Here is a 72,089-nt window from a genome sequence, read left to right as displayed (position 1 = left end):
TATTATATTATATTATATTATATTATATTATATTATATTGGTCTATTTTCCCCGTTGACTTATATTTAACACATTCTGATGCCAAATACAAATCAATTTGACATAACGGTACCAAGGGCATCAATAAAAAACTTAAAATAAAGTTGTAGGGCAACACGCGGGGAGCAAGCTCGTGGGTGCGGGTTGCCGGCAAACAGTACAAACGAAAATACAAATACAAACAGGACATATAAATATCAATAACTTGCAACTATAGTTACAACTTTTGGAGTATAAACAAACTCATCATTACGATTAAGTAATAAAGACCAATTTAATAAAAGAGAGTAGTCATAAATTTACCATATTTAGGGGCAAGAAAACAAAATAAAACATTTAAACTTCTACTCAAAAACTCCTTAATATAAGTTACATAACAAGTTATAATGGTCATCACATAATTTGATATTATCAGCTATTTTGAATCATCATAACCAGACACTCTTCCTGAATTAATATTTTACCACATTAATATCAAAATGTAGTCTATTCTATAAACAAACAAATAAAACAGATTGTTAATTTTTTCCTTTCTTTGCCACGATACTACGGTGTTAAAAACTTTCTGTATAATTATAAAAATTCGCATATCCAATTGGCTTCGAGTCCATGTGATTATGACAACATAATGAAGTCACGCTTCAGTTTGTTTAAGAGGGTACTACACCCCTGTGGTAAATTTGTGACTATTTTTTCATTTTCCACAAAAAATAATAGTACATTGGTAACAAAAGTTATGTATATTATTGGGGCAAGGAATCCAATTACTACACTGAAATTACAGTAACTCAAGTCAAGCGGTTCAGTATATATGATAGGAAAGGAGGTACATCCTAAACGGTATCTTATTTCTTATCATAAATAACAAATCGCTTGTCTTGGGTCACTAAAATTCCAGTGTAGTAATTGGAATCCTTGTCCCTATAATATACATAACTTTTGTTACCACTGTGTCATTCGTTTTTGAGAAAAATGTAAAAATAGACACAAATTTATCGAGGGGTGTAGTGCCCCCTTAAGGCCTTTCACAATTATTTTGATGTTTAGTTTACTGTTTCTCTCACACGTCCAAAATTGAGAATTGCAAAATATTCAATTATTTGATTTTTATTTGACATTTTCTCTGTTAAATAACATTTTAATTACATTAATTTGCTACTTTCTTAACTATCATGTTGAACAAACAAAAAACACCCCTGCATTATTATCAATGTGTAAAATCAACCATAATTGCAATATAATTAGATCCGCAGTGCTAAAATGTAATGTCGATATTGGGCTCGTTTCAGTAATTAATAATTAAAAGTTACCTCATGCCTTTTTTAAAATCTTAAACAATAAACTAAGAATTAATTGTGAAGGGCCTAATAAATGATACAGAATATATCTAACAATGAGCTTTGGTCGTACCATGTCACTGCTTGTACGTAAACTTTGTTATCATACAATTAGAATAGGTCATTATACTTCCAAAATGTTTGTATTGTGATTTCCGGGTTGGTACAATTTGTGACCCTACTTTTCATACCCGACTTTTCATACCCCACCTGACCCGACTTATTTGTTAGATATTCGCAGTTTATTCCGTTGGTAATCAAATATTAAGCAAATACCATACACATTTCCTTAATATTATTGATAAAGAACAGCGTTTTCAAGCATTTTCTCATCTCAAATTTCAAAGCCTCGTTCAGCCACATTTAGATACGAAATTGTGAGTATTGATGAGTTTTGAGCCCTGTGCAATTCTTATGGCCTGGACTAAGGGATTGTTCGGAAATACTTGGGGGGGGGGGCGCAAAATGGAGGGGTCAAAAAAGTTTTCGTCTCTAAAAAAAGGGGAGTCAAAAAGTTTTTCCTCCTGATAGGGGGCGGGGGTCAAAAAAGTTTTAACAAGAAAATACCAAAAGAACAAGAACATACAACATTTTTGCGCGCTATACTCACGCACATTTTCCAATAGGCCTATAAAGTCTTTTTGGAAGCTCGAAGACTTTACATTTATCCAGTCTCTATAAGAAAAGAGTATATGTATATATTCCACTGATAATACCGGGTCAAAATGATGCAACCGACATTTTTTTTCTCTTTCCTCAAAATTTATATTTTTCCACTGACCAAGAAAAATTACGGCCCTAATAAACAAATCTTTAGACTAAAAATCTTGAGTATGTACCCAGATGTTTCTCTCAATTTCCCTTTCTTGTGTTACTTTTATTTAATTATTGGTTCTAAGAATGAAACATGAAAAAATTTGAATGCATACAATGAAATTAAACTTCATACAAGTCACCCTATAAAACTTGCATGTTTCAGTGTAGAAAAAAATAGGCCTAAAGGCCTATAAATTAAAAAAAAAAATGTATAACCATTAAAACTTAGTGTATACTTGTTATAATGTAAATTGGGATTGAGTTCGTTACTGCACAAATCATAAGTTGTTTTTAAATTCTTGGAAAGGGTTGATCAAAAAGGTTTTGTATGTCCAAAGATGGGGGATCAAAAAAGTTTCAGGTTCTCTGGAAAACTGTGCACATACGTAAAGCCTGTGCGTTGATACTTAAACTGTTGAGGTAAGCACGTATATATGAAGGAAGGAAGGAAGGAAGGAAGGAAGGAAGGAAGAGAGGGGGTCAAAACTTTTTGACTCCAATTTCCAAGTGCTCAGGCCCCCCATGTTCTGAACACTCCCTAAACCTGTGGTTATAAAGTTTGCTCAAGCCAATCAATAAGTGTTTGCTTATATCAAAATGCATTGACCAATTACCAGGAGAACAAAGTCAATAACTATGCCTTGATATGCTAACTTGATTGAACTTGCTTGGAGCAACTGAGCGGTACATTGAAGTCAATACTCAATTAATCTCAATTGTTGGTAGCAGTGAAAGGGCTGAATAACATGCAATGACAATATTGACGTTTATAATGTCACCATGCATAGATCTGAATGTATACTTCCTCATGAAAAGGTAACTTATGAACGACTGGTTTGGAGATTATGGCTGCGCACGAGGAAGGGCGATGTTTATAAATAATAATTTCTAAATCATAATTTTTCACCAATTACACTGATTTAGCCTTTTCAATTCGGTAGACTTCATTTACACTTTATTTAGTATTCATTGAAATATCTAAAATGATTAATCATAACAATAAAAAGTTGGGTCAAGTGGGGTATGGAAAGTCGGGTATGAGAAGTAGGGTCACAAATTGTACCAACCCGTGACTTCCACGATTTTTAACTCTCTCCTCACAGGTGTCGCTGCAAACCACAAGTTTCAAATTTATTTTCTTTAAAAATGCAAATATTTCAGAATTGTACGTTTCATGACCATTTTTGGAATCAGCATGGAAAATGCATTAAAATGAATATTGATTTTTGAGAAAATATCTTCATTCGTGGACCTTTTATGTTTAAAACCTATATGGCTAGCAGACAGAGCATTAAAGCTCGTAGGTGGTTGTATAACCGAGACAATTTTAGAGTAGGATCAACACTGTGATCAGCAGAGTGAAATTAATTAAATTAAAAACCGCGGTTGCGGTTTGCAAGATTTTTTTTATTATATAAGCAGTTCTCGATTTTGAACCAAATTTTCAGTAAAATTTGTAACCCACCCACAATAAACATGCAAGTTATTTTCTTTATACCTCTTTTTCCTTCATTCGTTCCCCTTTCCCTATTCTTCCCCCCCCCCTCATCCCTCTTCTTATGCTTCCCTTTTGTTTTTCATTATTCCCTCTTCCATTTCTCTTCTTTCCTTTCCCCTTCTTTCTTTTTTTCCATATTTTCTTTCCTTTTCCCTTCTTTTCTTGTTTCTTTCCCCCTTCTCCTTTCTCTTTTTTCTTCTTCTCCCTCCGAACTCCCCCCCCCCCCCCAAGATTTTTTTCCAGGGTGGGCGAGTGGCCCATTTATCCATGTACATGTAATGTGCTGCTGTATATTTCTAAACTACACTCATAGAAATTGTTCGTTGGCATTACTCAGTAAGTTGATGTAAGTCGTTGCGTCAACTTTCCGAGTAATGCCAACGCGTACAATTTTGAGTAACGCTGACTCGATATCATTATGTTGGTCGCACTCATTTGCACTTACTTTATTGAGTTGTTACAACTCAGAAAATGAAACTAGCCAAGCATAATTTTCTAGAGGTGTGCTATAGTATACAAAATTTTGCACTGATTACAAAAATAAATATTTGAATACTGCTAATTGTGCTGAAAATGATCCAATTACGTGAATTAAAAGGGCATTTCGTGATCCACAGCCTCATCCCCACTTTTCTCAAAAAAAGTTGAGATTTTTATATCACTGGAAACCTCTGTCTACATAATGTTTATGTACAAAATATTTCTTGCAGATTAATTCGTTTAGCAAAGATATCGTGAAATTTGAATTTCGTTCTGGTGCACCAGAACGAAATTACAACGCATTGTCTATGGAGCAGTGTAATACACATAATCGCGAACGCAAAATCGGAATCAACTGAAATTTTGGGAATAGGTTTTTTTCGTGGATATCTAATGAAAAATGACATAAATAGAGGATGCTAGGATCACGAAATACTCCTTTAAGTAACAAAGTACCAAATTGGAACAACTCAAAACAATAAGTACCAGTAACTTAATATGAACGAGTTACATCAACTTACATGTTGAGTTACAATAACTCAACTAATTGGTTCTTTGAACCTTCTTTATTTTTCTAAGTTCCCTGAACTTGAATTTAGAAGTTGGCATTATTACTTAAAAAGTTGACGCAACGACTTACATAAACTTTTTAAGTAATGCCAACAAAGTTGATTAGTTGACAGAACTTTTTGAGCTTTTTCAGCATTTTTAAGTTCGGATAACTAAAATGAATTTTGTTTTGGCAACTTTTACACTATTTTTGAGTTGTCCAAACTTACTCCTTTTGAATTGCGCCAACAAGGCGAACAAGTCATTTCAATGAGTGTACTGTAGCCTGTAAGCCTATATAAGCTAACTGTGACTGTTCGGTTTCTGCTCTAATGGATTTCTTAAAGACCAAGTGATTACCCCAGCAGCTCCCCATTTTTCACCTGGGTGGAGTGAAGCAATTGGGAATTAAGCTATCTTGCTCAAGGACGCAACACACTGGCCGTGGTGGGGCTCGAATCCGCAACCTTCCGATTATGAAGTTCGCGCCCAACCACCGAACCACCGTGCTTCCCATAACATAACATAACATAACATAACATAACATAACATAACATAACATAACATAACATAGCATAACATAACATAGCATAACATAACATAACATAACATAACATAACATAACATAACATAACATAACATAACTTAACTTAACTTAACTCAAGTTTATAGTACGAGGGTCATTCAAAGTTCTACATCCATCATCATATCTCTGTTATCTTACGTGCCAGGATATTTAAGTTACCTATGATTATCCCAGCAAACACAAAACGTTTTCGACATCATTCGCAAAAGGTTATAAAAGGTTGTCAGAAAAAGTTTAAATGTCGGGTTATATAAAGGGTATATTAAGAGTATAAAACGTTTTCATAACCTTAAAAAACATTTTTTTTATAATCTACTGCTCAGCAAACAAAAATGTTTTAAAGAAAACGTTTAAATGTCGGGTTATAAAAAGGGTATAAAAACGTTTTAATAACATTCCAAAAACATTCTTGAAAACTTGATACAAAATATTCTAAACAGAATGTTATTTTGGGGTTGAAAAAATATTTTGCGAAAAATGTTTGCCCAAAATATTTTCAATAACGTTTTAAAAACGTTTTCATGACCTTTATATAACCCGACATTTAAATGTTATTAAAAGGTTTTGAAAAAAGCATTTTAAGAACATTTCTGTGTTTGATGGGTTCAAATATTTTAACATAATGTTATTCTTAAAGTATTGACACAATATTTGGCAAAAATGTTTGCAAAAATAGTTTTCAATAACATTATTTGAAAACATTTAAAAATATTGTTGTAGTGTGTTTTCATACAAAACGTTTTAAAACGTTATCATGACCTTTATATAACCCGACATTTTAATGTTATTAAAACGTTTTTACCTAAACCAAAAGACAAAATATAACTTATTTAAAACGTTTTTTAAAACGTTTTTGTGTTTGCTGGGATACTCTTAAATCTTGGCTACAAAATAAAAGTTATTTGACTAAAATGTGATTTTTGGGTTGTTTAGATATGCTGGTTAAAGGAATACAGATTTAGTATGTTGGAAACGGTTAAAACTGAAGCTGAAAGTTTAGTAAGAATCATATTGTAGCTTTGGATAATTTCCATAATTTTTTAAGGAGGATCACCAGCTAGCATCCAACTTCTTCGCAATCGTGTTACTGCTGCATTCGCAAGTATACCATGTATACGGCGCACAAGGAGGGTACGCAATGCAATTGACATGATTGATGCAATGAGGACCAGCGCTGAGACCTGTATTCGTCAAGGAGGCGCGCAGCCAGCCCACCAAGTTAAGGGCAAAGCAGCACAGTAATCTCACTTCAGAAGAACCAAGGACACATCAAACAGCCCTTTTCGCCAGCCCATCGGGCTGGTACCTATTTCTGGGATGGTGTTTGTATGCTCAAGAGATTATTTTTTATTGGTATTGGAATGACTTTTGTTTAAAACTTTTTGTGGTTGAATTTTTTTTTAAATATTTTAATTCGATTTGTAAGGAAAAGTAAGTAGGTTTTGCCGTTTCAACGGACGAAAACGAGTGAGTATTACCAAAGTTATGTTTGAACTAATTATGACTTTAAAAGTTCTAGGTATAGGCCTAAATGTAACAATAATAGTTAATATATAGCATCATATGGTCAGCAGAAGAAAATCTGACATCACCTATGATGTCATATCAGTGTCCTTGACCGGGGGTCCTTACTCCTTGACCCGCACTGAACAGCGTGATATCATGTTGATAACAGATCTATAGAATCAAAATCTTCATCATATCCCCGGATCATATCACAGATTCTCAACAATCTGTGATCATATGGACCATATTGATGAGAAAGTAGTTATCTATCATATCCTGTGTCGTTTTATGGATAAAAATGACTCAAAATGTTATTGATGAAATGGTTGCTATCATAAACATCAGTTCTGTCTTTTCAACGGGAAAAATCCGATGCAAAATAAAGTTTTTAGGGCCTAGCTATAATATGGGCATAATTTATGCATGTAGGCCTATAGTATTGATCAATGTACCCCATTTGACATAATAATAATAATAATAATAATACCAGCACTTATATAGCGCTATTACAAATTCAAGGAATATGAACATAACACTTTACACCAAAAAGAAAAGAAGAAAACAACAACAAAAATCTTATGAGGTGAACAAATGAGTCTTTAGATGGCTCTTGAAACTGCTGACAGTGGGACATGACCGTATGGATGATGGCAAGTTGTTCCAAAGTTTGGGACCAGCAATGCTGAAAGCCCCACCACCAACCACCCGGTGATTCCATGGGATCGGATGGCAAGACGCGTAGTGTCTGCAGCAGATCGTAGGCCTTGTCTAGCTGATTGATATATGGTAATGCAGTCGGTGAGGTATGAAGGAGCCTGATCATTAAGTGACTTGAAAATGTACAAAAGTGTCTTGAAGGCGATTCTATCTTTAACTGGGAGCCAATGAAGACTAGCTAGAAGAGGAGTTGTAGAATGGCGGCGAGCAACTTGAAAGATTATGCGAGCAGCCCTGTTCTGCAATCTTTGAAGGCGGGTGATGTTGCTAGAGTTGCATCCAATTAAGAGCGAGTTGGCATAGTCTAATCTGGACAGAACAAGGGCTCGCATGGCATGGCTGGTTGTGTCCCTGTTGATGAATCTTCTTATACGGGATATGTTCCAAAGAGAGAAATTTATAGAGCGACATAATGATGTGATATGAGATGACATGTTCATGGTAGAGTCAAAAATAACACCCAGGTTTTTTACTGTGTTAGAGGAACGAATGATGTCAGATCCTATGTGGATTTCAGTGTCCTGTAATCTGTTCATATTATGTTGAGAGGCGGCAATAAAGAACTCAGTTTTGGATTGATTTAATTTCAACTTATTGCTGTTCATCCAGCGATGTATTTCGTCAACACAAGCAGTTAGTTTAAATAAAGCGCAAGCACTATCACCGGGTATTGTGGGATTGAAACAAACATACAATTGGATGTCGTCGGCATAAATATGAAACTGGATGCCAAATTGACGAATGATGTTAGCAACAGGTTGAGAATACATTGTGAATATCTTGCACTTACAGATAAATAAATTGTCTTACTTTATTAATTTAATAACTTCTTTATTATAAATTAAATGACACATAACTATTTGATTCATAAAATTACATTCAACAAAATGATTGAAGAGAAAACACACAAGGCACTATAGGCAGACTGTTTAAATAGAATGGAGTATGTAAGATGCCATGTCCATAGCTTCGCAGGAGTTTCCGACTAGCAATCAACATGATCAGCACATTCAGAAAAACACAGTTTAAGAGTGAAGATTGTAGTGAGTAACCAGTCCTTTATAAATGTGCTGGCCACTATCTATTATAATATAGTAGGCTTAAACTATACATTGCGAATTAATTAAGTTATTTTAAAATAAAATGTACATGTAAGTTAACTCAAACCGGCAGTGTATTTGTGAAGTGGTATATCGAAAGCAGTGAAATCGGACATTCCTAAGCGAAGATATTGAGTTCGTAAGTTCTGGTATTACAAAATTGGAAATTGAGATATCGTGGGTAAAAAGCTGAAAAGACAAAAAACAACAACAACAACAACAACAACAACAACAACAACAACAAAAAAAGAAAACAGACCAGAACAATTTGGAGTAATGAATTAAAAGAGTTGACATGAGATTAGGAATTAATGCTTTCTGCTGTTTCAGTGTGCATGTTCTCATCGTTGATGGTTTGGTGGACTGTCATGTAGATGTAAGCGTGATCCTAAAAATACCTTTCATATTGACCAAAACTAATTACAAGACCTCTTCTACATTGAGGCTGGCTTTCCCTTTTAAAGGGAATTTTTATTTATGATGATATGCTGTAAATAAAAAGAAAGCAAGAAACAACAAAGTAAGAAAGTAAGAAACATAATAAAACAAAAGGCATAGATAACAAAGAAAAATTAACTTTAACTTAAGTACACTCATAGAAATTGTTCGTTGGCATTACTCAGTAAGTTGATGTAAGTCGTTGTAAGTCTTCAACTTTCCGAGTAATGCCAAAGCGTACAATTTTGAGTAACGCTGACTCGATATCATTATGTTGGTCGCACTCATTTGCACTTACTTTATTGAGTTGTTACAACTCATAAAATGAAACTAGGTTAGCATAATTTTCTAGAGGTGTGCTATAGTATACAAAATTTTGCACTGATTACAAAAATAAATATTTGAATACTGCTAATTGTGCAGAAAATGATCTAATTACGTGAATTAAGTAACAAATTACCAAATTGGAATAACTCAAAACAATAAGTACCAGTAACTTAATATGAACAAGTTACATCAACTTACATGTTGAGTTACAATAACTCAACTAATTGATTTTTTGAACCTTGTTTATTTTTCTAAGTTTCCTGAACTTGAATTCAGAAGTTGGCATTACTTAAAAGTTGACGCAACGACTTACATCAACTTTTAAGTAATGCCAACAAAGTTGATTAGTTGACGGAAATTTTTGAGCTTTTTCAGCATTTTTTAAGTTCGGATAACTAAAATGAATTTTGATTTGGCAACTTTTACACTATTTTTGAGTTGTCCAAACTTACTCCTTTTGGTGCATTAAAGCTAACGAATAATGGGTTCTTTACATACCAAAATATATTTGATTTACTTTTCAGAAATAGGAGAAAAAAAGGGCGCCGCAATGAGGGTTCTGTTTTTATTGGGACACCCTGTAGACATGAAATATGACTTGCTAAACTAAGTTTATGATTTCATATGTATAATGCTTGTAAAATTCATTCATTTTAACTCTGTTCACCTTCTCCAACTTTTGGTAATAATTAGAATTTGTCAAATTCATGAACGAAATGTTAAACTCACAGCAAAGCCTAATGATGGAAATTTATTTAAGCATTTTGTTTTCATAAATCATTTCCAAAATTAATTAACATTAGTAATTAACATTAGTATTAAAATATTAAATGTTTTGAATCCTCTGCATTGCATTGAAAAGTTTTGATGAGATGAAAATCATAAAACAGTTACTAAACATGCTAAAGAAAGATAGGAAAATACAATTTCTTACTGCGTGAATCCACATAAATATTCATTAGAATGGTAACCAAAGAACTTGGTTTTAACTGGACATTTAGGGCGAATTTCTCGATAGGAGTCTTAGTAAGCCTTTGGCTTAAGGTGGCCTTGAGGCTACTAAGCCTAGCCCGCTCTCGAAGCCCGAGTCTTAACAGTAGCCGGATTTCTTGAACGCAAATTCAACCTGGTCTTAGTGGCCTTGCCGGCTTAACGCTTGACAACCTCGTCCCTTTCTACCAGCGACTTAATTGTATAGGCAGTTGGAGGTAGATGTGTATAAGCTGTTGTCCTTCACGGTTTACCGTACTAACATGGTTACCAGCGCAAAGACTAGCCTAGACCGGCGGTCTTGTGCTTGGGCTTACACCACTGTACACAACTTGATGCAAGACTAGTATTTTTTCTGTTTTTGTGTCTTTTATGTATTATTTTATTTCCACTTTTCTTTATTATGAGTCCTGCTTGCATGAATGATACTTCTATACTTTTTACTCGACTCATTATTATTTTTTTTTTGCATTTAAAAAAGGGTCAAACTGCAAGCCTACAGAAAAGGAAACTTCGATTCCCCTAAAAGTAGGGCTAAAGCAAAAATTGTTTCACACTTCAAACAAATCATACGCATGTTTGTCAAAAGTAAAACATTATTTAAGGATAGTTTTGGTGCAAAAACAAAAACATAACCAAGCATTTGACAACCATCGCGTGTGCTATCTACTGCTGATATTTTCATGCTCAAGGACAATATTGTTCAAGGTTGTGCCGCAGGCCTATAAAGAAACAATGTTGCTCCCAATACAATAGCAAACAAGCTTAAACTGTAAATTAGCCACCGATAGAGGGCAGGGCCTGAAGAATGAGGGAAATTACGGGGTAAAAATGAAAAATAAGTAGAAAGTGTGAAATGGGTGACGGGCTGTCTCTAAGTATGGATATGGGTGACGGGCTGTCGATAACAGAATCTCATTTTCGCTATCGACAGCCCGTCACCTAGTAGAGACAGCCCGTCACCCTTAAGGTTACCCTAACCCTAACCCTAATCCTAATCCCCTTACCCTATCCCTAATCCTAACCCCAACCCTAACCCTAACCCTAATCCTAACTCCTAACCCTAATCCTAACCCTAACCCTAACCCTGTACCCACTAATCCTAACCCTAACCTTAACGTATAAAATCGGCCACCACCAACCCTAACCCTAACCCTAACCCTAACCCCTAACCCTAACCCTAACCCCCTAACCCTAACCTAACCCTAACCCTAACCCTAACCCTAACCCCTAACCCCTAACCCTAACCCTAACCCTAACCCTAACCCTAACCCTAACCCTAACCCTAACCCTAACCCTAACCCTAACCCTAACCCTAACACTAACCCCTAACCCTAACCCTAACCCTAACCCTAACCCTAACCCCTAACCCTAACCCTAATCCACTATCCCTAACCCTAACCTTAATGTAACATTGACCAACAGTAACCTTAATGTATAAAATTGGCCAACAGCACCATTAATGTAACACAGAGGGCGCTAATTACTGCCGTGCTAAATATACAAAATAAGCATCATCATCACTTCAGTGAAATGCGCAGAAGTCGGATTTTTCTTAAAATGTAATATATTTACATTTTAATCTTTCTATTGCGCATGCCTTAAAATGTATCATATAAACAAAATTAGGTGTTCACGATTTGTAACATATATACAATTTAGCTAGAGAATGTCTTGGATGATGATGATGATGATGATGATGATGATAAAAAAAGTTTTGTTTCTTGATCATTCAAACGTTTCAAGAACTGTTCCTTCGGGTATGTTAACGAAACGACTCCGTTCACAAATATAATCATTATTACTATCAGCATGCCTCCGAAAAGTCGAACTCAGGCAACAAATGTACATGTTTACAGAATAATAAATCTCAGGCAAAAAAGAGGAAAGCATGGGAGCAAGTTCATGTGGAAGGTCAAGGTTTTTGGACAGGTCAAATATTGGGGGGGGGGGGCACTTCTATTTGTTGACCGTTATTCTATTCAGTTAACTGACTCGAATGAACACTAAAATAAAATGGTGAAATGTTCAACTAACAGGAGGTTTAACTGACTCGAATGAACACTAAAATAAAATGTTTTAATAAATAAAAAGTGTTTTAATAAATAAAATAAATAAAAGGTGATATATACTTAGGGCGAGTTTCCCGACAGGAGTCTTATTAAGCCGTAGTCTTAAGGTGGCCTTGAGGCTACTAACCCTAGCCCGCTCTCGAAGCCCGAGTCTTAACTCTAGCTGGATTTCTTCAACGCAAATTCAACCTAGTCTTAGTGGCCTTGTAGGCTTAACGCTTGACAACCTCGTCCCTTTTAACCAGCGACTTAATTGTATAGGCTGTTGGAGGTAGATGTACATAAGCTGTGGTCCTCACGGTTTACCGTACTAACAAGGTTGCCGTCTCATTATCGCAATGTTCCCGGCGCAAAGACTAGCCTGGACCCGCGGTCTTGTGCTTGGGCTTATACCGTACACAACTTGATGCAAGAATATTGTGTCTGTTTTTGTGTCTTTTATGTATTATTTTATTTCCACTTGACTTTTTATGAGTCCAACTTGTATGAATGATACGTCTATGATTTATACTCGTGATTCTTTCTTTGCATCCCAAAAAGGGTAAAACTGTAGGTCTAAGCCTAATGGAAAGGAATCTGTGATTCCCCTAAAAAGGAAAGCAACCAACGTGCTATCTACTGCTGATATCAGTAGTCTTCTCAGATCTCACATGAAGTTATCTGTTGGTACAATATTTATAATTATAAAGTAGAAGATATAGCAATATTATATGCATCTTATCCGTAAATTCAGTTTTAATACTGCATGCATTATTGTTTCGTGTCAAATATGTACTATATCTTTACCAATTTTGTCCTTCTTCTATTGTATTAAATTGATGTCCAACCTGGTATAATATAGTCACTCCAAAATAATATTGTAATAGGCCTACTTATGAAAAGTACGAGTATCAAACTATTAAGGCTTGGATAGGGACAGGTGGTATCATATAGGTCTTCATGATGATGATGATGATGATGATGATGATGATGATCATGATGATCATGATCATGATCATGATGATCATGATGATGATGAAAGAATTTTTTAAAAAAATTATACTCGTTGTTAAAAAACCATTCAAAATGAGTAGGTCTTATGATAGCAACAGCTACTTAAAAAAATTCAACTAACTCAAATGAACACTAAAATAAAATGCTGAAATGTTCAACTAAATCGAACAATTACTTACCCACAGTGGCGTAACTATAGACATTTTCATTTGGGGGGTGGGGTGGGGAAAGCAGGGGCAAACATAATAAATGAGGGGCAGGCATCGTTCATGCTGTTTGGGTTTGTAAGGGTGGAGTGGGTCTGAGGAGTTATGGGATCTGCTTGGAATGTGTCCCCGGAACATTGGCGTAGATTTCTTTTTGACGTGGGGGTGGGGAGGTGGGATTGAAAAAAAAATTGTGGTACAAATGCCATATTTAAGGTATTAAAGCTGGTGACATATAGGCCAATGGTACAAAGGTGGGATAAATGCAATTTATTTAACCTTAAAAATTGAGTTTTTAAGGTTAAAATGACCAAATAATGAGGTTAATTAATAACTCTCAGAAGTAGGCCTAATTTACCTTTTTTTTCATGGGGGGGCAAGAGCTCCCCGCTTCCCCCTAGTTACGCGACTGCTTACTCATGTTAATTGAAAGACCGTCAAAAATATGAAAGATAAACTTTGCGTTACAATTTAAATAATTTGTAAATTGAAATAGACCAAGGCTTACGACCTAAGACCTGCTCTGAGGCAGGGCCAAGAAAAACCGCTGTAAGCCTGGTCTAACAGGCTTGCGTAGACTACGGCTACAGAAGACTGATTTCGAGAAATGCAAATTTTACTGAAGCCTGGGGCTAATCCTACAAGCCTGGCCCACGGGCTAACGAAGCCTCGAGGCTATGGTAGCCGTGCTTCGGGAAATACGTTTTCAGTTAAGCCTGGTCTTACGACCTCTTAAGCCTTGAGGCTAGACAAGCCAATTGCTAAGCCACCCGTCGAGAAATTCGCCCTTAATGTAATGTATTTTAATCTCACGCATCATCAAAATAATATGTTGATCCCTACCCCCTCCACCCCCCCCCCACCCCCACCCCCCAGCAAAATACGTTTTACCTAAACCAAAAGCCAAAATATAACTTATTAAAAACGTTTTTAAAACGTTTTTTGTTTGCTGGGAAGTCACACTGACTCAAGGTTTTACTGATTCATTTAACTGGGTCATTTTAGACATAGCTTTCAAGACTGGACTCATCTTTGTTAGTCACACTGACTCTATGTCTAAAATGACCCAGTTAAGTGAGTCAATAAACTGTTTTTCTGACTCACTTAACTGGGTCATTTTAGACATAGGGCTGGACTCTTGTTTATGAGTCATTTTGATTTTGATTTGGTTTTCAGGACATTCGGAAACAAAAGAACTTTTGTACAAGAAAATATTATTGAAAACAATGACTTAGGTTACAGAAAACAAATTCTTGTAAAGTCACTGTATCTCAATGTCAAGCGAATGCTGATATTCTTGGGAAGGAATGATGGTGTTAAACAAAACTCAATTTACATTGTATCGATGAAACCAGTTGAAATAAGAACGAAATCCATAATTTTAATGTCATTGTATAGGAAAAAAAATGCTCGGAATAATGTTATGCATAAAACGTAATCGCGCATACCTCACAAAGCTTCACCTAATTTTGTGCAACAAAAACCGGTGGACCATCATCACCTATAGACCCTATCCAATAACCGGAACGGTATAACAATTGAAATGGCAGGACAGATTGATGGATAGAGTTTTTGCTAAACTCGATAATTCAAGGTCTCTGCCCCGGGGTCTCTGCCGCAAGTTGAGAATGGATCGTCCCACTCTATTTGTGAAAAGTGAGCCTTCAGTTAAAGGCCCATTCAGTGATTTGCTCAATCGGATGATCGTAAAAATCATCAAAATTCAGATTTTGGTACCTTTGTCATTGTCATAGATGTGCTAGCATAGCCTGCGAGTTGTTTAGCCGAAAGCCGTGTATTTAAGACAAAATAAAACATTTTACTAAAATAGTATCTAAATTAGCTACATGTATTTGAATGGGGCTTCAACTTCGTCAGTACTGCTGTTTTCTTTGTTTTTTGCCAAATTTCTCATTTCAAAAATACCAAATGACAATTTGAATGACTTATCCTTCACTTTTAAGGTTGGTCTGAACCCTGGAATTATGAAAACTTTCGGGCCGCATAACGGCTAAATTATTAGTCTAAAGAATTTAAAAGTATACATTTTTAGAATGGAAATGACTTGATGAATTCATCTGTGAGGTCCAATTTGGGCCAAAATGCTCATTTTTGGAGAAAATCCAAAAAACGGGTTTTTTAGCCCAAATTTTTTCGTGCAACGTAACCAAAAAATTGTTTGGCCACAAAATTTTTATTATTAATTTTAAAAACTAGATAAAAATATCTAGGGACTGTTTTTTTCTTTTTTTGAATTTTGACCAACTTGACCAAAAAATATTTGAAATTTGGGCGAAAATCAGGCTTTTTTATGATTTTTTTTTTGAAAATTTTGCATTTTTTGATCATTTTTTGTGCAAATTTCTGAAAGTTGGTAAAAATAAAAAAAAAAAAAAAAACGGTCCCTAGATATTTTTATCTAGTTTTTAAAATTAATAAAAAAAATTTTTGGCCAAACAATTTTTTTGTTACGTTAGACGAAAAATTTGGGCAAAAACCTGTTTTTTGGATTTTCTCCAAAATGAGCATTTTGGCCCAAATTGACCTCACAGATGAATTCAGCAAGTCATTTCCAGTCTAAAAAATGTATACTTTTATGTTCTTTAGACTAATAATTTAGCAGTTATGAAGCCCGAAAGTTTCCATAATTCCAGGGTTAAGACCACCCTTAAGCAATTTACAAACAATTTAAATTTGTTTACACTTGCGCTGGGATCACTGAATAGGTCTTTAACAAAAAATAAAAGAGTTCTTAATTTTTGATCTTCAGTTATTTTTTTTAGATTTTTATCAACATAACCCCGCTTCTGATTATCGTTTGAAGTCAAATGATATACCATTTTAAAGCTTATGATATAGGCTATATTTTTTAAACACGAAATAAAACAAAATTGACAGGGGCCGACGGCTCATTCGTGGTGTACGGTCACATTCTTTAATATACTTTTCTGAAATGAATGGTGATAAAATGGTTTCTGTTGCAATTGGTGGTGGGTGATTTTTTTAATTTGATTTGAATAGTACAGCCCTCTTCCTAGTAAAAGTGGCACAGTTGTGATTTTACGCTTTCGTTGTACACTAAAACATATCTCGAGATTAAAACGGCATTTGAAAGCTAAGACTGTGCCTTTGACGATGATCTAAGCATCATGTCACAACAGTATTTTTTCTAATTGCCAAAGAAGGCGTTTTTCTCTTGCACAATTTTTTGAGACAGGTTGTAGGATTGTCACTGGTTCCAAATTATATTCAAAAACTTCTTATAATAAAAGTTACACATCTTAGGGTTATTAACTATTTTAAACTGTTGCGATTTAGTAGTTCACAGCATCTTGCGAATGATAGTGAGCTTTGGCAAAAATTGCATTGATCATTTCATAGCGAGTGTGTAGAAGAATTCGAATATCACATATATACTTTTGTAGGTCCTGTGGTTCTTGAATTATGTTGTAAAGACGGCTGAAACAACAACACTTTTGTAAAACGTGCATAAATCATTAACAACAATAAATCAAGCAATATATTAAGGCAGCTGTGTACTCTCAGACATGTATGTAGTAAAAGTGCCATAACTTTTTAATTATTAACACAAGACATATAAAAGTATACATTTTTATAAAGGCAAGACATCAATGAATCTTAATATAAATACAGATTTGGTGTAAAAACAACAATTATGAAGAAAATCACAAAAAAGTGAGTTTTTGGCAATTTTTGTTCGGTACATCATAACAAAAAAACACCCTTTCCAAAAATTGTTGTTTTGTTTTTTTTCTTAATCTTGAGACACCATTCCAAAAACGGTTTTTTAGTTTTTGATATTGGCCTTATTTTTGAGATATTGACCATATAAGGCATCAAAATGAACTTTTTAAAATTCACAAACGCCCATTTGCACAAAATGATGCCTAAAATCGGAAATAGACCAAAATATAAAAAAATGAGAAAACCGTTTCTTAAGTCGATCATGCTTTTTATGATGAGCATAATTGCTTACCTATAGATGCTGTATTTATTGAGTTATCGTGTACCTAAATCGTCATTTTACCGAGAAAATGAACATTGAAATAAAGGCCGTTGAAGTTTAAAGTGGTCATATTTTGCACTTTGATCGAAGCTCACAGGAGAATGCGGCAGTTCTCGTTTTTCTACCATACATTACGTGAACATCGGGTAAATCCACAGCCCTTTGAGAAGTTTTGGCGAAATCTATTCATATCTTGATGTTTAAATCAGGGGAAAGAATTTGAAAACTCACATTTTATCAGCTAAAACGGAGCCATTTGACCGCTAGGTTTTTATGAAATCAGTGCTTCCGCGGTGCTTCCATAAGATGCGCGGCGCATGCAGCTAAGCGTTGCGTATGCGTAGCGTATCTGTGCGTTAACAAATTGCGCGTCTACAAAACGCGATGTGTTGTTGCGCGCGTATACCCCGATGGTACAACAAAGATTTTCTTTCCTTTTAAATTGCGGAAACGAGTGAAATAGTGAAATAAAATCCATAAAATAGAGCAGTTGGAGTTAACAAATCTGGATTTTCTTTCCTTGTATTTATAAAAAACATAACAAAGTAAATACATTTCAAAAAAGCTCAATTTCGCGAAAGAAACAATGTCTTGAGTACACAGCCGCGTTAATTGTAGAATGAATTTGTGCAAAACATCAAAGTGTTATTTTTCAAAGATTTCTTTGAGTGATACCGAGCCTCGTGGGCCGGGTTTTTGGAAGTTCAATAATAGTCTTCTAGAAGATGTTAATTATCATAATTTAATTAAAAGTGTCATTTTAGATGTTAAACGTGAATATGCTAACTTAAATGATCAACAATTTTGGGAATTTATGAAGTTCAAATTACGTATGGAAACCATATCATATTCAACCACAAAAAATCGAGAAAGAAATGCACGTGAAAGATCTTTGAATAAAATGTTAATTGATCTTGAAGAAAAGATAAATAATGAACTTCAAGAAGAAATTGTACACGAATATGCCGAAGTGAAGAAAAACTTAGAGGAAATTTATAAATACAAAGTTAATGGTAGTAGTGTGAGATCAATCAAGAGACAGGTATTATGATGAAGGAGAAAAAAAAGCTCTAAATATTTTTTAACTTGGAAAAAAAATGTTTCAAAAATGGGAATTGATGAATTACTTGTAAATAATGTCCTTAAAACAACATCAAAAGACATTCTTGGTGATATCAAAGTCTTTTATGAAGATCTTTTTTCAAGTAAACAAGATGGTGAAGGTTATTGAACGATATTGAGGAATATTTAAATCAAATTGAGATTCCAAAGCTTTCTCCACAACAGCAAGAGCTATGTGAAAAGCGTTTGACTTCGGACGAATGTTACAAAACCTAAAAAGATAAATCTAAAAATAAATCTCCCGGGAGTGATGGGTTCTCTAGATCCAAAGCTTATCAAAAATTGGCGTCCAATATCATTATTAAATATCGATTACAAAATAGGTACAAAGGTAACTACCAAGTATTATAGGTAATCATCAAACAGCCTTTGTCAAAGGTAGATATATTGGAGAAAACATTCGTTTAGTTGAAGATATTCTACACAAATGATAACCATATTCCTGGTATGTTACTTTTTGCCGATTTGGATAAAGCTTTTGATTCTGTTGAATGGAGTTTTCTTATGGCAACCTTGAAAAAATTTAATTTTGGTCCAAACCTGCTTTCATGGGTAAAATGTTTTTATTCAAATATTAAAAGTTGTGTAATAAATTAGGGGTTTTCTACTGGTTGGTTTGATCTGACACGAGGTGTTCGTCAAGGATGCCCGTTATCAACAGCATTATTCGTGTGTGTGATAGAAATGTTGGCTTTAAGGGATATAAAATGAGCGTTTATTGCGTTTCGACAGTATTTTTTGTGGGACATGAGAGCACCTCAGACCTATCGAATTGCATTCTGAATACGAAGCATGTCTTTCTGATATAAAATAATTTTCATTTTTTGAAAATCACAATATGATACAAATTTTATGACAAATTATAAAAATTTGATATTTTTCAAATTTTTGATATATTACAGTCCTCGAAGTAATTATATAAATCTAATGATATATTCTTAAAGTGTATGTAGCAGGGAGGAAAAGCCGACGGTCAATTGAAAATTTTGACCTTTCATATTGAAGATATGGATTTTTTCCCAAAAGACCTATTTTTTTTGGTGTTTTGGGAAAAAAAATCCATATCTTCAATACGGAAGGTCAAAATTTTCAATTGATCGTCGGCTTTTCATCCCACCTACATACACTTTAAGTATAAATCATCAGATTTATAAAGTTTTCTTCAAGTACTGTTAAATATCAAAAATATCAATTTTTAATGATTTGCCATAAAATGTGTATTAAATTTCGAATTTCAAAAAATGAAAATTATTTGATATCAGAATGACATTCTTCGTATTCAGAATGCAATTCGATATGTCTGATGTGCTCTGATGTCCCAAAATAAATACTGTCCAAACGTTCATACCCCAGCCCTTAATAACTTTGAAATGTAAGGATATTAATGGCATAGAACTCCCAAGTGGGGTGGAGCTTAAGTGCTCCTTTTTGCAGATGATGCAACCTTTTTTCTATCCGATTCAAAATCTGTGGAGAATCTTGTAAGAGAAATAGATAAGTTTGGAAAGTTGTCTGGTTTGAAGATAAATTTGGAGAAAACAGAATTGATGAAGATAGGAAGTCTTAGAAACTGTAATGATTATGTTTATGGTATTAAACCAACTAAGGAACCTGTAAAAATATTGGGCTTATTTGTTGGTTATGATAGTAAAAAATTTAATGAGTATAATATTCAACCAAGACTCACAAAATTAAAGGACAAATTAGATATTTGGAGACAAAGAGATCTAACACTTAGAGGAAAGGTCTTATTAGTAAAAAGTATTGGTATTTCACAAATGACTTATTTAATGTCCACAGATTGTGTGAATGGAAATGTGTTATCTGATGTTCAAAAGATACTGTATAACTTCTAATGGAATGGAAAACCAGAAAAAATCAAACGGCCTGTTTTAATTGCACCAAAAGAAAGCGGAGGAATAGAGATGGTAAATGTATTCAATACAGACAAAGCTTTAAGGGATCTAAAATGAGCATTTATTGCGTTTCGACAGTATTTTTTGTGGGACATGAGAGCACCTCAGACCTATCGAATTGCATTCTGAATACGAAGCATGTCTTTCTGATATCACAATATAATACAAATTTTATGACAAATTATAAAAATTTGATATTTTTCAAATTTTTGATATATAACAGTCCTCGAAGTAAATCTAATGACATATTCTTAAAGTGTATGTATCAGGAGGAAAAGCCGGCGGTCAATTGAAAATTTTGACCTTTCATATTTAAGATATGGATTTTTTAAAAAAAAAGACCTAATTTTTTTTTTGGTGTTTTGGGAACAAAAATCCATATCTTCAATACGAAAGGTCAACATTTTCAATTGATCGTCGGCTTTTCATCCCACTTACATACACTTTAAGTATAAATCATCAGATATATAAATATTAATATAAAATATAAATATTACTTCAAGTACTGTTAAATATAAAAATATCAATTTTAATGATTTGCCATAAAATGTGTATTAAATTGCGAATTTCAAAAATCAAAATTATTTGATATCAGAATGACATTCTTCGTATTCAGGATGCAATTCGATATGTCTGATGTGCTCTAATGTCCCACAATAAATACTGTCCAAACGTTCATACCCCAGCCCTTAAAGATAATGTGGCTAAAAAGATTTTTGAGTGAAGGTTATGCACAGTGGAAAGATGTCCCAAATTATTTCTTTAATGAAATGGGAGGTCTGGAATTCCTGTTACAATGTAATGTTTATGCTTCTGTTTTTCCTGCCAATTTCCCTCAGTTTTACAAAGAAGTCATTTTAAGCTAGCAACGTTTTAAACAATGCAGTCACCTACCTGGACAACCGATTCTTTAGAAATGCTTAGTCGCGCTAAAAGTCGATCGATACATGTTAAAATCAGCACAATTCAGAGATACACCTTTTGCTATGAAATTAATTTTCTCGGTCAAATATAAAGCAATATTTTTTTTTCTTCAGTAATGTCAGTTAAAAACTTGGTGCTTGGATATACATTTTTTTAAATCCTGGTGTTAAAATTAAGCATCAAATTGTATCTTTTAGTGTGATATTTTTGATTTTTATAGGCCTTGAGTTCGCCTGCGAGCTTTTTACGGAATTGATTTTTAGCGTCTCAAACTAATATAGTTTGCTAAAGAAAGATATTTCCCACCTCTGTAAAGCACATCGTGTGGGTCTATATATTATAGTTTTGTCAGAATTTCCGTTTTATTTTACCCTTTTTCCCTTCATGCTCTGAAAATGTCAAACTCGGTGCTTTTATCTCGTGCGCAACCAGCAGAAATAGTCGATATTTTCATTCAAATTAGTAATTTTGCTTGTCAAAACCAGTAAGTTTTTACTTACTAATATTTCGTCCATCTCGTCGGAGGACTTCATCAGATGTGAGCATCTGATCCACTTTCCCGGGAAACTGGCTTCCGGTTTTGAGTAGTCTTACTTCCAGTCTTCAAAAGTGGGTCAAATACGTGACTTAGGAAATAAGTGCCTCCTCTCTGTTCATGGTCTTTGTCCCCCTCTTTCTGATCTCCATCGCTTCTCGTACTTCTCTAGACTTTCTGACATGTTCCTTGCCAAGTATTTTGGAATCCTCCCAATTGACGACATGATTTGCCCTTGCGACATGGTCGGATATGGCCGACTTTGTTTGCTCTTGCTCGGATGCCCTACGTTCTGACCGTGTGAACTTTTTTTCATTGGCTTTCTTGACTTCCGCTTGGTGTTCCGCGAGCCTAATTCCAAACAGACGAGACGTCTCGCCAACATAACTGAGATCGCAATTTTGGCAGCCGATCTCGTAAATGCAATTGCCTGTTTTCAGCTTATCTCTTTTGTCTTTGGGGTGGACCAGGATTTTTTTGAGGGTTTGATGTGGTTTCATAGCGGTGTCGACTTTGTGCTTTTTGAAAATTCTTTGAACTCGTTCAGAAATTCCATTCACATAAGGGAGCACTACCATACCCTTGCTTTTGTCCTCATTCTTATGATCTTTCTTTGCGCTAGGTTTATCAACTGTTTTTGTTTTTTGTTGCATTTTTGCTTTCACTTGATTCACTGCCCATTTAGGATAGCCACAGTTTTTCAGGGCTCCTCGCACATGTTTCTCTTCATTCGCTCTAGCCGCTTCATCCGTGACCACGCTGTCCATACGATCAAACAAAGTTCGGACTACACCCATTTTCTGATGGAGGGGGTGTTCTGACTTAAAACTGAGATATTGGTCAGTGTGGGTTGGTTTCCTGTATACAAGGAGCTTTACCGAACCGTCAGGTTTCCGGACTATTAGCGTGTCGAGGAATGGTATTTTGCCTTCTTTCTCTTCTTCATAGGTAAATTTTATACTGTCTGTTTTATCGACTGTGTTGAGATGATCGGTTAGGTTTTGAACTTGACCAGCTTTAATTATTTCTAGCACATCATCCACATAACGACGCCAATACCGTGGCTTACAATCAATGGGGGCAGTCGCGATTGCTTGCTGTTCCAAAAATTCCATGAAGAAATTTGCAATGATGGGGCTGACTGGGCTGCCCATCGCGGCGCCAAACCGTTGCCTGTATATGACACCTCTGAATTCAAAATAGGTGGTGGTCAATATAAATTCGAGGAGTTCGATGATGTCTTCAACTTTGAGGGCACTTATTTCCTAAGTCACGTATTTGACCCACTTTTGAAGACTGGAAGTAAGACTACTCAAAACCGGAAGCCAGTTTCCCGGGAAAGTGGATCAGATGCTCACATCTGATGAAGTCCTCCGACGAGATGGACGAAATAGGCCTATTAGTAAGTAAAAACTTACTGGTTTTGACAAGCAAAATTACTAATTTGATTTGATGAACAAACCTGATGAATCTATTCACTGAAGATATTTTCATTGTTGTCATCCAGGGCAATTTTCCATTGAAAAGCAAAGATCATGAAGATTGCCCGACTAGCGATTTGGTAGCCCAAATCCCCAATTGGGTTTTCTGGTAAATGAGGTGAATTTTAAAAATTTGCTCCCGTGATAGCCTGCAATTTCAATTTATATGGATTCCATGATTAACCATTTTGTCTGTCTGTGTGTTTGTTTACCTAGGTTAGTCCGTATTAAGAGACGCACGCTTGAGGTTCATGAAAATCCACGGTCCAAACTATAGCTATGCTATATATTATTATGTAATATCATGTACATGTAGGCCTATAGGGTGGGGTGGGTGCAGAGGTGTGTGAGGTGTGTAGTGGGGTGTATGTAGGGAAACTTTACATACATACATACAAAATATTTTTATAACGCGCTTCTTACAGAGCGATCAGAGCGCAAAAAACAAAAATAAAAACAAAAAATATCAACATTCTGGATACAAATGACACTTAAGCATGTTTTTGAAAGAGTGAAGTGATGAAGCCTCCCTGATGTTACGTGGGAGGCTGTTCCACAATGAAGGTGCCGCAACACAAAACGATTTGTCACCGATGCATTTTTTACCAACACGAGCTCTTAGTAAGGTGGTGTCTTTGGAAGATCTTGTCCTACAACCAGTTGAAGGTATTTCTCTATGAGAGAGTAAAACACATAAATATTGGGGGGCATTACCTTGTAAACATTTATAGACATACATGCAAATCTTGAACTTGATTCTATCACGGATAGGCAACCAATGGAGGTTATGCATTAGAGGCGATGGGCTTTCACGTCTACCAACTGAGTGAATCAGCTTGACAGCTTTATGCTGAAGTGATTGCAAGCGGTCAAGATCTCTAGCATTCGCACCATAGAGCAAGGCATTTCCATAGTCTAGCCGTGATAGAATCAGAGCTCGAACTACACTATGTTTGGTTTCTTTGTCCAGATATCTACTGATACGTCTTACGTTACGCAAATGAAAATTTAGTGAAGATATTAAACTGTTGATGTGTGGAGTCATGGACATATGCTTATCAAAAACAATTCCAAGATTGCGGACTGTATCTGAAGGAACAATGATGTTATTATCGACTTTGAGTGTCACTGGTGGTATTTTGTTCAGACTCTGATAAGTTCCAGCGATGAAAAATTCAGTTTTACCTGGGTTTAGTTTAAGTTTGTTGTTTCCCATCCAATCTTTCAGCTCACAGATGCATTTTTCAAGTTTTGAAAGAGCAGTTTTATATGAACCCGACACATTTGGGTCAAATGACACATAAATTTGCGTGTCATCTGCATACACGTGATAGTTTAATTCATGCCTGCGGATGATTGAGCCAACAGGAGTAGTGTAAACAACAAAATCTAATGGGCCCTTAACAGAGCCTTGCGGCACTCCATAATCCAAAACGTGGGAATCTGAGTAAATACCATCAATGTGAACCTGGCTAGTTCTACATTTAAGATAAGAACTTATCCACTGCAATGCTTTACCACATATACCAAAGCCAAGTTTCATACGATGAATCAAAATGTCATGGTCGATAGTATCGAATGCTGCGGATAGGTCAAGTAATACAACAAAAACAATATTTTGTCTATCCACAGCATCCAATATATCACTACGAACTTTAAGCAATGCGGTCTCAGTGCTTTTGTTTTTACAATATGCAGATTGATGTGAATCAATGAGATTATAATCATCAAAATATTGCTTAAGTTGATTTGTGGCAGCCTTTTCGATTAGTTTTGAAATGAAGTTTATGTTTGACACTGGCCTGAAATTTGACAGGACATTACTATCCAAAGATGTTTTTTTTCAGAATTGGGGTAATAAGTGCATTGCCAAGAGACTTGGGGAACACTCCTGATGTAAGAGATGCATTGATTATATTGGTAATAACCGGGAGGAAAGTGTCTAAATGTTCCTTCATTAACCAGGTGGGTATGCTGTCAAGTTTGAATGTTTTTGAAGGAGATTTAGTAACCAACATGGAGACTTCAATCTCAGTAACCTGGGAGAACTCACTAAAACTACACACCGTATTTACATAATCATTGTTAAATGCAACACTTTGATCAACTTGAGAACCATGATCAAGTTCTTCACGGATTTTGACAACTTTGTTTGTGAAGTAATCAGCAAGATTTGTACACACAGTTTGTAGGGAATCGCCAGTTGGTAAACGTCTATCGTTTTTACCACACCAAACTTTGGTGTGGTAATCAACACACTTTAACCATGACTTTCAATGCAAGGCTTATTGTTGCCACAAATGTTTGTTTTTTCCTTAAGGTTATTTAATAAGTTTTTATAAACTTCCATGTTTAACCTGGTATTGTTTTGGCTGCTTCATTAGGGCCTATGACTTTCGGTGGGTTTCCAAAAGCAGTTTCAAACAAACACAAACAAAAGGCACCATACCCAGTCACCTTCATGACAATTGAAACACTACGTCAAGTATTAACATCCAAGTTATTCTGTTTTTAGGCAAGCAATTTTAAATAATTGCTTGAACAGGTTTTTGTTTTTAACCTGTTTAAGTTAACAATAAAAATGAATGGTTCTTATAAGGCACAATCTCTGATGAGGAACTCAAAGCGCGTAAAGCACGAAATTTACAAACAAACATAAAAACAATCAATTTATAAAGATGTTTAAAAACATAAACCTGTTTAAGTTAACAATGATAATGAACGGTTCTTATAAGCCACAATCTCTGATGGTTCTTATAAGGACAATCTATTTCTGGCGTTTAAATAACGAAAGTCTGGGGCGTTACGCCGGGGCGTTACGAAGGTTATTTCTTTGGTAGTGCAAACAGTTTGCTTGATCATAAAACATACAGCGTAATATAATGTTTTGTAAAAGAAAGTTTTGTTTAAAATATTGCCCAATTGCATGAAGCCTTCGGGCAAAGTTGTTTTGAGGAGAAGCAAATTTCAACACATTGGTCCGAATCACTCACGTGATGATGAAATATCCTCATCGTGCTATAAACATGATCAGTATAGGAGCGCTATTAGGCCTGGGAATTTCGTTGCTATATTGAAGTTCTGGCAACACTGTATCATGCCGGTATTCCTATTAAACCCAGGGATATCGATCCACAATGCTAGTATTATTAGCCTTATATTACACGCGTTGATTTTGAAAATATTTCAGCCGGTGAAAAAATGGTGAAATCAAAACGTAAATTCTGACAAAACTATGATATATCGCTCACGGTGATGTGCGTTAGAAAGTTGGGAAAAATCCTTCATTAGCGAACTATATTACTTTGAAAAGCTAAAAGGTTGATCCAAGAAAAGGCTCGCGGGCAGAGTTTAAGCCTATCAAAATCCAAAATCTTACACGAAATGACTGAATTTCACGCCTAAGTTTAACACTGATTTGAAAAAAAAATAAGTATCAAGCACTACAATTTGACCTGACATTTACTGACAAAATAAAAATGATTGCATTTCATTTGGCCGAGAAAATTAATTTTACATTGAAACTCAAAATTTAGCTCGTTTCAACACCAAATTCGATCGTTTGTATTGCCACATTAAATGACTGAGTGAGCCTTGCTAAACAAAAGAATCTGTTGTCCAGGTTGCTAACTGAATGTAATAACAAAGAAACAATCAATTTGGAAGATGTATTGCATATGCCACTAAGTTATAACAAGTTGTTCTCAAAAGATGTAAACAAGTCTCTTAATAGAGCTCGAACAAGACTAAGGATGACAAAGATTAAAGATATATTAGATGATAAAGGTTCATTTTATTCATACGAAAAGCTAAATAGTTTACCAAGGGAATGGAAATTAGAAATAAAGAAACTTTCTGAAACTGATATTGGAAAACTTAAAAGTATTGAAAAAACATTTCGTTAAAAGTAAAGAAGTTAACAACTCGTGATGTCTCTAAACAATTTAACATGTCACAATCAACAAAACCAATAAATCAGAATTATTATGATCGTTTGTTTGATCATGTGGGTAATCTAAATTGGGAATACATTTGGACATTACCTTTTCAAATTACCACTGAAGAAATATATTTTATATCGAATTCTTCCAAGCAATAGTTATTTAAAACTTATTAATCTGAAAGAGAACGAAAAGTGTCATTTATGTCAAAATAAAGAAACAATTGATCACATGTTCTGGGAATGCCATCAAATAAACTCTTTTTGGAAGGAGATAGAGACATGGTTAAATGGAAAGATACAGACTCGAATACATGATACATCTAAGTTACAAAAATATAATTTTGGGACTGGGAGGACATTCAATGTTCAAAGTGCTAAACTATATTATTCTGAGTGCTAAGTATTATTTATTTAGGAACAGGTTTTCAAATGAGAAACCATACATCGCCACATTTTCACATTTTCTAAGTAAAAAAATTGAAGAAGAAAAAGCTTGTTTTCAGAGAATTAATAAATTGAATATCTTTCGTATGAAATGGGAAGGTTTTGTGTAAAGAAAATAATGTAACAACAAAGTAATTATATATAAATATAACGTATTATAACGTATATTGTCTTTCTCATGTGCCCACCGACAAACAAAGTATTTGAACGAATTTAAAAATATGCATAATATTGTATTTTTCTAGTCATGTAAGAGATGCTTTTGTATTTGTGTTGTGTGTGTTGTTTTTTATTCTTTCTATCTTTTATTAATTTTTTTTCTCAAGTTATTTGTCTTTTGTCCTGTTTAATATTAAAGCAAAATGAATAAAAAAATTTAAAAAGTGTTATTTTTCAGTAATATAGTGAGTTAGACAATGAAAAGATCGCGTCGTTATCGTGTTATCACATAATTTGAGATTATCATCTATTTTGGATCATAATAACAAGACACTCCTATGAATATTACCAAGCACAACAATATCAAAATGTATTTTAATAAACAAACAAAAATCAGAAAGTGTATTGTCCTTTCTCATGTGACTTGTAATTCCACTTGGCTTCAAGTCCGTGTAACCATGACAACATATTGAAGTCATGCTTAATGATATCTAACAATGAGCTTTGGGCGTAGGTATTTTATACTTTGTTATCATACACTTTAGAATAAATCATGTATATAATAGTGCTTCCAATATGTTTATATTGTGATTTCCACGGTGTTTCCTAACAACGTTCAATATTCAAGAAATAGGAGACCATGCCTAGGCATGTTGGCACTCATTTGAATGCATTTTTCATGACGATTTCAATTATGGTATTGAAAGTATGAATTTCGGAAAGTGACCTTTTTTTTTTTCATTCTAAATGTAATTAGCGTGTCCCAGTTGAGTGCATATAGTTCGTGTGCACATTTTCAAAGGCATTCCGAGTATCAGACAGGAATAGATATGGGTGCAGTGTCATGTCGTACTGTGATTGTAAAAAAAGAGCCAATTTTGCGATGCGGTAGACTGAACACGCTGAAAGTATGAACTTTCTTTAGCGCATTAGCGGTTGACAACCCATCAATAACATTAGGCATGCTCTTCAATTCGGAGTTATACCCAACGCGAATAATATTTCTTATCAGTTTTCCTCCATTTTTTTTCATATCGAAGGGCCTGCTAAAGGCTTCTAAAATATACATACCACAAAAAGCTATAAAATTACACTTTTTTTTACTCGACTGTGGCCATCCCATGTGACGCGTGATGCAATGACGCAATCAAAGTCATATACACGCACGGAATCGCTGGGCGGGCTAGCGACCGGCCGATCGGTGATCTAGTGCTTGCCACGCAAGGGGTCGAAAGTTTCGATTCGCGGGGGTACCAAGTGACTTCTTTGTTCATCTTCTCGATATCCATTTTCGTTCCGTCTTTCCCTTCCGGTAGCAAAAAAACACCAATGGGTCGTGTAATAGCAGAGAAGATGTTTCTCTGCTGGTAATAGGTTAAACTGATTTTGGTATGTAGGTGGAAATGTTTTCTTTTAACAATCCTGCATGTCGCTGCTATTGTTAAAGACGACAACCATGACATGATTAATTGCACAAGTTTATCTCTGCTTTGTGCCTACCATGCTTACCAAACCACAAAAATCACAAAATAGCACAATTCACAGATATTGGAACACAATATCTGTGATTAATTTCGTCCTTGCCTTGTACAAACATGATAGTGCACGCTACATGATAAATTATCATTATGATTTATAGTGCGCTACGCGCAGGCACAACGCGTAGACGTTGATTCACAAGCCTCAGCACACTTTACAGGTTGTCGCTGACCACTATGGCCCCCGGGGGTCACTCCCATTGTGGCCTGTACACCATCCGCGATAATGAAAACGCGTAAAAAAGGGTAGTTTTTCGTGGGTAAGCACGATACGCGCGTAACGCGTTTAGGGTGTCAAAAACAAAAAAAAAAAAAAAAAAGGGTAGCAAAATTGCAATTGCTAAATACGCGGAAACGAAATTTAGGGTATGAAATTTGATGCAAGGAATAAAATCCCTGTTTAGGGTATTGTTTTAGCCAAGGGTTAAATCCTTGTTTAGGGTGCTTTTCAAAAGTTGATTATCGCGGATGGTGTACAGGCCACAATGGGAGTGACCCCTGGGGGCTATGGCCCCACATCATTCCATAAACCATTAAACAACAATTCAGGGACTTTGCTGCTTCAAGAGCGCACACCTAGACATTCCACAAATAACCTTCGCAAATCGCAATCGGATCAGCTCCCCGAGTTTCGTACGGGTTACAACAAGACAAATTAGCAGTGAGGGAATTTCAAGCTAACTCAATTTTTCCACGAGAGCGTACTATAGGCACCGCCAGGGTTCGAACCAGCAACCTCTCTCACCATAGAACGCCTTATCGATTGAGCTAACTTGACTGCTATAAAACCGAGATATGACAGCTAAATGTATTATTAGGTTTAATGTTATTATGTTTAAAACCATAATAAATTAATATATAATTTTGTTCAAATTTAATTTTGCCAAAATTGCCAAAAATTATGAAATAATATAGTGTCAGAGAGGTTTTCTGGTCATTTAAAGCTGACATAAGGTAAAATGAATGAAACCCAAATTAGAAAGAAACCATCTTAGCCATAATAATAACTGTAGAGCTCTATGGTGGATTTAATGCATTTAATTATTAAAAGGGCATTTCGTGATCCACAGCCTCATCTCCCACATTTGTACATTCATTGAATGACCTTGACAAATGTGGGTACAAAAACTCAATTTTGCACTATGGATGTTTAATTGAGGTTATTGAACTATGCCATTGGGATGAGGCCATTGTGGTCCATAGTGTAAAGAAATCGTGATGATATGTAGCTGTAGGGTATTTTAACAATGCAAAATCGTTCAGGTGATAACATATATTTGTAAAGTCATTAACGTTTACAATAACAAATCGTCCCGCTTATAGTTACCACAGCAACATGTATACCTTCCATTGGGTATAATAATATATATCATATTCATATCATTCATATATTCACATTTAGAGGAGACAAAGAGGTGTCACTCAGAAGAACGCCGTATATAGGGACAAATTATGAAATATCAGAACTTGAAGATAATTATTCAGATTACCGTAATCTGAATACCGTCAAAATAAAGTTTTGAGAATAACCTCCGATAGTGAGTATAGAAGTCATTTAACACCCATATTTAAAAATGCATATATAAGGCCATATTAAGGTTAGCAACTGTTGCGATTTGGTAGTTCACAGCATCTACGAATGGTAGTGAGCTTTGGCACCAAATCTTATGATCATTTTATAACGAGCGTTTATATTCAAATATCACAGATATACTGTTGTAGGTCCTGTGGTTCTTGAGTTATGTTGTAAAGAAGGCTGAAACAACAACACGTTTGTAAAACATACATAACTCATGAACAACAATAAATCAAGCACGTTTTCAATGTATGTTAATTGTAGAATGAACTTTTGCAAAACATCAAAGTGTTCTTTTTCAAAATATATTGATTAAATAATGTAAATCGATTTTTTTTTTGCTGCATCGACCAACAATACGTCGTGTACCTCGGCGTGTACCCTTAATCTAATAGTTCGTCAGTTGATGAGTGTGTCCCAATTAAAATTACCTGATGTTTTTTATTTTGTCCGAACTCCATAAGTACACTCTAGCTGGACACACAAAATTTTAAAAGAGATAGGCCTAGATTTGTTAGCACATTCTGTTTCCTACAATATCAGTGCAAATGTCGCTCCATTTATCTGTTCCATCGGTTCAGTGGTTACAAAGAAAGAGTGATTGTTTAACGCATGTCACAATGCAGTTCATTCCAAGTTTGCCCATGAGGAGATTCTTCATACTGCGCGCATTCTGTTCAGACTGTTTGACCAGCCTCGCTTTACCGGGACATTATTCTGTCATTTATATTGGAATATCTCAATTGCTTTATGTTCATGTTGTCGACTTATTCCCAGAGTTCAAACACAATATTGGTAAACATATTCTTTGAACTGCCTTTGTGAGACAGCCCATTCAGTGATTTGCTCATCCGGACGATTCGTAAAAATCATCAAAATCCGGATTTTGGTACCTTTGTCATTATCATAGATCACACCACTCCACGCCATACATAAATTCTGCCAGTCACATTTCCCCAATATGAAATTTTTTAAAAGTAAAATTTCAATTTTAATTTTACTTCATTAAAGTTTGGCGGAGGCGGGGTTCGAACTCACGGCGGCGGACTGCTTTGGACACACTATAAACCCATCAGCGCCTTAGACCACTCGGCTACTTGTCTTGTTGGAATTCATTTGGAACTTATTCGAAGATATAATCGCAACTTCAACATAGGCCTACCACGTGACAAGCAAAGGCAGAAAACGTACCATAGTTTGGAATTATATTTCAAATAAAAACATTTATGTGTATTATTAGCGCTCAATTGTGGTTAACTGCGTGTTTTATACAAAAAAAATCAACGATAAGCATGATAACTGGGCGTCTATATGGACAATACATTATATCGATTTTGACACGTGCTTGTGTCTCAGTACATTTCCATGGTCAGTAAAATACTATAGAGAAAAACCTACCATTTTTCTTGTATACACGTTCGATGTTTTTATCAATTACATAAAAATCCATTTTAGACCCCAAATGTTTCTTCGGGAAATAAAAGATTAGAATACCATAAAAACGAAACAGTAATCTTTTGCCGGGTCTAATGTTATTTATACATAGATTTTTAACGTTTTTTCTATCCTTATTCTTGCTCAATTAAAAAAATATTTTGGCGTATATAAAATTTAAATAAAATTCTCTGCTTCATAAACGACCTCAAATATGCCACAATTGGGTATCATGAATAGTTATATATGATGTGCAGTTAATATTCATATTTTCTTTTATACAGAGGATGCTTCAGTTTTGACAGGAAAAATATTTTCTTGAAAACCCTCTCACTCGGTTATTTCAAAACAGTAACCACTGTGATGTGCCCTGAGTAATTTGATTTAATTTAATTATTTAACTTTGTTTACAAGCTGAAAGTATTTCATGAGATGGGAAACCCCCATTGTATTTTGGAATTCCCCCAAATTATTGTAAACAAAGTCAGATCTATGTTTGGAACTTGGAAATTCCCAGTTCAGTATATTGCACCATAGTCAGGAAAACCCCCCAGGAAGTGATGTAATGTGAAAGGTGAATGTGTATAATTAATCTTGGGAAATCCCAAGATTGCAGCAATGTTGTGAAAATGTGATTGAAGTAATGGTTTATTAATAGATGATGGGTTTTTGCATGAGTACTGATATAAAAAGCTTGAGGCTTTTGTTGGGACTTTACAGAATGCCGTGGGAGATTGAGAAACTCCACATGTGTGTGATGGTCTTCGTGCTTCAAAAAGAAGTACATTTTAACCAGTTTATATAGCCAATAATTGAGCTAATTTTAATACAGCAACGAAGAAGACAGCGAGCACACAAAAGTGCTCTTCCTCATCAAAGGATTAAAAGTTCTTCTGTCAAATTGCTGGAGTTTGCTGGGTTTGTGAAGGCAACGCATCTGTCAAAAAAACAGTGGAGCTGTGTTAAAGAAACCTGTTCCCTGGAAAAAGAGTGGTTGGTGAAAGAAACACCATTTTTGGAGAAAGCAGCGCAAGGAGATATATTTGTGGAGAAAGCAGCGCAAGGAGATATTGTGGAGATAGCAGCGCATAGGAGATTGGAGAAAGCATCATCATTTTCGTATGAGGATTTTATACGCAAGGATTTATAAGCGCAAGTGTACACTGGACTTCGCAGGACAAGCGAATAAGGATATATTACATCAGTCGTCCAGAACATTGCAAGAACTCTAGGATCACCAACAAGAAGACAGCTGGTTAAGTAGTCATAGAGTAAAACTGTCATTGTGTGATTTTATTGTATATGCGATATTGTTATTATATGTACCAATCATACTCTGTTTTCAATTAAAGACTTAGATTTTGTTAGCTTAAATAAACAGTGTATTTGTGTTGTGCATTCGTGTGAATTTGGGTAAAAGGTGATTTTGGCCTTGAGTCAAGTACGACTCGTAACAAAATTGGGGGCTCGTCCGGGAAGGTACACTGTAAAAAAGTTGACATTCATTTACTGAGTCTTAAAAGTGAAAGTACAGTATGGCAGAGTTCAAAGCTGAAGAGTTTCTTGAAACTATAGATTGGGAGAAATTTGATAAGTTGAAGAAGCCTGATTTATTAGCACTTGCCAAACATTATGACTTGAAAGTAAAGCAAACTACAAGAAGACAAATAATCAAAATGTCTTGATTGAGGTTTTAGTTGATGAAGAGTATTTTGATGAATCCATTTTGGGCAAGAGAAAAGAGGTCGAAACTGAAATCGGTGGGGACTCTGCAGTTAAATTGAAAGAGTTGGAAATTCAATTAGAACTGAGGAAAATAGAAATGGACCAAAAAGAAAAACTGGAAATGATCAAGTTAGAGAATGAAAATAAAGAAAAACAAGAAAGGCTAGATATGGAAAAACAGAAAATGTTTATTGAAGAAAAGGAAAAGGTGGCAAAATTGGAACTTGAGAAACAGAAAATGGCAATGGAAGACAAAGCGCGCCATGAAAAGATGGCGCTGGAAGCACATTTGAAAGAAAAAGAAATTGAGTTTGAACAAGAGAAGTTGGCTAAGCTAGGTGACAAATACTCATCAAGTTTCTCCTCAAAGTCAAAGTCAGGCTTTGATGTTACAAAGTATGTAAAGCTTGTGCCTAAATTCAAAGAAAAAAGAAGTTGACGAGTACTTTCAACATTTTGAAAAGGTAGCTACAAATTTGAAATGGCCTCCAGAGCATTGGACCCTACTGTTACAAAGTAGTTTTGTGGGGAAGGCCAGGAAACTTACTCAGCTCTACCAATAGAGAAGTGTAATGATTATGAAGAAGTCAAACAGGCAGTTCTCAAGGCCTATGAACTGGTGCCTGAAGCATACAGACAAAAGTTCAGAGATTCAAGAAAGCAAGCAGATCAAACCCATGTAGAATTTGCTAGAGTAAAAGAACAAATGTTTGACAGGTGGCTTGGGTCAAAAGAAGTCAAAGATGATTTCGGCCAACTTAAGCAATTAGTTCTTATAGAAGAGTTCAAGAAATGTGTCCACGTTGACATTAAAACCCATTTGGATGAAAGCGCTAGCAAAATTAAGACGCTAAATGAGGCGGCGACAATGGCGGACGACTATGGCTTAACTCACAAATTGAATGGGAGTAGATTTGGTCATAACAGAAGTTATTCAAACAGGTTCAGCCATAATCAACCTAGAACAAATCAGGGTGGTACACAAGAAGTGAAACCTCAGTCTAATTCACAGCATAGTGCTGGTGGTAGAGGGACCCCAGGGAGTTCAGGTAACAGAGCAAAATTTGGGACTGAATTTAAAGCCAAAGTAACTTGTACTCATTGTAAGAGACCAGGGCATACGATGACCCAGTGTTATTTCTTAAAAGGCAGACAAGACGCACAAAAACAGCAGCAAACTGCTAGTAATACTGTGGGATGTGCAGTGTCACTTGAGTCAAAGGAAAAAGTCAGTCAAATCAAGAAACAAGAATTCCCACAAAAGGGAGGTGAGACAGACAAGGTGTGTGAAGAATTTGAACCATTTGTGTTAGAGGGAGTAGTATCACTTGGTGAGAATGGTAGTCCAAAGCCCATCAAGATTGTGCGAGATACGTGTTGTGCACGGTCTATGATTCTGGAAGGAACTTTGCCCTTTAATGAGGATAGTTCAGCAGGTAATGCTTTGATCCAGGGTATTGGGATGGAAATAATTAGTGTACCTCTCCACAAAATTAACTTGACATCTGACTTAGTTTCTGGTCCTGTAACCATAGGAGTTAGACATGAATTGCCAGTCAAAGGAGTGTCCATGTTGCTAGGAAATGATTTGGCAGGGGGGGAAGGTTTTTCCTGACCCAATAGTCACAGATAAGCCCTGTTTACAGGATGATAATAGTGAGGAAGAGGAGATATTTCCTGCATGTGCAGTGACACGGGCAATGAGTAAGAAGGCCTCATTAGAAACAATTGAGGACAACCAAATTGATGACATAGGCTACAATTTGGAAGACACTTTTGTGTCAAAGTTGAATGAGAAAGAAGATAAACTTCCTTCTCCAGGGGATAAAAAGACCCTCAAAATGACACAGCCTCTGAGCATGAACAAATTGAGGAAACCATGAAAGACCCATTAAGTCATGACAAGCTAATTCTGGAGCAACAAAATGACCCAGAACTCAAAGAGATCAATCAAAGGGCATTGACCCTAGAAGAAGCAGAACAAAATTCTGTCTGTTTTACAAACAAGATGATGTGCTAATGAGAAAATGGCGCCCCTTGATGCACCTGCCGATGAAGAGTGGAAGGTAGTGCACCAAATTGTGGTACCAAAAGTATACCACACTGAAGTAATTAACATAGCACATGATAGTCCCATGGCAGGGCATTTGGGTGTTAAGAAAACTCATGAAAGAATTCTGAGACATTTCTGGTGGCCCACTCTCAGAAAAGATGTTTCTGAATATTGCAAAACATGTCACATATGCCAAGTAGTAGGGAAGCCAAATCAGAAAATACCTCCTGCTCCATTGAAGCCAATTCCAGCCTTTGATGAACCATTTAGTAGGGTTATTATTGATTGTGTAGGCCCCTACCAAAGACTAAGTCAGGTAATCAATACCTTCTGACAATTATGTGCGCGTCAACACGCTTTCCTGAAGCCATACCCTTGAGAAATATTAAAGCAGTGACTATAGTGAAAGCTTTAACCAAGTTCTTCACATTTGTGGGGCTCCCCAAGTCCATACAGTCAGACCAAGGATCAAACTTTACTTCTGGAGTATTTCAGCAGGTCATGTATCAATTAGGTATAGAACAGTATACCTCAAGTGCTTACCATCCGGAATCACAAGGTGCACTAGAAAGGTTCCACCAAACTTTGAAAAACATGATCAGAACATACTGTTTGGAATTTCAGAGGGACTGGGATGAGGGAGTACACTTGTTGTTGTTTGCTGCTAGGGAAGCTGTTCAGGAAACTTTGGGATTTAGTCCTTTTGAGTTAGTGTTTGGACACACAGTGCGCGGCCCTTAAAGTTGTTGAAAGAAAAGTGGCTCAATGAGAAATCAGATATCAATTTATTGGATTATGTCTCCAATTTTAAGCATAGGCTTAACAGAGTAACTGATATCGCCAAAGAGAACTTGAAACAGGGTCAGGCCAAAATGAAACAATGGTATGATAAACATGCCAAAGAGAGAGTGTTCAAACCAGGTGACAAAGTTCTAGTACTGTTTCCAATTCCAGGACACCCATTACAAGCCAGATATCATGGTCCATGTGAGGTAGAGTCAAAAGTGGGTGAAGTAGATTATATTATCAAGACTCCTGGTAGACGCAAGAGCAGGCAGTTATGCCACATAAATATGCTCAAAGAGTATGTTGAGAGAAGTGACAGTGGCATTCCAAAACCTGTGTGTACAGTAAAACATGCTGATAATGTAGACAAACATGCCGATGTAGACAAAATCGCCAATGTAGACAAGAGTAAAGATGACAATTCTGATGTCACATTTGACCAGGATAAAGAGCTGGAGCACAAAGAGTATAATGTAAAATTGAACAATTCTGATGTGCTCACTAATTTGGACTCAAAGTTAGGTCATCTTTCTCAAGATCAACAAAGTCAAATTGCAAATTTGATTCACAAATTTGACAATATATTTCCTGATACGCCAAGTAGAACAAATGCTGCATTTCATGACGTAGATGTTGGTGATACAAAACCAATCAAGCAGCATCCTTACAGAGTCAATCCATTGAAAATGGAACATCTCAAAAATGAGATCAATTATATGCTAGACAATGATATCATAGAACCAAGTAGTAGTGAATGGAGTTCACCATGCATTCTTGTTCCCAAGCCTGATGGTTCATACAGATTAGTCGCAGACATGAGAGCTGCAAATGTTCATTCAAAGACAGACTCGTACCCAATTCCAAGAATTGATGATTGCATAGACAAAATTGGAAATGCAAAATTTGTTAGCAAATTTGATCTATTGAAAGGGTACTGGCAGGTTCCACTCACAGACCGTGCCAAAGAGATTTCTGCTTTTTGTACACCATTTGGTCTTTACCAATACAAAGTTATGCCATTTGGGTTGAAAAACGCACCCACAACCTTTCAGCGAATGGTAAACCAAATTGTGGCAGACATAGAGGGATGTGAAGCGTATGTAGATGATTTGATTGTGTATAGTCAAACTTGGGAACAACACATGGAACAACTCCATCAATTGTTTGAGAAGCTGTCTGAAGTACAGTTGACAGTCAATCTGGTAAAAAGTGAGTTTTGCCATGCCACAGTCACATACTTAGGATATGTTGTAGGTCAAGGTCAGGTGAAACCTATCAAAGCCAAAGTTGAAGCAATTGAGCAATACCCCACACCTGTAAACAAGAAGGCACTCATGAGATTTCTAGGAATGGTTGGCTATTATAGAAAGTTCTGTCCAAACTTTTCAGAGATAGCAAGTCCTTTGACTGATTTGTTGAAGAAAGATGCAAAATTCATTTGGTCAGAACAGTGTGAAAATGCTTTTCACAAAGTCAAATCAATACTCATGAGTTCACCAGTACTTACTGCACCTGATTTTCAGAAGCAGTTCAAGTTGACTGTTGATGCCAGTGACATAGGCTGTGGAGGTGTTGTGATGCAAGAGGGTGAAGATCAAATAGATCACCCCATTTGTTACTTTTCAAGGAAATTCAACAAGCACCAGAGAAATTACTCCACAATTGAGAAGGAGTGTCTAGCATTGCTATTAGCATTGCTACATTTTGATGTGTATTTGGGTACCACAGTATACCCTGTGCTTGTTTTCACAGATCACAATCCCCACACCTTCATCAACAGGATGAAGAACAAAAACCAAAGACTGGTGAGGTGGAGTTTGACCTTGCAAGAGTACAATCTGGACATCAAACATATTAAGGGAAAAGACAATGTAATGGCTGATGCCCTGTCCAGAATTGCATAAAACCTGACAAACAAAAATTTCCTTTAAAAGGGAAGTTGTATGTGACAAGTAGTCACTGTGTATGATGAGTTAAATACTCAAAGTTGATAAATGTTGAAGTTGATGTAAAAGAAGAAAACATTTAAGAAAGTTTTCATTACATTCGAACTTTCTTCTTTTAAGGGGGAGGGTGTGATGTGCCCTGAGTAATTTGATTTAATTTAATTATTTAACTTTGTTTCCAAGCTGAAAGTATTTCATGAGATGGGAAACCCCATTGTATTTTGGAATTCCCCAAATTATTGTAAACAAAGTCAGATCTATGTTTGGAACTTGGAAATTCCCAGTTCAGTATATTGCACCATAGTCAGGAAAACCCCCCAGGAAGTGATGTAATGTGAAAGGTGAATGTGTATAATTAATCTTGGGAAATCCCAAGATTGCAGCAATGTTGTGAAAATGTGATTGAAGTAATGGTTTATTAATAGATGATGGGTTTTTGCATGAGTACTGATATAAAAAGCTTGAGGCTTTTGTTGGGACTTTACAGAATGCCGTGGGAGATTGAGATATTCCACATGTGTGTGATGGTCTTCGTGCTTCAAAAAAGAAGTACATTTTAACCAGTTTATATAGCCAATAATTGAGCTAATTTTAATACAGCAACGAAGAAGACAGCGAGCACACAAAAGTGCTCTTCCTCATCAAAGGATTAAAAGTTCTTCTGTCAAATTGCTGGAGTTTGCTGGGTTTGTGAAGGCAACGCATCTGTCAAAAAAACAGTGGAGCTGTGTTAAAGAAACCTGTTCCTGGAAAAGAGTGGTTGGTGAAAGAAACACCATTTTTTTTTTTATTTATGTATGTAGATATATTTGTGGAGAAAGCAGCGCAAGGAGATATTGTGGAGATAGCAGCGCATAGGAGATTGGAGAAAGCATCATCATTTTCGTATGAGGATTTTATACGCAAGGATTTATAAGCGCAAGTGTACACTGGACTTCGCAGGACAAGCGAATAAGGATATATTACATCAGTCGTCCAGAACATTGCAAGAACTCTAGGATCACCAACAAGAAGACAGCTGGTTAAGTAGTCATAGAGTAAAACTGTCATTGTGTGATTTTATTGTATATGCGATATTGTTATTATATGTACCAATCATACTCTGTTTTCAATTAAAGACTTAGATTTTGTTAGCTTAAATAAACAGTGTATTTGTGTTGTGCATTCGTGTGAATTTGGGTAAAAGGTGATTTTGGCCTTGAGTCAAGTACGACTCGTAACACCACGCTTCCCTAGAATGTGCAATAATTTAGCATTAAAATTTTTCTTATTCTAACAGCAAGCGTTTCTAGAATGAATTATGGCGAAATGTGGTGTAATCATAGATGAGCTAATACAGCCTGCTAGTAGTGGTTCAGCCAAAAGCTGTGTATTTAAGACAAAATCAAAACACTTCCTTCACCCAATGGAATTTGGGGAGCTGCTGCACAGAAAATTGATGGATGTTAGTGTGGATAGGTTTGCGCTGCAACCGGCTGCGGCTTTATAGACCTTTTTCTCAGACGTCACCAATCAATCGATATTGGGGTCCAACATTCGAGTCATCAGCACCCAAACGCAATACCGCGCCGGCGCGCGCGATCAACTTTGCGCCACTCTAGGCGTCCTGCGCGGAATTGCCAGCACGCAGTACGCGTTAAGTTCGCCACGGTGTAAAAAGTAAACAAAATTGTGAAACAAAACAAAGATTGAATTTTAAATAGCATCGCGCTTTTTCCGTATCTTTTGTATTTTATGGCATCAAAACAAACTGGAACAAAGGTAACTAGTATAGGTTATTTAGTACAGTTATTTTATGGAAGCTAAAGTGACATATGACAAAACAGAGGAGAAAATATACAATATTTGGTGTTTTTACACCGTGGACACGTGAGAAACGCACGTGTTGTTTGTTTACATCTCAGACCCCAATATCGATTAGGTGACGTCATCAGAAAAAGGTCTATAGTTGATGCGATCTGATTGTGCTGATTCACCATGGCAGCAAAATTACAGCGCTCTGAGTCCTCTAAGATCTGGTTCGAGTTCCAACGAAGCCTGTTGAAACTTTTTTTTCTTCAAAATTCATCGCATTCCGAAATGAGTCACTTGTCGGTAAATCATGTATCGTATCCTTAAGGGAGGTGTAATGAGCGTGAACCCGGTTTGGATTCCAGTGGGGGTGTGCCTGTAAAGAGTATAATAACAGCCATCAGAAAAGGACCAGCTCAGATCGCGAGCCAAAGCTGGGAATCGAACCAGGGACCTCCCGTTCGTAAAACTCAGTGCATACCACTAAGCCAAGCAACTATTAGCTGCAAGAAGTTTGATAGTAATCCTTGATATTGCTGAATAGAATAAATCAATACTTATAGCCCTATTTATCTAATGTACAATGCAATTCAAAATTAAAAGGGCCTATAATCTAGGAATATGTGTGAAATGGCTATCAATCGATCAATCAATCAAGTTTTCAAGTTATCAACAATCAAAAATAAACATGGAATTTTATTAATTAATTACTAATCTACCAAACTAGTCAGTAAATAAACAAATAAATAAATAGGCATAGGCCTAAAGAGAAGTAAATACATAATGCAGAACGCAGGTATTATTTTAGGTACAAAATTCTATTATTCTAATATTTATAATTTTCTAAGTACTATACACGGGATTAGGACCTGTGCTTTTAATATCCGCGCCTAATCAATAATGGGTCTTTCACTATGTTCACTCAATAGTTAAACTATACTATATCCCTCTAGGATTATCTTCTGACCAGGTACTGAAGTCGATGCTTTAACAGTACCCAAACAAGTGTACATATCAAGGTCATAGCAGGGCATTATACAAAGAATGGTCAAAGGTCAACGTTTCCAAAGAAGTAGAGTATAGAATTAGACGCAAGCTTTCGTGCGGGAAACATAAATACATACTCGCCAGTCGTGGCCTTTTTATGAGATTTAATACGGCGCCGAAGACTATAGAGCTCTTCCATAATTTAGTCCGGAACCCGGTTTCCAGATGGACATTTGTGTGTTGTTACAAGGAATTCAAAGTAATTTTATCATCAAGTGACCCACATAGAGGAATACGACATCTATCATGTGCCAATCTGCATTCTGTTGCCTGCAAAAGCCGACGATCAGGTAAAAATTATAAAAGAAGAGTGAGCAGATATTTTTCTTAAAGTTGGTCTGAACCCTGGAATTATGGAAACTTTCGGGCCTCATAACTTCTAAATTGTTGGTCTAAAGTATATAAAAGTATACATATTTAGAATGGCAAAGACTTGATAAGTTCATCTGAGAGGTCAAATTTGGGCCAAAATGGCACTTTTATTTAAAATCCCCAAAAAGAATGTTTTTGGCCCACTTTTTTTTTGTGCACATAACAAAAAAATTCTTGGGCCAAAATTTTTTTGATACGGTGCACAAAACAGAAGTGGGCCAAAAACTGTTATTTTTGGGATTTTGGGCCAAAAGTGCCATTTTGGTCCAAATTTGACCTCACAGATGAACTTATCAAGTCTTTGCCATTCTAAATATGTATACTTTTATATACTTTAGACCAACAATTTAGAACTTATGAGGCCCGAAAGTTTCCATAATTCCAGGGTTCAGACCAACCTTAATTTCATGATAAGCTTAAATTGCATTGAAAACGCCAAATTGCAGTCACAAAATATATAATATTCGTAAATCACTAAAGCGAATGGTATCGTAGGTATGTGGAAAAGAAGTACAATAGCAATAACAAAGTATGTGCCCAAAGAGTTGTCTTTGGCATGTCGCTTTTTTGAAATATTACTAAAAATATCAAATTTTGGAAAAACGCCCCAAAATTTTAAACAAACACGAACCTTCCAAAATAAATACATATTCGCACTCGGCGGCCCAGTCACTACCTGTCGCTGTGATTTGGGATAACTCGTTGCGTCCCCTCTCCAGATACCTATACTTCAAGTTCGCCCATACCCCACGCCTTAAGGGTAGACGAGGTATTGTTGGTCGAAGCAACCTAAAAATCCATTTTCATTATCTAGATCAATATATTATTGAAAATTAACACCTTAATGTTTTGCAAAAGTTTATTCTACAAATCGTATACTTTGTAAACTTGCTTAATTTATTGTTGTTAATGAGTTATGTACGTTTGACAAAAGTGTTGTTGTTTCAGCCCTCTTTACAACATAACTCAAGAACCGCAGCACCTATAAAAGTATATCTGTGATATTTTAATTCTTCTACACGCTCGCTATGAATTGAGCAATGCAGTTTTTGCCAAAGCTCACAACTATTCGTAAGATGCTGTGAACTACCAAAATCACAACAGTTTAAAATAATTAATAACCTTAAGTTCGTCGACTTACCAAGATAGTGATCTCGGCTTTTCGGTGGCACTAGAGCTTCGACCCTCTTTTAATTTCCTTGTTTTGCCACGAAGAAAAAAATATCATAAAGAGCTTGATAATACTAGCTGATTTAGCGGAATTTTGAAAGATCAGGTATTTAATAATAAAAAAGGAAAAGATTTTCTTCCCACACCGGGAATCGAACCCGGGCCACGGCGGTGAGAGCGCCGGATCCTAACCACTAGACCATATGGGATGTGATGCTGGTTTGAAGCTAAATATATTATTTATCTGCAATTTAATTACCTACTATATGCTTTTGCAATTTTTGCTGAACTATATATTTTTTCTCAATCATTTTACGGGCCTGCTCCTGGTGATATTTCGGAGGTATTTGGTGGAAAATGCTCTTTCAGGGGCACTAGCTATGGAAACATTTTGGCAGTATAGCTTCTTAAAAACCACACTTAAAAACCTAGCCTCATCATATTAGGGAGTGTTCAGAAATACTTTGGTGGGGGCTGGTAAAAAGGGTGGGGGCCAAAAAGTTTTGGACCTTAAAAGAGGGGGGACCAAAATTTTTTAGGTAGTAGGAAAGGGGATGCCAAAAAAGTTTTCCTCCAAAAAATCCAAAATTTTCGCGCATTGGGACCCTCTATATCATGGGCAAGTTTTGGTTTTCAGTGCTTTTGTTTGAAAAAATGATGGCAATTAGTGTACACATATCTATTAATTAATATGACATTAAGGGTAGACGAGGTATTGTTGGTCGAAGCAACCTAAAAATCGATTTTCATTATCTAGATCCATATATTATTGAAAATTAACACCTTGGTGTTTTGCAAAAGTTCATTCTACAAATCGTATACTTTGCAAACTTGCTTAATTTATTGTTGTTAATGAGTTATGTACGTTTTACAAAAGTGTTGTTGTTTCAGCCCTCTTTACAACATAACTCAAGAACCGCAACACCTATAAAAGTATATCTGTAATATTTTAATTCTTCTACACACTCGCTATGAATTGAGCAGTGCAGTTTTTGCCAAAGCTCACTACCATTCGTAAGATGCTGTGAACTACCAAATCACAACAGTTTAAAATAATTAATAACCTTAAAGATGATCAGCAACATGCAACATCTGGGTTGGTCTAAGAAATACTGGCACTTTTTATCATAGAATTTTATATCTCTTCAAAAGGCCGCTGACAAATATGATTATGTACCAATCTGATCACAATACAACTAAATCAAGAAAATATTGCAAATAAATTGGATTTCTTTGCACGTAAACTGCACACTTCAGTTTACTATTTCTCATTGCAAAATTATTACCATTTTAGCTTGTTGCATAAATAGTTCCAATTTTAACAATATTTGACCATTCAAGCTTCAACATGGCCAATTTTTTTGCGCGGTTCGCTCTCGCGCATTTGTACTATAGCCACGGATCCAAATTATGCTGATGTGCCTATGAACCTCTATATCCTCTATTTCATTTATCCCTGTAAAATCAGATAAACACCCTGATTTGGGACAAATCTAAATTAAGTATAAAATGAAAATTTCCTTGGGTGTTTGTATTTCAAACATGTGACCAAGATACCACACCACTGGAAACAACACTATTCAGTATGTTTGTTATACGATAATAGGGGGGGGTCAAAAAAGTTTTGTCGGTCAAAAGAGAGGGGGTCAAAAAAGTTTAGCGGTCCATCGAGGGGGGTCAAAGATTTCGAGCGCAAAATGTGAGGAAGACCAGCCCCCCCCCACCAAGGTATTAATGAACACTCCCTTAGGCCTGTAGGCCTATGAAATGTGACCCGTGCAGAGTTCTATACATATTTTACTGGGTCAACTGCACTTGAAAAATGGCCTAATCAATAATGCACGATCATACTCCATTGTTGTGCAGCCTCGATATGGCCTAAACTTAACTCCATATGAATAGATGTTTTCATGGTTTTAGAACACAATCAATATTCACAAACGGCCATGAAGCAAATTGATTTTTATATTCGTCACAATTTTTATTATAAAATACAATTCTCCTGCCGAAAACAGTAATGTAGGCATAGGGGGCCTACGTATCAGCATTCTATTAATACTTTTTACATGCAGGATAATAATAATAATTTAAAAAAAAACAGGCAAAAATTGCAAACACGCATAGTTAGTAATTAAATTGCAAATAAATAATACATTTAGCTTAAGTTTTATATCACATCCCATATGGTCTAGTGGTTAGGATCCGGCGTTTTCACTTTTTATTTTTTTTGTAATTTTAAAATTCTTGATCTTTCACAATTCCACTTATTAATACATTTACTTCTTCAGGGTTCCTCGTGTTTTTTTCCTTCATAGGGTATGAAACAATTTAACAGAGGCTCATATCAAAGACCTACATTTTTTGGTGTTTTTTGAAAAAAATTTGCCATAAAATTTGTATTATATCGCGAATAAAAAAAAATCAAAATTATTTGATATCAGAAGGAAATTCATCGTATTCAAAATGCAAAACGATATATCTGATGACGTACTCTCAGGTTCATACACAATCTGCTATCTACTGTAATATTCAAAAAGTTAGTGATACACAGTCTGTTATCTACTGAAGATAGCAATCAAGTGATATACAACAATTCAGTGATACACAATCTGCTATCTACTGAAGATAGCAATCCAGTTATATATACAACAATTCAGTGATACACATTATGCCATCTACTGAAATCAAGTTAGCTCAATCGTTAAGGCGTTTGACTATGGTGCGAGTGGTAGCGGGTTCGCACCCTGGCGGTGCCTGGTATGCTCTTGTGGAAAATTGAGATAGCTTGAAATTCCCCTGGACAAGGAACTTACTCCTAATTGTCTCGTTGTAACCCGTACGAAACTCGGGGAGCTAATCCTGGTTGCGATGGTTATTGGTGGAATGTCTAGGGTACGGTGTGCGCTCTTGTAGCAGTAAAGTCCCTGATTTGTTGTTAAATGGTTTATGGAATGATGTGGGGCCGTAGTGGTCAGAGTCAACCTGTAAAGTGTGCTAAGGCTTGTGGATCAAGGTCTAGGCGTTGTGCCTGTTATGTGCGTAGCGAGCTATAAATCACTGCGCTGATTGGATCAATTGATACAAACAATCAAACAACCATTCAGATGATATGTGTGGGGGCTAAAAATGAAAGTTTGCACATAAGATAATGCTCGGTACTTGTAAATGTCTTTTTCCGTAAATTATTTCATAAAGAATTATTGCATAAAGAATTCCAGCTGGCTAAAAAGTTAAAGTTCTCACACATTAATGTTTTTGGATTATTTCCAAGAATGGTAATGCAAAATTTAAATCTTTTTAAACTTTTAAAAATCACACGTAAAGCTGTAAGTACTTGATCGTTGTCATTCTAGGCTCAAATGTTTGGAAAGTTAAAAATATAATAAAGAATAATAGCTGGGAAGCTTCCAATTGCAGAAATCAATCAATTGCTTCAAATATTGTCATGAATAATGAATGCAAAATATTTAACTTTAAGCTGGCTCCTTGATAAATTTATGATATTTTTGCATTTTTCTCAAAAAATAATGACACACTGGTAACAAAAGTTATGTATATTATAGGGGCAAGGAATCCAGTTACTACATTTGAATTTCAGTGACTCAAGACAAGTGGTACCTTATTTATGATAAAAAAATGTCTTTCTTGGTTTATTGACATGTATATATAATAATATGCATAAAGAATTAAGGCTCTTAATGTTAGGCCAGAAAAAAAACACGTTTGTTTCCTGTAGCAGATCAAAAAAGTCAAATGCGAAATGCGGTTGTTGTTGTTGGGGTTTTTTTTTGGGGGGTGTTTCTTTCAATCCATGTCTTTAAATGACAAAAATATCTTTTTTGCTGCAAATTGGAAGGGGAATTTAAAGTGGGTCTCTCCGACACACACAGAAAAATCATATTCAAGAATATTAATTGATCCCCTTTCAACCTGCAGATTAAAAAAAGGTATTTAAAGAAATGTGTGATGTTTTCTCCAGTAGTTTTTCACTTCGCTCATTTGTTGTGTAATATGTAAATGTTTAATCCATGTGTGTTTTATATAATTTTTTGCGATTTTTCCGGGGTTTTTTCTTTGAAAAGTGAAAAAAAATTCTAATGCGCAAAATAAGCCGTCAAAACCGTAATGCGCGCGCTACAGGAAACAAACTTGTCTTTTGTTGTTGTTGTTGTTGTTGTTTTTGCCTTATATCTATCCACTTTCAGGAACTTATTTTGACAGAATTACACTGCAAAAAAAAGTGTTCAACATTAGAACACCACCTGTGCAAAATTTAACACACTGTATTCAATTTCATAATGCTTGGTGTTCGTAACCATAATGCTTAGTGTTCGTAACATAACGTCAGAGGAAACTTTTAAACACATAGTGTTTGAAGTGTTCAGCATTAGAACACCACCTGTTCAAATTTTGACATACTGTATTCAATTTCAGAATGCTTAGTGTTCGTAACATAATGTCAGAGGAAACTTTTAACACATAGAGTTTGAAATGTTCAGCATTAGAACACCACCTGTTCAAATTCGACATATAGGCCTATTTAACATACAGCATTCACTTTTGTAATACTTAGTGTTCGTAACATAACGTCAGAGGAAACTTTTTAAACACATAGTGTTTGATCATTCACTAAATGTTCATAAAATGAACACTGTATGTTTAATCTACAATTTTCACAACACTATTATATAGGCCTATAGCATAAAATGCTCGCCTGATTGTAAAACCATTTTTATAATTGGTTACTATTATTTATGGAGATCATCAGTTGTTCTCATTTTATTTTACCCAGGCCTGCAGCTTGCACGGAATGAAAGAACATTGAACATGTTGAACATTTTGCGGTTTATAGAAAAATACCTGACAATAGGCCTATAGGTGTAGGCTTACGTCGAATATTGAAATTTAGGCCTATACCGTACACTCCAAATAACTCTGGGTACACGCCCATAAAATCGTGTTGTAGGCCTACAGCTCAGGTGTTCACAACTTTTACACTGAATGAACATGTAATGTGTTCGTTTTGAACACTGTATGTATGTACTCTCTAAATGTAAAAGAGTGAAAAACCACTCTGAATTTCAGAGTGAATTTAAGTTAGCTCTAAAAGAGTGAGTTTTAGCTCTAAAAGAGTGAAAACAGTACACATAATTTCACTCGCGATTTCGAGTGAGCCTCACTCGCTCAAAAGTGGCGCAAAATCTCACTCTTTCTTGGAGTGAACTGTCAGCCAATCAGAAGCGCCGAAAATCGGCCGATGTTTGTTGAACTTGTGTAACAAAATGGCGAACAGTGTGTGAATGAATGGCGAAAAGAAAGCGGATTTGATGAAGAAATAGACAGCATACTCAATAGTGATTACATTTATGTGTAGGTCGTAACTCGTAGCAAGTATACACTTGGTCTGGAGACAACGGCGGCAGTAAGCTTAAGTCATATGTGAGCAGTTTGTTACCGGCCGGCGGCCCAGTGCCGGTTTACATGTACGCATATGTAAGCTTATGTAGGTTACGCCGCATCACGCTTCTCCAGACTGTGACCGTAAACATGGTATTTGCCAAGTGTTATGTCCTACACCTAAGTGTACTCACCATTGAACAGTTTGACTATTAGCTTCACTAAATCCATAGTTTTTCATCATTCATCCCACACTGAAGTTCGACACATTGTGTATGTGCTTAAGCTTTAGACCAGTTCAATATTCCTAGACCGGGCCCTACCCTAACCTGGGGCCTAGCCTCACAACAATTTAAAGCACATAGTAGCTGTTATGAACTGCTGTGATATTCTTGTATATAAAATAGGCCTAAATGAATAAATAAATAAATAAATGCTCTTTTCTGATTCACTCTTTTCCGGAGTGAATTTTTTCACTCTTTCTTGAGAGTGAGCTTCACTCTAAAAGAGTTGTCACTCAGATGGCTCTTTGAAAGAGTGAGATTTCACTCTTTTGAGTGATTTTCACTCTTTCACATTTAGAGAGTAGGCTATATTTACCACGTGCTGGGCCACGCATGCGTCGTTGCACCGTTAATAGAACAGACGATGTCATCGGAGTGAGAAACCGTGATTTGGACGGGGACTTGGAGGTGAGATTTTACCCACAAAATACCATTTTATTTAAAAACAAATGTATCGAACGTGTTCTCCACATATCATAGAACAATGAGACTAAAAATGTAAATTCATCGTTTTTGTATTGCGTGGTTTTAGTGCATTTTAATGAATGCGCATGTAAGCTTATCAATCATGACCATGCAACAGTCACATGGTCAGACAGTGTGCAAATCTGCAATTTGATACATGCCTAATGTGAATTATACTGATACTGTAGGCCTAAACCTCTGACTACGAGTGTGTCTTACAACTGGTCAGTATGTGGGTCGATTTCATATGCCATGGCATGCCTGATGGAATAGATGTAATTGCGATGTTGCACTCGTCAAACATACATAGGCCTAGGTTTGCTGTAATTTACTACTGTTGTTACAATTAAATTTCGGACAAAGGTGTACATTTATACATTGACCCATTGTACCTTGCTTTGCGTAGTATTGCATCCCTTTTTGTAACACTTATTGAACATATATAGGCCTAAGTGTCATATGTTCCAGACTAGAACACTAAGTGTATGACATTTGTGAACACATCTCGGTGTTCAAAGATTAGAACACTTGTACATTTTAAGTATGCATATCAAGTGTTCTAAACATGAACACATTTGATGTATGACATTTGTGAACACAACTCAGTGTTCAAAGATTAGAACACAAGTGTTCTAAATGATTAGAACACAAGTGTTCTAAAGCTGAACACATTTGATTTTGAACATGTAAATGTGTTCTTAAAGTGTTACATGGCATTGAACATGTAAATGTGTTAGGATTTGGAACACTTTGTGTTCAAAGTTTTAACATTAGGTGTTCAAAACATGAACACACCATGTTCACAAAATGACGACAATATGTTAACATCAAGTGTTCAAAAGGTGAACACACGTGTTCACAAATTATACTGTTGTGTTAAAGTCTGGAACACTTGGTGTTCACAATCAGTACACTTTTATATGTTCAATAAGTGTTATAATTTTTAGTGTTCTAATTCAGAACACTTTTTTTTGCAGTGTAGAATATAGTCAATCTCCTGTTATAAATAAGAACCTGTTTTATTCAAATTTGCCACTTATGAACATATAGACCATGGATACCAAATACCATTAATATTAAATTATTAATTAATATTGAATGCGTTCATCACGATTTGAAATAACATACCGTACTTTTATGTGTAAAAAATCAACATGGCATAGTCTAACAATTATGATGCAGACCCAGTTTTCTGATGGTATAAAAAAGTTCAACGTTTTGGAGTAAGTTGGGTATGACTATGAGGCTGCGGAAGTACCTCTTTAAGGCCACTGACAAAATATAATATGTTGATGGTGAATAACAATCCATCGTTGATATTAATGTACAGGCTTATAACATTTACAAAGTTATAAATAAATAAAATTGGGACTGACTTTGGCATAGTCTAATCAGATCACAGGGGTTCGACCCAGCCACCTTGCGATGGGTCCAAACCATGCATTGTTTACAAAGTGGCACCGTGGTGTGCATAAAAACTGTTACATCGAAACCGTCTGGCGGTGCTGCTGTTGTTGCTGTTGTTGTTGTTGTTGTTGTTGTTGTTGTCATTGTTGTTTATCAACTGCTACTGCTGCTACTGCCAGATAACCTAGAATCTCTTGACCTTTCCTTAGCAATTCTTGATGGTACCCGTCTGTAAGTCCTTTCCCCATTCCTTTCTTGTAATTCCAAACACCGGGGATCGTACGAAGAATCCCAACTCAAACTTTTCGCCATAGTAGACCTCCCATTGGAACCATTATTTTCCATACTATATAAAGACATTCCTTCCTGGTAACTTGAAGGAGACAAGAGTTTCTTATTCCTCACAGGTGACGATGGTGATATGTCACTTGCCATATGTTGGTCTGGATTGAAAAGGCCATCTGGATGGTTAGGTAATAAATGCTGCTGAAAGAAATTGGAAAATTTCACGTTTAATGCCATGCTCTGCGTGATAGCCATAGGATTCAACATCAAAAGTCCCAAGTTTTGTCCTGTGCGTTTTTTTTGGGCACTTTTGCCCAAATGGGCCAGGGAAGTGCCACTGAATGGGCGCATTGGTCTCTAATGAAAACCCACCCATCGATGATACCAAAATTGCTGAAAAGGTACCTCAAAACCGTGGCACATCCACGGGAGGCTCACTTCAGTAAAAAATGGACATTGTGTATAGGGCTGATACTTTGACAGTAAGGGGCATTCGGTGAGAGCAAAACAATATTTGGTCATTGGGTGAGAGTACGATTTTTGGAATTGGGTGAGAGCAATATTGTACAAACTACGGGGTCATTGAGTGAAAGACGGAACATTTGGACCTAATTTAGGGGCATTGGGTGAGAATATGTTTTTTAATGGGATCTTTGGGTGAGAGCCAAATGAAGCCTCGAACGTTGAATTTCTAGTCGGTTTCAAATGGCTTTGTTATTTCAAAATAAGTAACGGAGTCAGACATAAAATGAAAGTTGCTGTTCAAATTTCAAAAAATAACAAGGGTCTTTGGGTGACAGGTGGAACTGAAAAGTAAGGGGTCTTTGAGTGACAAAACATGTGTTCGAACAAACAATAATGGGGTCTTTGGGTGACAACGTTACTGAAAATGGGGTCTTAATAACAACCCTACATACGCGTCACCTCTAAAAGTGGGGCACATCCCCGTATGACCTTCAACCACGGAGAACCCCTCCGGGGACTTACCGGTTTTTCAACTATTTTCTTTCCGTGTTCATCATATTGTGGATCCTCCTCGTCACTGGCTGGTTGGACATGTTGGATCGTCAAACCAAGGCATGTGAATGGGCCATCTGACTCTATAATGGAGATAAACAAAAACGCGGTAATTCATTATTATTAATGCACTAAGGCAACCCCACGATACCTCAGCACACTTTTACTTATAAACCAGTCGGTCCGGACGAACACACGCTTGAGTCCTGATGGGATCAGGTTATAAAGCAAATTGCCCAAGCCACGTTTTAAAGATTATAACATGCTGCCGGCAGCCTAATTTTTTACTGCAACCATAACGGGACGCAAAAATTTTATAACCCATAGGAACACATAGGAAATGGTTAGGGTAGGGTAAGTGTTAGGGTTAGGGTTAGGGTTAGGATTTTAAAAAAATTTGCGTCCCGTTATGGTTGCAGAAAAAATTACGCCTGCCGGCCCTGTATATGGAGAAAAAATAATGAAACAGAATTGAACAGCAAGGGCAAGGAAAAGAACGACCACTATCAACATGAAATCAAGTGAACAAGTTTGCTCTTCGCCTTTAATTCGAGAAATGAGAATTGGACATTCTTATGCCATGCCCGATACATACCCGGCAAACACAAGGAACCCCGGGGACACTTCTGGGGGAGACACTTCAATATGAAATGGATGTAGGGCTGACACTTTTAAATTAAGGGGCATTCGGTGAGAGCAAAATGTAAGAAAAATGGCGTCATTGGGCGAGAGCATGATTTTGGCATTCGATGAGAGCAAAATGTAAGAAAAATGGCGTCATTGGGTGCAGAGGCGGACCATTTGGCGTTAAATTAGGCTGCATTGGGTGAGAAAATGACATTTTTTTTAATGGGATCTCTAGATGAGATCCAAAATAGTCCTAGTACAGAAGCCTCGAGTATTAAATTTCTAATTGTAAATATCTTCAAATGGCTTTGTTGTTGCTTCAAAATAAGTAACAAATTCAGTGATAAATGCTGTTCAAACTGAAAACCAATGATCTTTGTGACAGATCGAATGGAAAAAATAAGGGTCTTTGGGTACGATAATAAGAACATGTGTTGATAAGAACATGTGTTCAAAAAAAATACGGGGTCTTTGGGTGACAGCGATGCTGTAAAAGAGGTCTTAACAGCACTACATATACGTGTCGCTTCCAAAGTAGTGGGAGTGTCCTTTCGGGCCCCGAACCCTTTTTGCTGAAGGGCGCATTACACCAAATCACTGCGCGAAAGGGGCAATGGTGATGAGTTCCGGTTAAAAGACTAAAAGTATATGGCTACTGGTGACAATGTGGTGTCCTTTGGGACCATGTTCTTCGTGAGGTTGGCATGTTCTGATTTAAATGAAAGATGCTAACCTATTAATGACTAAAATAGATATGAAATTATACAAATCGATTTCACAAGAAGAGTAGGCCCTGTCCGAATTACTGCTAACGGAACAAGTTTTAATGCTAGTTTTGGCGTTGAAATAGCGGCGTCGCTTTTCAACATTTTTTAATAAAAAACTGAATCTATAAAGTTCCCCAAAATTGAAGCTTAACTGAAATTTCAGTCCTTAATTAATACAGGGATGACGTAAAAAAGTGAAAAATATTGTCACGTCTGGTAGAAAACGCCGCTTAAAAAAGTTGACTTTACGTGCTTTTCAATTGAGAAGGTATTTGGTGTATTACGCCCTGAAAGTGTAGGAATCATTTATGCAACTCACGTGATCTTTCAAGTAGAGGTTGGCCCTCTGTAGGCATTTCCGGTTCATCGTTCACATCAAGACGCCCACTTGAAATAAAGTACACGCCCAAAAATGAAAAACAGCATCTGTGTAATATAAGAAAATAGCTGATAATGATGTGTTTGATACCAATAACAGCCTTTCAAGAGGCATAGATGACAAACTGTGACTCAATAGAGGGAGGAATAACATTAGACAGAATGTTTTTAAGATGACACTTAAGTTACAAGTTTGTTGTACGTAGGGCTGGTTTGTCAAAAATGTTGCCCGTTTTCTTCTAACAAATAGGCCTTAAGGGATCTGGAATGAGCGTTTGAGCGTTTCGACATTATTTTTTGTGGGACATGAGAGCACATCAGACATATCGAATTGCATTCTGAATACGAATAATGTCTTCCTGATATCAAATAATTTTCATTTTTTGAAATTCACGATATAATACAAATTTTATGACAAATTATTAAAATTTGATATTTTTCACATTTTTGATAATATAACAGTCCTCTAATTAAAATTTATAAATCTAATGATATATTCTTAAAGTGTATGTAGCTGGGAGGAAAAGCCGACGATCAATTGAAAATTTTGACCTTTCATATTGAATATATGGATTTTTTTCCCCAAAAGACCTAATTTTTTTGTGTGTTATGGGAAAAAAATCCATATCTTCAATACGAAAGGTCAAAATTTTCAATTGATCGTCGGCTTTTCATCCCACCTACTTACACTTTAAGTAATCTCCCATGTAAGAAAACAACATAAGCATATGCACCCATTTTTAATGTTTAAAATGCGAACTTACCCAAATAAAAATATCAGAATCTGTACTAACGTCAGTCCTTCAAATTCACCATAGAAAAATATACCTGTTCAGAGGAATGATATTATTAATAGGCCTATATTGGAAATTCCTTTATTTTTTTTGACTCCTGGAGACACTTTGCAATCTTAATCGAACATTTAAATTGGTGTAGAAATTACTTCCAATTATGTTGTGCGGTGAAAAATTGAAATCTGAAATCATACACAGACCTGTGTCAACTATCATTGAGAAATACAAATGCAACGTTTTACACCCACATCCGGGGCAGTCAAGTGAAATCAGGTATTAGAGGAGATACCTATGGTGAAATGTACATCCTGTTTCGCCTATGGACCGTTCACCAGTGGCGTAACTACGGGGGGAGAGGCGCCAAATTGACCAATTCAGCATCGATTCTGTGCCCCTCCAAACGATGAAAGTCAAATTTTCAGCATTTCAGCACGAAAGAACATTTTAAGACCGATATTCAACTTATAGTAACTAAAATTAATTAGCTGTAGGCCTTCTTAGTCCAAAATTTTCGCGCGCAATTGTTTCAAGAATGGGGGGGGGCATTATATATCCTTAGCCCTGGGCGCCACAACCCCTAGCTACACCAGTGTCCAGGTTTAAGATATATTCGGGCGGGGGGGGGGGGGTAGGGGCGCCAATTTTGTTTCTTGCCCCGGTGCTACCAACCCTAGTTGCGCCACTGCCGTTCACAAACACTTGCACTTGTAAAGGGGGGCTGATGCAAAAAGGGGACCCTGAAAATTGTTATTCCCCACAAATTGTTGTTTTTCACGGCCAAAAGGGGGAGCCCTGAAAATAATTTTAGGTCCGAAAGGGGGCCGTGAAAAAAAAATGTGAATTTTTCTTTTTGCATCATTCCCCCTCCCCCCTTTACGTGTGTTTGTGAATGGTCCCTTAATGTTGCACTTTTTAGTATTTCTACGCTGAGTTCCGAACTCGCAGGGAGAGCAGCTGGTAGGCTACTGATGAGATCGATACTATAATAAAATGTTCATAAAATAAATAAAATCAATTGTGTAACTCTGCTAATTGAAGTTTTCTATAGTGTATAAGGGATTTGATTTTAGGGACAAATACTATAAAATCTGTGATCTGTCTGAGTCTCTGTCGAAAGGCTTGCCCATGCCCATCGTCTTCAACCCAGACAAATGGCGTTATCGTTATAGCGCCATCTTTAATTACTTCTCGTGATTGGTAAAATAAGTTTTCAGATTACAGAGGACGCTGAATTATTTCATTGAATCAATCCAGGCGGTATAGGCCCGAAGTATAGGACACTGACGTGACGCACGAGTCTGACGAAACTAAGGCTGATAGCCCATTCAAAATAGACGGTTAGCAGCTGGAGTCAATTACAAACAGGCCCGTATTGGGGCTGGGTGGATCCAGAAAGTCCCATTTGCAAGCGAAAAAAATTAGGGTTTCTATTATCCCGGGTTTTAAAGTTTCCATTTTTGGTCAAAAAAAAGGTCCAAATTTTGAGAGTCCACTTTATTGAACTTTTCCATTGGATATGAGTGTTGTAGTCATCTTACCTGCCAGTATTGCACTTAACGTGAAGAAAACGAAGAACGTCGGGACTACGACTGTTGCGTTAAAAAACTGCATAGCTTGAGTAACATATCTACAAAGAACGAAAAAAAACATAAATATAACTCATTTAATTTATACATAAATGTGTTACAGATATTTATAAATTAAAAGTAAAAAAATTAAAAAGTTTAAAAAACTTCCCTAAAAATTCGTTCTTGTCTGAGTAACTCGGCACATATGCTAATTATCGAATTTTGACGGTATGTGGGTGTGATTATTGGGGTGTGTTTAATTGTGTGATGGGGTACCGGGTGTTTCTGTGGATGTGTACCTTTTTCTTGGGTGGGGTGTACAGGGGCTGGGCGGTGTGGGGTGGGTGTGTGTATTATTATGCTGAAAAGAGTTCCGTCGGTTTATCCCTTTCATTTCCATAGGACAGCATGATTATAATTTGGCTTTTTTAGCCTGGCTTGGGCATTTTGTTTGATTGGGCATGGTCCCATCCGGACCTAAGCGTGTCTCTGCCTGGAGTGGCCGTTTAAACAGACAAACAAACAAATAAGTTTTTGTTATATAACTATACATTTTCCAATACCAACCCATGCAATAATAATAAATTATATATTCATTAGCAAAAGGCAACCATGTGATGTGCTACTTTCAACATTGATGTATAATATTTATTTCATATTATCCCCTACGTACCTTACTTGAAGCACTCCAGTCACTGGTAATATTATTAGCATAACATAAAATATTAAGAAATACAACTGGCTATCCCCAAATATTGTTAATGTAATCATCCCGGCCACTGCCTTCGCTGCTATAACTGTCGCCGAGGCTGAAAATAAAACAGATTTACGAATACGTAAATCGGAATCAACTGATATTTTGGGAAGACGCTTTTTTCGTGGATATCTATTGAAAAATGTTATAGAAAAAGGTTGCTAGGATCACGAAGAACTCCTTGAAGTTCACTTTTATCAAAACTTGTCTAACCAGGCCACAATCTAGATATAATCAGTGGCATAGCCAGGATTTTTTTCAGAGGGGGTATGGGGGAATGTATGCAACTTTCAGGGGAGGGCAACATTCTACGACAATGGTCCAAATTGGGCTAAAAAGGTACAAATAAAGGCCTAAACATCTTAAATATCATGGCGGGGCGGGCAAGGAAGGCACGAGTTCTCACCGTGGGGCAATTGACCCCTCTCATGATGCAGTCATGTCTACAGTAGAATTCACCACGACCTTTACAGGACTTAAACCCCATTAAAAGCTATTAAACCAAGATAACACTCATTGAAAACAGCTCAACTATTTTAAATCAGATCTTCTCTGGTTAAATCCACACTACACATGTTTCTGTTTTACCTGTGCAATGAGCAATAAGCTGGTATTATAGTTTCAGTTGGGTGAACGATTATAAAGCAAACGCAAGGTAACAATACTGGTGAGCCTTTGTTTACGAACTGAGACAATGGGCTATTCCAGAAAATAAATGCACACCCCCTATAGAGGAGTAACTTTTTAATCAAAGAAATGTCTGGATTTCCAAGTCTGCTTTCTGTAAACGACTGGAATTACAGTTGCCAATGTCGCTTGAAAAAGCTTGGAAATCCAATTAAATGAAGGAAAAATCACGGAAATGTCTCAAATGAGCTCTAAAATTCAGGATTTCTGACTTAAGACTATTTTTCTGCTGGAATTTTTCGCCTTTGGACACTTTAATAGTCTGGATTTCCAACCATCACGACTGGACAAAAAGTCCGGAAATCCGGACTCCTCTATAGGGGGTGTGCATCTATTTTCTGGAATAGCCCAATAGTTCTTAACATATTATTAACCAGTATTCTTGAAAATGAGAAACATAATGGTTGCAGACTTAACACGGTTTGGAAATAATGTCTTCATATTTTTTGGTGTTATCTGTCGTTTACATATCCTTCCTAAAACACCAAAGTGCGAATATTTCCAACGCCTAAATTAGCTAAAAATTTAGGACATGTTACAAAACTATATTTTCTAGGATTTCAGAGAGTACTTTAAATATTGGCCGGTTATTTTTCACACAGTGACGTTAACTAGGCAATGCCCATATACCTATAACATGCACTGTAGAGGTCACACGTCAATGGTGAGAGTAGGCCTACTGTGTATTATGTATAGGAAAATGGACAGTAACTGCAGTATGTGCCACTCGGTTACGCCAGTAGCTTTAAATACCATAGAAAGCTTCTTAAATTTTGATAAAAGGTATGAAAATATCACAATAAACTCTTCCTTGTCATCGCATGCATCCCCAACCACAAGTATATTAAATTTTCTCTCACACCAAAAAAAGACCATTCTTTCGGTTCTAATTCACGAAATTGAAGTAAACCGTATACAGCATGCAGGGTTTTTGTTGTTGTTGTTGTTGTTTAATTGATGAAAGGTATGAAAATACTAAAACATACTTTCTTGATCAAACTCCATTTGAAAAAAAATAGTATGCCTTTTCAATTTTAATTTTTGCTATCTTGAATAGATAGCAAGCTTGATTAGAGGTTTGTATAAAAGGTATGAAAATACCAAAATGAACTTTCTTTTGTCACCATGGTCACGCACCACACCCACACACATTTCCCCTCACACCGAAATACTATTTGGTCAGTTTTAATTCAAGAAATTAGAGGAAACCAATGCTTATTATTTTGTCTGCTATCTTCAGTAGACAGCAAGGGGTTCCACAAGGTGTGAATATACCGGTACCAAAATAAACTTTAATGTTCATCCCCTTTTTTGAGAAATGGTACAGCAGCACACAAATTGCCTATTTTTATGTCTAGTCTAACTATAGTCTAGTCTAGAAATTAAAAATGGACATTTCCCTTTATAGGAACTTTGTTCATTTCAGAAATTGAAAATGAACTTTTCCCTTTTATATAAGGAACTTTATTCATTTTAGAACAAAATAAAGTTAAAAATATTTTTACTATACCGGAAAAGGTTAATAATATTATTCCGCGAAGGAATAAAGTCGGTATCAAGTCTTCAATGTACCTTATCCATTTTTCCTACAGTATATATTTCAACACGAAATAAAGAAAATTGTATTCCTACTTTTTACCTTCCCCACAAATGTATGAAAATATCAAAAAGAAACTATTCTCTGGATCTTTCAGCAGGTTCTGATCATTCCCGTCTTTTTTCAAAATCATTTTACCTTCTAATATTTGGGGGTCCTGGATCCGGGCCGCTTAATTTTTTTCTGCAACCATAATGGGACGCAAAAATTTTATAACCTACATATAGGAACACATAGGAAAGGGTCAGGTTAGGGTTAGGGTAAGTGTTAGGGTTAGGGTTAGGGTTAGGGTTAGGGTTAGGGTTAGGGTTAGGATTTTTTTAAATTGCGTCCCGTTACGGTTGCAGAAAAAAAGTACGCGTCCGGACCCATATCTGGCCCAATGGTATAAAATTGTGCTTTATTGTGTGTTGTTGACACAAATAAATAATTCAGCTTACCTAATAAAGCTGCTGGTAATATAAATAAAACAACATGAAGTACACGCCTCCTAAATAACAAGAAATTTGCGAGTATGAACAACCCGATTTCTATCACCTGAAAAAACAAAAATAAAATTATAAAATAGACAAAATAATATCTTTGAGAACTTGCGAGGGTTTTTGATAACACCTGTTTTCTCACTTTTAATCTACAGAGCTTTTTGTTACAATTCTTAATCAAATGTATTTAGCACCCATTTTGAAAGTAAATTCAGCTTTGAACATGAATTTGAACATGAGTTTTTCCACGGCATTTCCCAGTATGTACTTGGTGGTATTTATCAAGAAATAATGGTAATTTCCCATTTAATTCCACACACAAAACAAATTAAAAGAATTCCATGCGGGCACTTTAATATCAATATTAATGCAAAATTAATATGAAACATGGTCTTAATGGCGTTGTCTTTTTAAAGACAGTTCTTGTTACATATCCGGAAAATTTATCGTAAATCAATATTTCGCAAATGATTCATTCCTCAATCTAAGTAACTTCAAACTTATTTGGCAATAAAAATATATAATTTCTCACATATTTTAAAATAATTTTACCGTAAGCTCTAAAGAAAATTTGAAAAAAAATTAAAAAGAAGAAAAATCGCACCTGACATCTTCATTTGGTCCATCCACATTTTAGCCTATAAGTTCATTTTAAAACAAACGTTTGAAACGAGACTTACCACGTAGACAAGAAAAGGCCAATGTCCTAGATGATTTACTATTTCAACTGCATTTAAACGAACTTCATCCTAGAGAAACGGAAAGGTAAATAAATACATGCAGACTGTAAAAATACAAAATATACAATTGCAATTTCGCTTCTCAGAAAAAAAAATAAAGAGATCATGGCAACAATGTTGCATGCAGTGGAATTACATCATGGCTAACAGAAAAAAAAACTTTCTTACTACTCCCCATTCCAAAAAATACAACTCATTTTTGGGATTAAAACATATTATCAAGTTCTGCCAAATGAAACATAGCTCAATCCTAATCATTCATTTAGTCCTATAACTGGAGATAAAAGAAAAAGTTCACTATTTTACTCATTTCTTGAAAAAAGAGCCAAAAACAATGCATTTTCGGCATGTTTTCTGACAATCGAGTCACAAAAATCACAGACTTAGAACAAGTCTAAGCATTCAAAATCTTGAGTATATGCCAAACTTTTGCTCTAATTTTCACTTTTTTTTGTTACTTTAAGTAAATGGTTGGTTGTAAGAATGAAACACGTCTTTTCCGAAATTTAGAATGCATAAACTTAAATTAGTCTTCGTACAAATCTTTGGGCTTGATTGTCACTACATATGAAAAACACCCTAAAAACGCACGTTTTGGGCCCTTATTTCCAACAATTGGCTAAATATTAAAATTTGACTTTTAGTTTATTGCTAGTTAGGACTAACTAAAGGATTATGATTTAGCTATGTTTCATTTGGCAAAACAGGATACTAGTTTTTGTATTCAAAAATATTACTTCTGTATTTTTCTGGAATAGGGAGTAGTTCGGGCCCGAACGGTATGCTCAATTGTTGAGTGTGGATATCAACAGTAATTGCCCATTGTAATGAATATTCACGTAACCATCTTGAACATTAAAGCAGAACATTTGAATTCTATATAACCCTATTGCAACATATGATTTGCAAGTATAACAAAATAGTCTTTTCGGTTAATAAAATGACTATCAGTTCTCGACAGAATTAGATCATCCAGTCAGCTGAATCTAAGTTTATTCCAAGGCTCTCCTGTTTATGGTCTACAACATGTACAAGATAAAAATATATATTGCATTGAATATTATGACGTTTCCATTACCATAGCAGACCCTTCATAATACTATTCAATGTCAGCATACGGTATAACATACATAAAATACTTAATATGATCAGGGATATCCCTGATATGATAAAGACTCTATATTCAATATCGTTCAATGTTTCATTGAAAAGCTTTGATAAAACATGAATATCAAATATCCAATAACAATAAATCAAATTTTCAATAATGCTTATCACAGGCCTATGAGAGCATCATTCATGGATAAATCAGTGTACATGAACCAGCTGCCATTTTCCGCTGCAGTTCGCAGAGTGAATTTCAAATGGGGATATGATTAATGGGTGACTCCATGTGAAATCTACACCCCCTGTGTTAGAGATTAAGGTTCTGTCTTCCATGGGGGTGTATATGGATTTCAACTGGAACACCCCACTGTAGAACAGAAACCCGATCGCTATAACTATTTTTGATAATTTTTCGCATTAGGGGCCTACAGTACACGTATACCCGGATATAGGCCTATACTTTACAAGAAAATACATGTGTACTTTGAATTACATGTATTATGCTATACCTACACATATAAATTTATTTATACTGCATGATGGTTATCTTCAGTAGATAGTCATGTTTTTGTTTTGTGTTCAGATTGGTTAGATTTTCACACGTATGTACGTGTACACGTACGTGTACGTGTACGCGAACGTAAGGGTATACGGGTGTATAAATGATGGGGTTAAGGTGATAATACTTACGTGAGTAGAAAACATAACAATAAGAAAAGCACCAACAACAATAACAGCTGTACCTATACAGAAGAAATACAAAAAGCAATTTATTGGTCAGTTTGGTAAATGTATGTATGATAGAAACCAGCTGCTATATTATATAAGGCTATAAAATTCGCATCACATCTATGATCTGCTGCGTTTATTGTTTTTTATTAATTATCTTTCATTTTTACTTTTCTTAGCACGTGCCGTACATATAAGCATGCACTGGAACAAAAGGTAAATGCTATCACTTTGTTCGCCCGTTGAGATGTTTTTAATATTTATAATAATTTAATATAAAACTGTACTTACCTAGTGCATCTTGACAACGAAAATGTTCACCTAAGAAAAATACTGCTATATATGTATTCGCTGAAAAACAAAAACAAGGCCAACAAAATTTAACTTAGAAACAGAAGAGTAAGGCCGTTTAAAATTAATGTTTTGATTCTCGTCCCTCCCTCCTCAATTTCTGGGATTTGTCAGATTTTCTTTTCTTTTTTAAAATAGATTTTTCAAATTTGTTTTAGACTTTGGAATACTTTAGAAAAAATGTATACATATAAATAAGTTTATTAGAGAATATGGATCACTTCCAAGACTTTTTTTGGGTTTATCCCTCAAAATCTCACATTAAAATAAAGGGGAGCCTCCCCGGGGGAGCCTCCTCATTTCCTCAAGCACTGTTGGAAAAGACCAAATACTACGAACAATGCTAATTTTATTGAGAAAAACCTCCGGACTAGAACCAAAACATTAATTTTATACGGCCTAATATTGAAATGAACTCAACATGCTCCATATATGCATAATACATTTGATATAATCTCACACAATAAATTCCTGCAACAATTAGGCTACAGCATAGAACACAATGTGGCAAATGATTGAGTGTTCTTTGTGGTTGTCTATATTATGTGTTCAGTTCAGTTATGACACAAACTATATATATTTTGAACTGTTTTATTGAAAACTGGCTTGCTATTTCTAAATATGATGTATGCAGCATTATAGTACATGTCCCACTTTATGGCAAAGAGTTCAACGCCATGCATCTATACAAAAAATCACAAAAGCTGGTGACCAACATTGTGGATTTTGTTTTAAAATCTGGCAGAAATGTTGATAATGTATTCAAATTTTCCATTTTTAGCTATAAAAAAAACCCGTTAGGTACCGCGATATAAAAAGAACTTCTTTCGTGTTATTTTAAAAATAACAACATAAGGCCACCACATAAAAAATCAAGCTGGTGGTAACGTGGTACGTCCCCCTCCCTCCTCACTTTCTGGGATCAGTTTACAACCAAATGTATTTTTAAATTTTCTTATTGAATGTTAATTTTTTAATTCTTTATAGAATGTTAATGCTGATAAACAAGTTTATTGGTCAACATTAATCACTTTCAAGTGTTTTTGTGGAACTCTAATGGGTCTAACCCTCGTAATCTTAAAAGTAAAAAAGGGTCTCATTTGCTGGCTATGTCAATTTTACGTGAAAACTGCTGCATATGTTAATTTTACAACAGCAACAACCAAAAAACAAAACAAATAAAATCAGTCCAACTGGTCTAGCGACGGGTCTGAACTGAACTGCACCAAATATATTGCATTCCTGCTCGCGGATATTTGAACAAAAATGTTCACTACGGCATGCGGAACTGCACCAAAAATGTTGTACTTCCCCATGCGGAAATGCAGGTCGTGATGTGCAGTTCCGCATGCGGGAAATACACCAAAAATAGTGCACATCCCCATGCGGAAATACACCAAAAAGGTTGCATTTGACTGTTGGATAAAATGGGTGCTGCAGCTTTGGAGCCAAGGCAACATGGCGCATTACTTTGAAGTTGGTAATGGGTAAATTACACTGTGCGCATACGGAACTGATCTCCGCATGCGGAGATGCAGGTCGGGATGTGCAGCTCCGCATGCGGAAATGCGTGACGGAATGTGCACATCTGCATGCGGAAATGCAAGCGGAAGTGTGCAGTACCGCATGCGGTACTGCACATAAACAGGTGCTAAAAATAGTTCGAACTTACCAACAACAGTGGTTGTCCCTAGCGGAGCTACCACAGACGCAGGTGCAAATCCATACGCCATGAAGTTACCAACTTCACCCAAAATCATCAATGTTATACCACACCACCACATTCTACTTTTTAGATATTTGTTCTGTTGGAAGAAGGAGGATTGGTCCGAGTTCGAGGAGTTTTCGTAAATTTGTTCAACTTCCTCTTGTCTTTGTAGACACGTTAAAGAGTATTTCTGAAAGAAACATATTTAATTGATAGAAAAAATATTGCATGATTGACGGTCATAAATTAATAATATTAAATACAAGATAACAAACATTAACCGCTCCTCAATAAAATAATAAATTTAAAAAAATAAAAGCATGCAAAAAAGCTAATTCTGAACAAAAAATTGACGGGACCTCCTCTCAGTATGTTTATTTTATTGGGCAAATACCGTACAAATTCGTTAATAAGCATATGCTTATTAAGCAATTCGTTAATAAGCATATGCTTATTAAGCATATGCTTATGAATTTTTACGGTAGGGTCTACCGTGCAAAATGTATTCACTTTTGTATAAAGTTCAGAAGATACACCGGGCTTTGAACCATAGGCGTAGATCCCGAGGAATGGGGGATTTACCCCCCAATATTTTGCCAGGGGGTGCTCCATACAATCACCCCCCCCCCCCCATGTTGACGCCTGAATATAGGTTTCTGACCAAATTAACCCCATATTTGCCCATTTTAGCCCCAAAAGTGCAAATTTTCTCGCGCTTCGCGCGCATTTATTCCACTTTTGCACCATATTTCATCACTTTAGCTTCAAAATAGCTACATTTTTCGTGCGCTTCACGCGCATTTGTAACATAAACTTATTCTGTCGCCAAAAGTTGCTGGATTCATTATACTTCCAAGAATTTTTCCAACCCCATCCCCCCAATGTCAAAAAGAAATCTACGCCACTGCTTGGAACTTTTGCATGATGTGCGTATAATATTATCAGTTCTATTATTATCTGCTGTTTATTCCAACAAAAATGTCATGATTGACTGCCTCATTGAAGAAGCAATTTACTCGTAAAATTGCACATCTCTGGATATCTCTGTTATAATAACATTAAATGTCGTCCTTGTCAAGCATTTATGCACTGTATCTTGTAAATGTGACTAATTCCTAATATGGAATTACTGACATTTACACATGCAGCATGATACTCATGATACTGGTCTACAGTCTACAGTACGGTGTTTGTATTAATGATAATCAAATTTTGGTCCCCATTTGTCAATTTTTCTCATTTTTAGTCATTTTAATGATACTTTACTTTTGTCGTCCCCATTTCATCCCTAAAAATGTATGGCTCCCCTTGGCTACGCCATTGGGCGGCATTTGTATTTATATAATATGGCTATACCGCGGACGGTCCGCTTCAAATTTCCAATAAAAGGATTTTTATTATCTAGGCCTATAGTGTCCTCAATGATTGTTGACCCATTACAGACGCCATGATAAAATATAATATTTTCTATTGCAATACATAGGCCTACTCCCTATTCCAGAAAAATACAGAACTACTTTTTGGGATTTAAACAATATTATATCAAGTTATGCTAAATATGAAAGATAGCTCAATCCTAATCATTCATTTAGTACTATGGAGGATTAGTTCACTATTTTACTAATTTCTTGAAAAAAGAGCCCAAAACATGCATTTTCAGTATTTTTAATATATATATACAAAGTTAAAAACCCGACGTTTCGAAAAGACAAAACTTTTGTTTTTTAAGAAAATAGGAGCTCCTATTTTACTCCTGGAAAACAAAAGTTTTGTCTTCTCGAAACGTCGGGTTTTTAACTTTGTTTATATATTTTGTGTTACTCCCCATTGGATGTTGTGTCATATTTTCCCTGTTTTTAATTTTATCCATTGCTAGTGTGATGTTGTATCCTTTTGGATCCATCCTTTGGTTCCCTGCTGGTCAGTTGGAACAGATTTTCCCTGTTTTGGGGCGCCCGCCTTAAGCGGGCGCCCCATATATAGGCATGACTTTGTGAAAAGCTTCTAATTTCACTCTTGCTAGATTTACTTCGCAATTGTTTTGCTAAAATTATGCCCATATGCCCATCTCAGAAATAAAACCACAATTTGCTTGGATTTTATTTTATTATTGTTTTCTGATATGCACGGACGGAATAAAATGTTGAGCGTATATTCTTTGTTTAAAATACAAAATTAATGGACTTATAAAAACACCTAATAAAATCCAGACCTTTGACCTTTGTATGCCTTCAACCAGTTTACCGTGTGTCTTAGAACCCGATAGACGGTGACATTTGACCATACACTAGGATCCACAACATGCTTATCTATCATGGGAACAGTTCTTAAACCTTGATGCTACCCAGTAATGTTTGCTTAATTAGATGTTATCTTAATTAGAGCTCTAGTAGGCCAAATGTTATTATTTGCATGGTATAATTGACTTGGAAAGTTTGTTTGCTGGGGAGTTATAGGCCTATATGTCAGAGTCAGGATGTAGGTATCATTATGCCTCAAATCACGAATTATTGTAAGATTTAGTGCAGAGTAGGTTAGATATGAAAATGGAAAGTTACAACAAATGACTATACACCTGATTCGTGAACTGTGTCATTTTGAAAGACTCTTCCTGTTTATCCTTCATCTCTATTTGATTTTCAGTGTATTAGCAAGTAGATGATGTATATGTATCACAGACGTTATACATTTATAAAAACTTAACGTTTTCTATTGGTCAACATAGGCGTAGATCCCGGGTGGGGGTCACCCCCCCATATTTTGCCAGGGGAGATTACTTATTTGTGTCTTCTATACTATTCATCATATAGGCCTACCCCTGCATAACGAAATTCATCAATATTCAATATCCAAAGCAATATCCTCACTATAATAGGTCCCAAAAACAGAATTTTTCCCCACCCCACATAATCGCAAATTGACACGAAAGCTTCATTCCCATTTATTTCATCCAAAACGGTCCTGTCATACATCTTCCCCAATCAAACACATTTCTCTTGCATTTGATCATTTCCTACTCTTCCCTAGAAAAATCATTATAATACCAAATCTACACACCATGGAATTCACCATATCACGTCCAAGCACTATTCATCATATACCCCTGCATAACGAAATTCAACAATATTCAATATCCAAAGCAATATCCTCACTACAATAGGTCCCAAAAACAGAAATCACCCACCCCACATAATCGCAAATTGACACGAAAGCTTCAATCCCATTTATTTCATCCAAAACGGTCCTGTCATACACCTTCCCCAATCAAACACATTTCTCTTGCATTTGATCATCTTCTACTCTTCCCTAGAAACATCATTATAATACCAAATCTACACACCATGGAATTCACCGTCACGTCCAAGCTCACATTGGGCGCCCCATTCCTTTTTTAAAGGAATTTTTATTATACATTAAATGAGTTTGACCTCTGGAGTTTGACTAGATCGCCAGCCTCATCTTCTGCACTAAACACAAACCGAGATTTTAATATCAGAATGAAGCTCATATTTTTCTCATATATATAAAATTAAACGCTCGAGATATGTTTCGTTAATGGCAGGTTGAGTCATAAATACTTTGGTTGGTGGGGGGGGGGGGGGGAAAAGTTGGAACCTCGGCATTTATACACTTCCCGACCTATATGTTTTCTCTGCTTACCTGTACATTCATGGCAATGCTGATCAGTAAATTACCACCGATTGCAAGCGCCGCTCCGATGATAATATCCTGGAAATAATTATACAGTCAAAACAGAAACTTAACAATTTGAATGTAACGTTAAAATCAGACTTGGCCTTCCCCTCTCCTTTTAGTTATGTGTAATTTAGAATTGGGTAAATCAACCATGGAATGCCGGGACTGCTCCGTCATTTGGAGGGGATGTTATGCCGTCATACATAGCTCGCAATGAGTTTCGAACGGCCACATAGTGTTGATTGTCCCATCAATGTTTCGATATTCTCCACATACTGGTATGATAAAGCACTTTATTTAAAGTCTCCCTCCTCGGAGAAGTGGAATGATTAATTCTGCTGATATCCGTAAAACAGTTTGTCCGAAAAATCGGATAGTTTTCAATTTCCTTTAAACATTGCAGATTGATCAATTTGGGGAGGGTGTTCCATATTATTTTGGATTTTGCCTGTCATTTTGCACTCATGTAATTAACATTATGAACTGAGTAAAACCGATAATGATACCAATACTACACTGTAGAACCTTGGATTAACTTATAAAAATTCCTTTTTGGAACAAATCGCATTTTTAACGGAGTTCATTTACTGATAATTATGATGCCGCAAAATGTGGAAAGTTGCAAACAAGGTCACATAGGCATTATTGGTTAACATGCATCGCTAGGTCTGTGTTATTTTTACAGCCTAGAGCTTTGTTGATCAAAGTGGAAATATAGGCCTACTACGAAATATATATTATTCAATATACCATAATAAAAATGAAATGCTTTATGAAAATAATGATAATAATGTGCCTTCATGGTTGGATCACTTATTAGGCACATTAACAAGTAAAAAAAAACAGCCTCTGGGTTGATAAACTATATTCCTGTGTTTATTCCATTTGAAATCCACCCGGGGGGAGCATTCACTAAAATGGGTGACGAGGATGTGCGCCACATTGACCCCAATTTTTCAACTCCATCTCATTCAATGACCCCTTTTTTGTTTACTGAACTCCCTCTCACCCAATGATCCCTTTTTTTATTTTCCTGTCACCAAAAGACCCCCCTTTTTTCAATTTTGGTAAAAAAATTCTGATAATCTCTCACTGAATGACCCTGTTTTATCATTATTTTTATTCAAATTGTTCAAATTTAACCTTTTTGGTAAGATTTTACCCAGTCTCACGGACTCCCCCTTTTTTCGGTGTGTAGGCTCTCGCCGAGACCCCTAGTTTCGAACTGCTGTCCGCACCGTCCTCGTTACTTCCAAAGTCGAATGCCCCCACCCCCCGGGCTTCTGAAAACCCACCCATCGAATAGGCCCTACAGAAATCGCTGAATTTTTAAGGCACCCAAAAGCCGGTAACGGACGCGTGGCACATCCCCGTACACCTTTGTGGGGTTTATCTCTTTCGCCTCGTTTGAGGCAAACATATTTCATTTTCGGCACTCTATAAGGAAACATTTGTAGTTCTCTAAAAATACCCGCAATTGTTCTCAGAACCCTTCTTGGGGTTCGAGTGAGAGGATTACCTCACTTTAGAACCCTTTTGAGAAACTACGTTTGTAGTTCTCTAAAAAGACCTGGAATGGTTCTCCAAAAGGTGCTAAAAAGGGTTCAAGAGAGAGAGGGAGAGAGAGTTATCTCGCTTTAGACCCTTTTTTGGCAGCTAAATTTGTAGTCCTCTAAAAAGACCTGAAATGGTTCTCCAAAAGGTTCTTGAATTTTAAAGAACCATTCTTGGGGTTAAAGTGAGAGGGTTATCTCACTGTAGAACCCATTTGGAAGCTACCTACCTTATTATCCACCACCAAGGTATAAAATTTCCCCATCTTCTCTGATATCGTTGATGATGTGGGGGCAGCGACATCAGATTGTACCCACGTCATAACAATACTATATTGTTGTTATATTTTTGTGGAAGGCTTGAGGCCTACACCATAATCACAAAATCACAAATGGTTTGAAATATATCCGATGCACATAAGCCTTTAAGGTTGGAGTTTATGCAGTTGGTATACATATCCAGAACTTCGCCTATACAGCTGGATACCAATATTATAATGGTGATGTCTCGATCAGATCAGATGTAACTCAAAGTTGACCATTTTGTTTGAGTTGCTTTTTACTGGTAGATTCTATGAACTGATATCAACACATCGTCCAACTGAAGCATACAGTCAGTATTATGCCATGCCAGTCACGTTTAGAAGTAATGTAGGCCTATGCCTCTGCACAAATGCTGAATTATTTCTGAATACTGATGTGTCAAGCCCCTGCAATACAACCCAATAACATCTGTGTACCGGGCATAAGCAAAGCACTATGAATATTCAAAGTTGGTTTAGGCACCAGGTTTTCGGTTTCTGACATTTCTCCAGCACATTTCGACCACTACAGCATCCACATCATGGATGGAGTTTGACCATATTTCGGATGATTTTGCCACATAAAATTTTACAATTCATAAAACGTATTGTAAATATTGCACCAGTTGATCATTGACCGTGCAGAAAAAGAAAAGTCGTCAAAATATACACCACCTGGGTATATGGTAAAGTGATTTTCAACGGAAAAGCAACATAATAGTCCCTACATGTATGAAGATAGTAATAAAATATCACAGTACATGTATATCTGATGCTGGTAGAATATTATGTAGTTTGCACATGTAGTTAATAATAGCTAGCATCCCATCGCTTATATTTACAGTAACATTATTATATTCCAGCTCCTGCTCCTCCAGTATGAATTGGTGCTGGAAAAACTACCGGTAGATGGGTAGGCCTATCTGCCATTTGCAGGTTGCATTTTACATGTTCTGCCATAGGCCTATGCACGGTTAACAGACCATAATCATAATTCAGTCAAATCAGAATTGGTACGGTATGTGCTTATTCACCTTTATCGAATAATACATTATGTGGGAGTCAGTGAATAACTGAATATAATACTCAACCATTAGACCGTGAAGGTGGAATTCCTACTTTGATTTCAGTGGCAGAGGGCAAAAGCCACTTTTTCTAAGCTTTTTCTATAGTTTCGAATCATCGGTGTATTTAGGCAGTATACCCAGCACTTTTTCAAAGGGGCAAAAAGTACAAAAAAGGGCTTAAAATTTTAAAAATTCGGGCTGTCACCATCTCAGCGGGGAACTTTACACAGGGAAGTTTCCCCTTGCCCCCCTCCTTGCTACGCCATTGCATTCAGGAAAAAATAAAAACATCGATGAGCGTTAAATGGAAATGAAATCGGAGAGGTATTAATTATTATTCCTATGTAATATTAAAATATATATTATATACCACACACACCGTCATCATCCCTATATGTTCGTGTCACACCACCACATTGGGTTCGTATATTTTAATGCACTCGGTGTTTCTACCGTCCCGGCTCAAACCAGGCTCAAACGATTCTAGAAGTTTTTCTCACAAGCCCCGCCTACTTTTCCTGCCTTCTCGGCGACCCGGAAGTAACGTTTTCCATTGGTTTGTGTGGTGCAAAATGAGGAAATTACCAATATTTGGCAACGAATTCCAGGAATTCCAGTCGTAGATCTCGACTGAAATCGATATAGTAGGTAAATAACACTTTCATTTATGTAATATCAAAAAAT

At 36.1% G+C, this 72,089-nt stretch overlaps 1 protein-coding gene and 1 non-coding gene across 3 annotated transcripts; both read right to left on the bottom strand.

Moving 5' to 3' along the window:
- Window positions 1–43,780: 43,780 nt before the first annotated feature.
- Window positions 43,781–43,852, bottom strand: Trnae-cuc (transfer RNA glutamic acid (anticodon CUC)). The gene has a single exon. It is a non-coding gene; the product is annotated as a tRNA-Glu (tRNA).
- Window positions 43,853–50,789: 6,937 nt separating this feature from the next.
- LOC140140135 (NIPA-like protein 2) lies at window positions 50,790–71,341 on the bottom strand. 2 transcript variants are annotated; one of them, XM_072161976.1, is made up of 13 exons: window positions 70,267–71,341; window positions 68,448–68,516; window positions 64,752–64,977; window positions 63,020–63,079; window positions 62,690–62,742; window positions 60,833–60,901; window positions 60,111–60,207; window positions 57,306–57,441; window positions 56,603–56,691; window positions 55,035–55,098; window positions 54,212–54,318; window positions 52,469–52,581; window positions 50,790–51,682 (listed from the first exon to the last, which is right to left on the bottom strand). In XM_072161976.1, the coding sequence occupies exons 1-13, from the start codon at window positions 70,357–70,359 to the stop codon at window positions 51,350–51,352; spliced, it is 1,509 nt and encodes a 502-aa protein (XP_072018077.1). In that variant the 5' UTR covers window positions 70,360–71,341; the 3' UTR covers window positions 50,790–51,349. The 2 variants fall into 2 exon arrangements, with proteins under 2 accessions (XP_072018077.1, XP_072018078.1); XM_072161977.1 differs by having other exon boundaries at window positions 50,790–51,679.
- Between the last annotated feature and the right edge of the window lie 748 nt (window positions 71,342–72,089).

This window comes from Amphiura filiformis, chromosome 18, assembly GCF_039555335.1.
Source record: "Amphiura filiformis chromosome 18, Afil_fr2py, whole genome shotgun sequence".
Taxonomy (NCBI): domain Eukaryota; kingdom Metazoa; phylum Echinodermata; class Ophiuroidea; order Amphilepidida; family Amphiuridae; genus Amphiura; species Amphiura filiformis.
Note: the sequence above shows the minus strand (reverse complement) of the source record. Positions and strands in the feature narration are given on the sequence as shown.

Bases quoted from the DNA above. Each gene is read 5' to 3' on its own strand.
- LOC140140135 (XM_072161976.1), bottom strand. From the start codon at position 70,359: ATGACGTGGGTACAATCTGATGTCGCTGCCCCCACATCATCAACGATA. The intron at 62,743-63,019 runs GTAAGTACAGTT...TCTTCTGTATAG, and splicing joins TCGTTGTCAAGATGCACTAG to GTACAGCTGTTATTGTTGTT. The intron at 52,582-54,211 runs GTGAGTTGCATA...TCTCCATTATAG, and splicing joins ACCTCTACTTGAAAGATCAC to AGTCAGATGGCCCATTCACA.